Source organism: Bidens hawaiensis, unplaced genomic scaffold (assembly GCF_021521415.1).
Source record: "Bidens hawaiensis isolate Kalapana, Puna unplaced genomic scaffold, B.hawaiensis_p1.1 tig00023656_1, whole genome shotgun sequence".
NCBI classification, from domain to species: Eukaryota; Viridiplantae; Streptophyta; class Magnoliopsida; order Asterales; family Asteraceae; genus Bidens; species Bidens hawaiensis.
The window spans coordinates 277,229-349,317 of NW_027493716.1; the positions used below are offsets into that span (position 1 = coordinate 277,229).

Genomic DNA, 72,089 nt, shown 5'->3' on the forward strand with positions numbered 1-72,089 from the left:
GAAAACTTAGAAAATCTTAAAAATTTTATTTTAAATTGTTTTGTAGTTTCTTTTTTGCCTCAATATTCTTATATGTTTATATTGTTCCAGAAAAAAAAAACATTGTTGGTGTAGTGCACATGTGTATTGCATATATACAACACTACACATACTTGAATCACACTATTGTATATATGCAATATAAGACTAATACACACATCGAATACACATTAGTACGTATGTATAACACAACATTAATGCACATGTGCACTACATCGACTTTGATTTTTTTTATATATAGTTTTTGCATATAATACAACAATGTTGCACATTTACAATGCACAAATATTGAATATATGCAATTAACACTATTGAACATAAATATACATAGTAATACACGCGTGTAATACAACAGTATCGCACAGTAATACGTATGTGAATTACAATGTCTTTTTTTTTATTTTTTTCCAAGTGAAGGGTAACAAAATATAAGAATAATGGTAAAAACAAAAACTTTAAAATATTTTTCTTATTTATAAACGCACTAACTTTTTCTAGGCTTCAAAAACCAGTGGGCCTTGGCCAACACCCTCTTTGCCCATCCCTCTAGGGCGGGTCTGGCCGCTGCCACCACATATTTTTTTCAATTCCATATGCATACATATAAACCAAACATCATCCATAATTTCAATGCATTTAATTCATATTCCTCCAAATTTTAATTCCTATCAAACATTCCAATTATGTTCAAAATATTCCGCGAACCAAACAACCCTTTATAACATTCAATAATTATTTTCATCATTTACGGACAAGCTTTGTTAGGTATGTAGGCCTTGTGTTTAGGCCCGTTTTATTATATGAAGTCAAAAGAGGACATGTGTGCGGACAGCGGGCCTAAGCCTAACACAGTTTAGATTTCTTGTTTAATAAGATGCAAACCCTAGTTGGTTCTCTCTCTCTCTCTATATATATATATAATCTTATGTACTTGTAATCGCTGTTACTCAATAAAGAATATTTAGTTGACACCCGTCGACGTAGTTCAGTTTAGACCAAACCACGTTAAATCCTCGTATTCATTTTTTGCTTTCGGGCATGGTGTTCGGTTTCGCCTGTGTGTTTAATCCTCACATGTAGTATCAAAGCCATGACTCTCGATCGGGATCAAACAAGAACACGTTGAACCAGTTCTACTCATCAACGACGCCGCTGCATCAAAAGTCGGAGCTAGGGTTCCGTTAGTTTCCTTTTAACGTCGTCACAGTCGATTAGGCATTGTTCCCCGCCACCGGCGTTCGTTGTGGAGGTTATGTTCCGAAAGTCATTCAGACATCACCACCATGGTCTGTGACAACACCCTTGAAGAAGTAGATTTGTTGATCGGAAGTTTTTTTTTTAATTTTCGGACAAAAGAACGAACCAAGATCAAGATAAGTTTTATTATGAACTATTTCTATCTTAGGTCGTAATCAAGGCAGCAGCCCAAAATCTTTTGACAAAAAAAAATGGAGAAAAATCTATCATTTATTTCTTTTGTTGTTGGGTTGAGAAAGTAAAGGGAGTTCATAGGATGTTCACGCCCCGTTTTTTTTCTTTACACAATGGTGGGCCTTTGTTTAATCAAGAAAAGTGTTATGTTTGACAGATTTGCCAAGAAATTAATTATTTTCTTTTTCGGTTGAGATTCTATTTTACGAAGGACAAGTAAAATAAACAATCAAGATCTTTTTAAAGAATTGTTGTCAATCAGAAGAAGTATTAGAGAAATGGAGAATCAATGCCAATTCCGTTTGTCAGGTCTTATCGTTTCAGTTAAAAGTTTTTTTATTTCTGATTTTTAGTTCGTTATTTCAGTGCGTTTAAAAAGGTTGATTGTTTAACATAGTTCAGTAGAACAACCAGAAAGTTCAGGCATGTGCCATTGTTGTGTCTATTTTTTTCATCCAAGTTTTCGTTTTAGTCATTGTCATGGAGGAAGATGAAAAGGTTTCGATAAAGAAGTTTGGCGGATAAAAGTTTGGCTGGTGGAAGATGCAGATTGAAGCGCTACTTTGTCAAAAAGACTTGTATATAGTGCTTGAGGATGAAAAAACAGAAAAGTTGTCAGAAGCAGAGTTGAAGAAGTTAGATAAGAAGGCTTAGGCTTATACTACTTTATCGTTGTTAGAAGATGTGGCGTTTAACATCAAGAAATAAACCACAACCCGTGGTATGATGGAGGCACTATCCAACATGTATGAGAAGCCTTCATCAACGAACACGGTCTATCTATTCCGATAGCTAGTGACAAATAGAATAAAAGAGGGTGGGTCAGTTACAACACATATCACTAATTTTAATTCGATCTTGTCTCGCTTAGTGTCAGTCAACATTAAGTTTGATGATAAACTTCAAGGCCTATTGTATATCCTATTTGCTCGACAGTTGGCCTCAAACAATGATTGACTGCATTTTCTAGCTCGTCTACAAATATTACTTTTGATGGGATTCGGGATCTGATTTGGGTGAGGATTCAAGACGCAGATGTTCAGGTGAACCATCAAGTAGTATGTTAGTTACAGAAGGCAAAGGTTGGGGAAAAACTAGGTGGTGGGATCAGGAAGACTAATCAGTCTATGACTTGTAAAGATATAGAATGTTGGAGTTGTAAAGAGACAGGACACTTCAGAAATCAGTGTCTAAATAGTAAGAAAGAAGTGAACGTTACAGAAAAAGACACAGATGACGGGGTCACTACTGATGAGACTTTGGTTTGCATTATTGAGAGTAACGTTGATGATTAGGTGATGGGTTCTAGTGGATCGTATCATGCCACTCACGTTAGTGAAATGATGAAAAATCTTAAGTTTGGGGATTTTGGAAATGTTCGACTAGAGAACGATAATATTCTAGAGGTTACGGGTATGGGAGATGTTGATTTGATAACTTCATCCGGTATCTCTTGGACTATGAAAGACGTTAGCGTTATTCCGAGTTTGAAGAAACGTTTGATTTCAGTTGGACAGTTAGATGACCCGGGTCACGAGGTTAAGTTCAGGAATGGACAGTGGAAAGTAGTCAAAGGGAATCTCGTGGTTGCTCATATAAAGAAAATGGGTTCGTTGTATATTGTCGATTTGTCACCTAAAGGAGTGAATGTAAGGCCCCGGTCCCGGTGCCTTACTTTAGTGTTAGATATACTCATAAACACAATTCTAAATATCAGAGTGAATTAAAACATTTCACGAAATATAATAAGTCAACCATATATTACATAACATTCAAAATCTTGTCTTAACTTCATTCAAATTTGTCTTGCAAAATAAAAACATAATCAAATATAGCATCATAACATTCTTCTCAAGATGCTAGTATCTTCAGTTCAATGCCATGTTTCTTCATTCAAGCTAGCTGCCTTAGCCTACTCACCTGCGTGCATACTAAAAGTCATGTACACAGAGTGAGTTCTAGTTAAACAAGAAACATACATTAAATTCACATACTACATACTTAACCTGCTTTACTTTCGTTTGTACATACATAAGCATTTACTAATTTCATACTTTCGTTCTTTCATACTTTCATATTTTATCCTACTTTACATACATACTTATACGTTTTAAATAGCCTTTCGCCCTATAACTTCACATATATTATTAGGGTCTGCCATCCTAATTTTCACAGACATTTTTAGGGTCTGTCACCCACCTTTCACATATATTATTTAGGGTCTGCCACCCTACTTTTCACAGATATTATTAGGGTCTGCAACCCTCCTTTCACATATATTATTAGAGTCTGCCACCCTCGTAACCATGCAACCATACAACCATACATACATTTCTTCATATATATATATATATATATATATATATATATATATATATATATATATATATATATACTTTCATATATACTCTTTACACTTTCTATATCATTCATATATAATTCGTATATCATTCATACAGCATTCACATATCAAACACTTACCATCCAAGGTAAGTTTATTAACTAATCACATCGAGTATGCACACAGCCCCGAAAAGATAAGAAGGAAATAGGGCAAGAAACTCGCATGGGTCCTGCTTCTTATGGAATTAATGGTAACACCACTCTTCAACTGAGCATGGCTAATTGTTTAACATATATAGGTGTTAATCAATTACTTGCTATCTAAGCCTTATTACTCAGGCCATCAGGCTACTCTGTTCTAACGCCAAACAAATCTAATTGAATAGGCCAAACGAATCGAATCGAATAGGCCAAACGAATCGAATAGCCAAACGAATCGAATCAAATAGGCCAAACGGATCGAATCGAGTTTAGTCCAACCGGGACATAAAGTAAATGGAAAGCAAACGAAAATAACGTCCCAACCTAGGGGAATGATAACCATCGTTTAGTCCAACCGGGACATAGTATAGGCGGTGCAGGTATGTCATGTCGAACCCTCCCACTTCGATGTTAGATGCACCAACCATAAAGCGATAAACACATTGCACATTATACACATATAGTCATCATAAACAATATGATAGAATATTATTAACATGCATGACATAATTACGAATCAGTTTGTAAATAGTGATCATGAAGTAACAAGAAAGCATGGTAACGTGTTACACCCCAAAAATGTTAAAAGTGAAAAGTAGGTTATGAAAAACTCATTTCTTAAAGTAAGGGATTGAAAGCGAATTAAGTGTTTAAGCGAGCTAAACCGGACAAGTTCGGTTCGACGAGCGGTCCTAGAAAAATAAATTCTAGATTCAAAATAATGGACATAAAATATCAAAGACGGCGATAAGTTTTGTTAAAAGTTTGGATTTTTTTAGAGTTTATAATGAAAAATATATTGTTTTTTCTATAATTGGTTTAGTAATGTTTTTGACATGAAAATACCCATGTTGGTAAAATTTATTAAGAATTTTGGTTGCGATATTTGTTAATAACTTTTTATGAGTTCGGTCGTTCAAGAAAGTTAAACGACCTAAAAAGTAAAAAAATGGTTTAAGCGAGTGGTTCGTTTTTATTCAGACCCAAACCCAGTTTTTATGTCCGATTCATTTTCTTCATGGTAAAAATGTTATCATTTGGTTAGAACTTTAGTCGTTTATGTTTCAAAAGTATATGTAGAAAAATAACCAAACTTTATCCAAAATAAACATAATCAAGTTGAGTTCGTTTTCGGTCAAACGAATGTAGTTGGAAAATACATTAAACATAGCATAACGCCCTAAACAAACTAAACTCGTGGAAAAATCAACATACTAACTCAAGGAGTGAACACAAGACAAAAAGAATAACTTGAACTTGGGCGGTTTGACTTTATCTGGTCGAAGTTGGACTTCGCACAAATTAGAGAGCTAGAACATAATTAAGAGTGAAATGAGTTGTGATGCAAGATTTGTAGAAGTGAAGTGGTGTTTACATAGGCCAAAAATCTTTAAAAAAAGGTTAAAATGAATAAATTGGATGGCTAGTCATGTGGCTAGTTAAAAGGCATAGGACTAGAAAAAATGGATGCAATTGAATGATCCTTAACCAAAATTGGTGAAAAGCACAAAATATAAAACTCAATTTATAGGAGAAATAGTCCAAGGACGCTTCAACTTGGTTAAATTAGTCGAAGAGGTTGATAGAAGTGAACATGTCTTTAAACTTTGAATAAAATCATAAGTTTAAAGTTGTAACATAGCAAATTGATTAAGAGATGTTAATGGAGTCATAACCAAGATAACAAAACACTATAAAATATATATATATATATATAAATAACAAATCCGAAAATTTAAAACGGGTCGTGTTTTCGGATTTGAAAATTAATGAATGTTACAACAAGACTGTCCCACCCCGACCAAAGGCGGTGGAACATGCCGAGATGTAACGATTGTTCATAAGCGCATGACACTATTTTAAGCGACAATATTTAACAACTCATTTCATTTCACAACATCGAAAATGTCACATAACAATAATCATAAGTCAAATACAACAAAATATAGCAAATAAAATATTGTTCATTTTTGCTAATATCCTAACGGTATTTGTGACATTTTCTTCACCGAACTCCAAAATCAACCTAGATGCAAACCTGTAACATTTCATAAAATAAAGTTTGTTAACACAAAGGTTGGTGAGCAATTCATAGTTTTTGAGCATATATTTATATAATAGAAAAGCCACAATCTTGTATACGGAACAACAAATAAATAGCAATAATTTGGATAATATGAGGTCGCTAATAAGAATACATTAGCGGCACCGTCTATAAGAGAATACCAAATAGATTCGGATTTCATGAGGTCGTTAATAAAAATACATTAACGGCACCGTGCTATAAGAGAATACCAGATAGTTCACGGATTTATGAATCAACCTTCCAAAAGCGGTAAACACATAAGCATATAATCATGTAAGCATAGAACACAAATCGAGCATTTATTTAAGTAAAGTATACAATAACGTTTGTGGTTTAAGACTCAAGTATAAAGCATTTGATTTGAATAAGTATGAAATGTCACCCCAAAACTAAAGATAGAAGACGGGGTATGAAGTTACTCACGTTCAAGTAATAAACTTGAAATTTTGATTATTTGAAGATTTGCCGGAACTAAGAGTTAACGTATGAAGCCTAAAATAAAAGAAGTCTTGGATTTAGAAAGATTGCCTTGAAGATCTTTAAATAAAATAATTGTTGCAAAAAGTAAACAATTTAAAGTTCGAGGTTTAAAATGTAACTATTTAAGAATTTATAATAATAACCCTTTAAAAAATGTAAGTTTGCTCAAAACCGGGTTAAATTATCTAACCTTAATATTTATTACTTAACCAATGTTAAGTAATAAGGTGGGAAAAATGCTAAAATGCAAGTTCCATTGGGACAAAGATACTAAAACGGGTCTTTAATGAGTGTTCGGGTTGTTGGTTCGGGTCTTGATAATTGGTCAAACCCAAAGTCAACTTTCCAAAATAATGAACGTTATGAGATAACTCAATAAAACATAATGACACTTAACCAAGTATGTAGATCTATTGTTTTAGAACTAACAACGCACGTTAAGCGAGTGTTCGGTTTTGTCGGTCCAAACTTTGTTATGAGATCAAGTTGGATCCAACATTTCCAAGTACTTAAGAAAATAATTAAAATCAATTTGTAAACTATTTTTAAAAAATATACAAGTCTTGATAGCTAAAAACACACTTGTGTGCCTTAAGCAAGTAAAAATCGGATTGGTTCGGTTTCCATCTCACAATATGTTCCTTGATGGTCTCCACATGCCCAAATATCATAGATCTTGTATGATAATTTATAAATGAGAAATATTTAAGTTTTACAACTAAAAAGTTAACAACAAGTCTTTTAAGCAAAAGTTTCGGTTTGGTTCGGTTTCCATCTCCCAACGAGTTCATAGATGGATTCCACATGCTTAATATCAAAGAACTTGTAAAAATGATTTTAGGAACTCAAATCTAACATTAAACATGTTCAAACAACTATTTTTAACAAAACTAGTAAGCAAAAGTTCGGTTTACATTTTAGAGCTATTTGCGGTTTAACCGAAGCATAGACTAAAATGAGCAGAAGTTAAGCATAAATAATATGTACAAACAGGTTGTAACAACTCGGGTTTTCCGTTTACCTTATTAACATCTAAATACCCGACTCGTTTTTGATTTCGGATAAATTACTCAATTTACACCGCATTTATCGAACTACTAATATTTTATTATTAATTATCTATAACTTTCAAGGATGTGCATTTCTCACCTTAAACTAAGTTTAATCTCATTAAGTTTCCATCTCTTAAGCTCAGGGACCAATTTGCAATTTCTGTTATTATTATTATATTATAATTATAACCCAAATCCTTACCATCCTGTCCAAACCCGAACCCGTTTATCATATCCACAAACCCGCAACCCGTTTAACACCTTGGACCACAATTATCGGCATAAATTTGGAATTGATTTGGATTATACTCCTCTCACCAATTGTGGCCTAACCGACGCAACAAATTAGGAAAACAAGAACAAGATTATGCAAATTAACTAATATAAGCAACCGTCTTCCCCGTTTCATGGAAAACCCTATAACATACACCATAACTCAATTAATTGTGCATATAGCACCCTCTCCCCGTCGCCTATCGAAACCCCATAATTAATTGGATTATAACAGCTTCTACATATCTGTTCGTGTTCTTGTTTTGGCCGTCGGGTTTGTTTGCAGCGCACCATCAATTCATAACGAAAACAGGTAATTTTTATATGCATCTAGATCGTCTTTCAGTATTTGATGATAACCCTAACTTTAATTAAACATTCAATAACGCGGATTGATCGACTGATAATCTAGGGTTCATGAGCTTTTCGCGTATATGTTTAAAACCTGATCGATTCAGGTTTATACCATCAAAACCCCTAGCCCAGTTGGCTAGTGGTGTGCGTTCTCCTTGCTGAGCCGGCCAAACGTCGCGAGTTCGAGTCTGGCCGGCACCTTTTGCCCTTTTATATTTTCTGTTTTGTAGTTTTTTGTATATTAATGATTTTACAAAATATTTTAATTAATATTTAATGTAAAATAAACATTATTTTAGTTAAACCGACATCTTTTAAGATAACGTTTCGTGTCAATAAATCTCGTTACGAGTTTTCGTATATATATATATATATATATATATATATATATATATATATTTGTGTTTGTATTATGAGAATATCTTAATAATAAACCATCATTATTTTATTTAAAACCCGACATCATTATTGATGCTTCTCGTCGTTAAAATGTTTTCATAAAACTCTTATATATATGTATGTATGAATGTATGTATGCATTATTCTTTTTATATAAACTATAACAAACGTGTTAAACGTATTATCTATATTTATAAATCTTTTGTTAAAGATTCTAAAATATATTTTATGATAAATATATATTTAAACACTTATTATTATAGTATATTGCAACTCATATTTATTTAAACCAGTTATACATAAATTCAACTATATGATGAACAAACGATTCTCTTAATTGAATGATGATTATAATATTGTTTTCATAATAACAAGTAATCCGTAGAGATCAATCGTTCAATCAATAATATCTCAATCCCAAACATAATTCAATTCCATCGAAATCTTGATTTATTAAATCATGTTATATCTTTATAATTAATCTTATTAATATTATATTAACTAGGAATTCTTGACGTTATATCCCGAAGGATTTATCTTTCTCAACTCATCATTCTCATTTGTATTTCGTTCATCTGATCTGGTGAGTAATCACTCCCATATTTTACTTGTTTTCAAATGTTTTGGGGACACTTGCGTACCATTTATCATATTATCTATCTTATTATTTCTCAAATGCAAACTGTGACATTTGTGTTGTGTATCAATTGAATGATTGCATGTTACTTGCTATTTGCTTACTTGAATCGCATTCGGAGAGGTCTAACATAATCTCATTATAGTATGATCACACGACCGTCGTAGTGGCCGGAGCACGATCGCATTGGCAATGGTTTCACCGACACCTCATTTTTGGTAACCAATGCCCATTCGCATGGCAACGGTTTAGCCCTTTCTTTATGGTTGATTGTTGATGTATGTGTTATGGTTTAATTGTTTATACTCACAGATAACAGTTTTGCTTATGTTTATTCTATTATTTATATCATTATATATACCATTTTTGTTTGTGTCAAAACTGGTGATCTACTCAATAAACATGTGTTGTTGACAAATATATATTTTTACGCATTTACAGGTTATAGATTTGGATTGCTTATCGAACCGAAGCTCACGTAGAGATAATTTTAGGATAATAAACATATAAAGAATAGTTGGTTATGTATTTGTAATTTCCTTTATTTTTGTTATATTTAAATGTTGTTTGGTAATAAATAAATAAATTAATTAGATTTGTCGCTTTAAAATTTCATGACAGTAACCTTGTGAGCTGTGACAATCAACTCACGCCCCGACATTTCCGCCGTAGGTTTGGGGTGTGACATATTGGTATCAGAGCCGAAGGTTTAAGATAGGCCGTTAGTGGTGGCTTAGTAACATGCTTAGGAACCCCATACGTACTTATTTGTTTACCTGATGTGTTCTATTTGATTGTTTACAGCTTACGTAATTACTTGCTAGATTAAGTATTTATTTAATTTTTTATTTTATTTGTCATGCACACACACAGCTCCGAAGCTATGCTTCACTCTCATATTATTTTATTACTCCGAGACTGTGTCTCATTATCAAAGTATTTCTATAACTCCGACACAATGCCTCATTCCCAAGATATATATTTATATTTAAATATTTGTTGATTGCCTTCGTTGACGGGAATTTCTTTTAGGATTCCTAAGTTTTGTTTTTACCTTTTAAGCGTCTAACGTAATCAGTTAACGATTACATTTTTCCATTGTGTTTTATTGTTATTATTTTATCACTTTTAAATGTTTAGTCGAGTGAAAAATCCATTGGACGCCATGAACACGCCAACTATTCATTTTCACAATTATTATATTTACGATATTTGGTTGGAGCATTATCACGCGTGGTGATACATCGATAAACTTACGTTATTTATTATTATTTGTTTATGTATTTGATTTTATTTGAAACAAGTTATCAATTGACTTAATTACTTAATTGAAACTTTCATTACTTGTTTAGTTGTTTGTACGTTTGATTTCATTCGAAACAACCTATTATATGATTTAGTTACTCAATTACTTAATTATTAAATTACATTGGATCAAGACTTATTGATTCCATTCATTCACATACACACAAATATTTTTATCCTCATGATGGAGCACAAATCATTCACTCATATGCATATTATAACATCATTTTCTAATCGGTCATCTCGCACTCATATTATCACATTCACAAATTATCAAGAACAATTAATAATTATTTTCTCATATGCATATTATAACATCATTAAGCTATCAAATATAATAAAAGTATTATTAAATACCTTAATATTTAAACAATATCCCTCATGTTCACGATTATAACGTTATCAATTAACGAACTTATCACAAGTAACTCAATACTCCCAATAACAATCAATACATCTCAGTTATCACCCTAAAATTTTAAGTATTAACATTTTAATTTGTTATGCTTCAATAAAATCTCATATCAAATCACCTCATTGATTATATCATCTACTTAACAAATTGTCATATAGATTATCTCATTTAAATTCTAACTTATCCTTAAGTCATGATTAACGCTAGCACAACTTATGTCGAATTTCATTTTTTTTCCTTAAAGAGATTTATACAACTTATTATTTATACTCATTTAATCTCAATTTACATAATTATAGAATGATTTCTACATCACAATATAGATCATATATTCTCTACACTCGCTTTATGACCGTAAGTACAGTCTAAGAGATAGCTCCTGCAATCTTTAGGGCATAAATTCTAACTCAAAACACTAATACAATCCATTTACTCTTGTCCACTAATTTCTTTCAGAGAAATTTCGATTCATTTACCCTTACTCACCCTCATAACAACGATAATGTAACGATTCCGGCAGAATCAGGTATACCCTAACCGGTATATACTATTTATGTGTTATTTAATAATGAATATGTGAATTATAATGTGTTTATACGAGTATGTATGATTCACAGTACGGATTATACTCGATTATACAGTTAATCGTATTGGAAATACGATTAACCGATTAACGGTTATTGAAACCCGAACGAATCAAGGATTACATTATAGACGAGATATATAATATTTAGTGATGTTTACGAAGTATTAGAGCTTCGGGATAAGTGAATAAATGCACAGAAAAAGGATTTCGATTTAATGGTACGTCGATACGTTAAACGAAACCTTTAATACCAAACCAAGCAAGAGACGATCGATCAAGCCGAAAAAGATGTGCAATTATTAATAATATGATGTTTTAAGTTAATGAAAGTCATGGTTTAAGTTTTTGAAGTTTTTAAATCGGTTTTATATAAATTTCATTTTTAAGCCGAAAAACGACCGTTTTAGCCTCGTTTTAAGCCGAATTAAACATTTAACCGAAAAACGAACTGAACCAAATTATCCAAAACATTATCCATATTTCAGAAATCCAAATGAGTGGCTAAGAATGGAGAGGTGGGTCCCACCCCACCTCCCCTTGAGTTCCGATCGGATAAGGGGGTGTAACCCCTTATGCTTTGTTATATTTTTTACACAAACACATTCAACAATCTTCATCCCCTCTCCAAAGTATGAACTAAAACCCGAGATTTTAGCAAGAAAACCGAGGTAAAGATCGAGTTATATTCGTTTTCATCTTCCTTTCTTGAGTTTATTTGCAAGAAAATGAGGTTTCAATGATGAAAACCGATTCTTGCATGATCAAGTGATGTATACGGGTTATACAAGGGATCTTGGTCCAAGAAAGGAGTAAACGAACCAAAAACGAATTTTTACGGTTAAATCTTTGTTTTTATATCATAACCGAAACCATGAAAGAAAAGGCTTGATTGTGGGTGTAACTTGCTTGGTGTGGTGTTATTGTGCTTGTAGGTGTTGTATCTAGTTGTTAGCAAAGGCTAGAAAGCGAGATCCTTGCGATTTGAAGCTAGAAACACAAGGTAGTTCGGTTTTTGTGTGATGTTTATGTTTTGGACAGATTGTGACACGTTTAGAGTTAGGCTACGAAATTTCACAGAGATGATATAAACATGAAAATATGAGATCTGTGAAAGTTTGGTAATTTTTGGACAAAGGATGAATATTTGGTGAATTTAATGCTCGGTTTTGGCCAAAAATGGTGAAAAATAGTTAAATATCATGAAAAATTCTGGAAAATTCCAGATACGCTTTTTATAACATGTAAAAGTCACACACAAAATTTTAGGTCAGTTGGAGAAGTCTAAGTAGACTTTTCGGTTAAACGAGTTCTAGGGTTTTCTAGCTCGGTTTTAGTGAAAATGGAATATAAAAAGGGATTTTGGTTCTGGAAAAATTACAGGGGACTATGTGGATGGCAGGGGTCATCCAGGAAAAATTTGGGATTTTTCTAAGATCGTTTGGTATTTACGACATATTTAGTGTTTAAATGGTGTTTAAAAATAGATAAATAAATTTTAAATATAAAAATTAATTCTGGAAATATTTTTATAAAATTCCTCACTGTCAAAAAGTGATTTGTGCAAAATTTCAAGATCCGAGACTAAACGGATAATTATTTGTGCTAAAAAGAAAATAAAAACAAACTTTTAAAGCTTAAAACACGTAAACCGGTAAAGTTCGCCTAAGCGAGCTGACTGGTGTATAAAAGCCTAAAAATGAACTATTTTCATATAGTTGAATTAAACAATTAAAAATAAATCATCCGAAAATAATTCGGATGATTTGGGTATTTTTATCCGATTTAACAGTTTCCGGTGCACTAAAGACGGAAACGGGTCCCGCGGCCAATCGGGGCGACTAAACCGAGCTCTAATTTCACATCTTTAATTAAATTATCAGTCAACCACTATTTTCGGGTCGTGTGACCAAACTCATTTTTGAAACGTAAAAACGGATAACCGTGCTAGGCACGCAAAACGGGGAAAACAAACTATTAGTAATTTTGACTGTTGAACTCTAAACGATATCACAATCTGAGTCCGGAGAAGTGTTTTTGGGTTTACATTGCCCCGGAACGGTTACAGTACTGGGTTAACAGTGTCCCCAGATGTACCGGTTAACACGGTTAAAGTTATATTAATAATGATTGTATAGTAACGAACTTAGGGATCATATTACAGATTCGGATTAATAGCTGTGTTCGGTGTACCTACTTGTTTACAATAAGGTGAGTTTCACGAGCCCCTTTTTACTGAATTGTTTTAAATATTTTTCCGGGGCGGAAAACATGTTACTATTGAAATGCTTAAGTACATACTGAACGCATGGATTTGCGTGTATTTATAAATATTTGATTGTACGGGAATCGTGCGGAATGGGTACAGTACTGGGTTAACAGTGTCCCCAGATGTCCCTAGAAGTGTTTCTGGGTTAACATTGCTCCCGGAATGGGTACGGTACAGGGTTAACAGTGTCCCCAGATGTCCGTAGAAGTGTTTCTGGGTTAACACTGCCCCCGGAATGGGTACTGTACTGGGTTAACAGTGTCCCCAGATGTCCCTAGAAGTGTATCTGGGTTAACATTGCCCCCGGAACGGGTACAGTACTGGGTTAACAGAGGTTTCACTTGTGGGCTCAGCATAATTACATCGCTAATATATGATTATTATAATGATTTGTCACATTTGTTTAAATTAGTGAAACTCACCAACTATTCGTAGTTGACCCGTTTTCTTTACATGCTTTCTAGGTACTCCCAAACTGGAATAAGTGCTACATGTTTGACGATGCGTGCTTTTTGTGGAAGCTTAATGATCTTTTTGTATTAAATATGTTAATGTATTGTTGGTAAAACTTATGTGTTAACGCCTAGATGGTAACTAAACTCGGAACAATGTAATATGATGTAAATTAATGTAGTGGTGTTTTCTTTATAAGCAATGCTGTTGATATCAGACGTGTCTGTTGCATCCCGTTTACGTTTCCGCTGCGGTTACGGGGTGTTACAGAAGTTGGTATCAGAGCCATTGGTTATAAAGAATTAGGAAAGATACCTAAAATATAACCAGTAGCTCAAGTATTATAGGATCTGAATATCAACTAATAATTTATAGTGACGAGATCTGGATGAACTTCGATGGACAAGTGAGTTATTATGGTCCGGAACATAATAACAGACTTGTCCACACGAGGGAATTCAGGGGAAGTCACGGGGAACGTTAATAGGTAAAACCGGCAACATATGTGTAAGTATATAATAATATTTTTATGTGACAAAGTTGTATAAGTATGTGTATATTAATTGTGATTTACATTATGGAAGGAACTATATGTTTGCTAACTTGTGTACAGGTAAGGATGTCGAGGTCTCGAAGTCTGTCAGTGGAGGAGGACCCGGAGGAGGTCAGTTCCGGGAACTCTAGGAGCTTACGCTTAGCATCTAGCACTGAGCCTAGTGAGACTAGCCGTAGGAGTGCTAGCTTGTCCTCCCCTACTAGGGTTGCCAGATCCCCCACCCCACCCGCACCACAGGACACCCCTACCCCTCCCAGACCCGGTCCCCGCCTTACAGCGCGGATCTGTGTTCCTTATGTCCCACCTACCTCTACCCCACCCAGACCCACTTACCACAGGGGCGAGTCCTCCCGCCCCCAGCCTGAGCCTGTGCCTCCACCCGTGTAGGGTACCCATAGGCTGGAGAGGGATGAGCGTCCCTCCTCCGAGGCTGCATGGCTCCGAGTGCTCACCGAGCAGGTGGTTGATCACACCATCGCCTTGACGGTGGGGATCCAGAGGAGGAGGCACTTGGCGGACTGCGTACTGGACAGCCAGTACGCGATTGGCCAGCTGAGGAGGGAGGGCGCATACTCCCAGTGGATGATTGACCGGATGGAGACACGGATCCGGGGTTTGATGGCGGTGTTGGTGGTGATGGTGGCAGTGTTGGTGTGGTTGGTATACCACCATGTTTAGTTATGTTAGGGTGGTAGTAGTCAGGGTCCGCTTTTTGATACTCTGTGTAAGCAGTTAGTGGCGATGCTAACATAGAGTGAATCTTGGGTAGTTATAGTACAGCCACTAGCCCATAGGGGGTCTTTTTTTTGGAATATCATTGTAGATACTTTTGGTGTATCATTCAAGCACTGACCCATAGCGGGTTATGTCGAAATGATGCCGATGTAGGACTGATGTATGAAAACTTAATCTATGGGCTGATGTTTATGTAATGTGTACTGATGTTTATGTAATGTGTACTGATGTTTATGTAATATGTACTGATGTTTATTAATGAATGGAATGTGTGTTGTGTATCGATATTGGAATTTGTATTAATTATGTGTATTTCTCTTAATGTTGTGTAGAATGGCACCAAAACGGTCAACTCGAATGTCAGAAGTGGATGTGGACAGTCTGATTGCTCGTCAGTTAGAGGCGGCGATACCGGATATAGTATCGCGCATCGCCGCCAGTATTAATAATACGACCAATCCAGCCCCTGCGAGCAATCAAACGACCACCGATAATGATGGGGAACAAAATGTGAACCCTTCACCGAACGGTAACCTGATTCCGAGTAATGACGCACCGCCTAGGGTGGTCGTTACAGACAGTAATGGCCCTATACCTAGTGTGGAAACGAACCGCACTGAACCGACTCCTGCAACTAGGGGATGTTCAATCAAAGATTTTATGTTGTGCAAACCCCTAGAATTTAGTGGGTCTGAGGGACCAAATGGGTTGGTTAAGTGGATTGAGAAAATAGAGTCTGTTGTGAACATCAGCAACTGCCCTGAGGATTACGTTGTTAAGTATGCTACCTGCACGTTCACGGACCATGCCTTGACATGGTGGAACACAATAGTGCAAACTCGCGGTCAGGCAGCGACAAACCGCATGACCTGGGCAGAGCTCAAGGCCCTTGTACTGGAGCATTTCTGCCCGAAAAACGAACTGCAGAAATTAGAAAACGAATTGTGGAACCTGGAGATGCAGGTGGCAGACCACTTGGGTTATACGAACCGATTCAATGAGTTGTCGCGATTGGTGCCATGGTTGGTCACCCCAGAGTCAAAGAGGGTTGAGCGTTATATATGGGGACTAACTCCAGTAGTAAGGAGTATAGTCAACGCTGGGGGACACAAGACGTTTGAGGGTGCGGTGACGCAAGCTGGTATCGTCACATACGATTTCGTGAGGAGTGGGTCACTGAAGGTGGCAGGAGAGTCTGCTGGGGGAAAGCGAGGTACGTATGACAATAGGATCTAGGAGAAGCGGCAAAATAAACGTGCTAGGCCCGCTGCCCAGAACTACGCCATGACTAGTTCAGGCGGAAGGCAGGACGTTCCCTAAGTGTGGGAAATGCGGTTACCAGCATGGTGGCGTGTGCAAGGAGGTAGTGTGCCACCGGTGTGGCAGAGATGGGCACTACGCACCGAGATGTAGGACAAACCTGAACAATCTGAACCGACAACCGCAACCTATCCGTGCGCAGCCATTTAGGACCCAACCAGCCCGACAACAAAACCCACAAGGAAACCAAATGATGACCACCAGCCGTGCTTGCTTTGAATGCGGCAGCACAGATCACTTCAAGAGAAACTGTCCGAAACTGAACCAGGGAGGAAATGGGAGACAAACAGTGGGTCAGGCATCGTCGTCCAATCCGGCGAGAGGCCGAGCTTTTGTGATGGGGGCGAACGAAGCACGCCAGGACCCCAGCGTAGTGACAGGTACATTCCTCGTCTCTGATCATTACGCTTCTGTATTATTTGATACGGGTGCCGATAGAAGTTTTGTCTCCGTTAAGTTCCTATCGATAGCAAACCTTCCGATTAGTGAAACCATAAAACCTTATACCGTAGAAGTCGCTAACGGTAAAACCATGTTAGTTAATCAGATAGTTAGGAATTGCCCTTTTATTCTGAACAATCAATCCTTCCTGATTGACTTATTACCGGTAGAATTAGGTAGTTTTGACGTAATAGTGGGAATGGATTGGTTAGAACGTAACAAAGTGGAAATAAACTGTGAAAAGAAAATCGTCAAGATCCGGGTGTCGGATGACGAAGAGGTATTAGTGCAAGGAGAGAAGTCGGGCACAATGATACCATTTATATCCCACCTCAATGTGTTGAAGTATATACGCCGGGGATGCGTGGCGTATCTAGCAAGCTTGACGGCCACAGATTCTGAGGAAAAACGGGTGGATGATATCCCGGTGGTACGCGAATTTCCACAAGTTTTCCCAGAAGAACTTCCTGGATTACCGCCAACCCGACAGGCCGAATTCAGAATCGATTTAATACCTCAAGCTGGCCCTGTTGCTAAAGCACCCTACCGACTTGCACCGTCCGAGATGCAAGAATTATCCAATCAGTTACAAGAATTGTTGGATAAAGGATTCATACGTCCTAGTCATTCCCCGTGGGGTGCACCTGTATTATTCGTGAAAAAGAAGGACGGGAGCCTTATAATGTGCATTGATTACAGGGAGTTGAACAAGTTAACAATCAAAAATAGGTACCCTCTTCCCCGAATTGATGATCTGTTTGACCAGCTGCAAGGTGCGAGCTATTTCTCAAAAATCGATCTTAGATCGGGATACCATCAGGTTAGAATTCAGGAAGAAGATATCCCAAAAACCGCATTCCGGACTCACTACGGCCATTACGAATTCTTAGTTATGCCTTTCGGGCTAACAAATGCGCCGGCAGTGTTCATGGACCTCATGAATCGAGTCTGTAAACCCTACCTCGACAAATTCGTCATCGTGTTTATTGACGATATTTTGATTTACTCGAAAAGTAAAGAAGAGCACGAGCAACACTTAAGAATAATTTTAGAGCTTCTGAATCAGGAGAAGTTGTATGCAAAATTCTCCAAGTGTAACTTCTGGTTACAAGAAGTGCAATTCCTCGGTCACGTTGTAAACCATCAAGGAATACACGTTGATCCGAGTAAGATTGAAGCAATTAAGAATTGGCAAGCGCCTAAATCGCCAAAGGAAATCCGCCAATTCTTAGGCTTAGCTGGATATTATCGCCGATTTATAGAGAAATTTTCCAGCATCGCTCAACCTTTAACTCTCCTGACTCAAAAGGATTGAAAGTATGAATGGGGAGAAGAGCAGGAAACGGCGTTTCAAATGTTAAAGCAAAAATTGTGCCAAGCACCGATTTTAAGTCTCCCCGATGGAGACGATGGTTTTGTCGCGTATTGTGACGCATCGCGTAGAGGGTTAGGATACGTGTTGATCAGAATAATAAGGTTATAGCTTATGCTTCCCGACAGTTAAAAGTACACGAGAAAAATTACACTACTCATGACTTAGAACTGGGAGCGGTTATCTTCGCACTTAAAATCTGGAGACATTATCTCTACGGTACGAAGTGCACCATCTTCACCGATCATAAAAGTTTGCAGCACATATTCGATCAGAAAGAACTGAATATGAGGCAACGAAGATGGGTCGAGTTGTTAAACGACTATGACTGTGACATCCGTTATCACCCCGGCAAGGCTAACGTCGTAGCCGATGCCTTGAGTAAGAAAGATCGGGTTAAGCCATTGCGAGTGCGAGCACTGGGGATGATAATCCAGTCGAACATTTCGGACCTGATTCGGGTCGCTCAACGCGAGGCGTTGAAAGAGGAACAATTGGAAAAGGAGGGACTTTACGGCAATGAGAAGAATTTCGAACAGCGCGTGGACGAAATTCTCTATTTCAAAAATCGGATTTGGATCCCGACCCTCCATGACCTTCGTGAATTAATCATGGACGAAGCGCATAGTTCGAAATATTCCATAGATCCGGGATCGGATAAGATGTACAAGGATGTGAAAGAGTTTTACTGGTGGCCGGGTATGAAAAAGGATATAGCAACGTACGTCGGTAAGTGTACGACTTGTGCGAGAGTTAAGGCGGAGCACCAGAAACCCTCGGGGATGTTACAACAACCGGAAATTCCCGAATGGAAGTGGGAGCAAATCACGATGGATTTTGTGACACATCTTCCTAAGACGTCCCAAAGACATGACGCAATTTGGGTAATCGTGGATCGATTAACCAAATCAGCACATTTTATCCCGATTAGGAATAATTATAACACTGAGAGACTTGCGCAGATTTATATAAATGAAATTGTGTCTCGTCATGGGATACCCATCTCAATCATCTCCGATCGGGATGGCCATTTCACCTCCAATCTTTGGCAAGCTGTGCAAGAAGCGTTGGGAACACGTATTGATCTAAGCACAGCTTACCACCCTCAGACCGATGGTCAGTCCGAGAGGACCATCCAAACTCTGGAGGATTTGCTTCGTGCATGCGTACTGGATTTTAAGGGAAATTGGGATCAACATCTTCCACTCGTTGAATTTTCCTATAATAACAGTTATCATAGCAGTATAAAGGCAGCGCCTTACGAAGCATTGTATGGTCGGAAGTGCCGATCACCACTCTGCTGGACTGAAGTGGGGGACACTCAGGTTATTAGATCAGACCTGGTCCAGGAAACGACCAGCAAAATCCTTGAAATTAGAAACAATCTGAAGACCGCGCGGGATCGGCAGAAGAGTTATGTCGATACCCGTAGAAAACCGTTGTAGTTTGAGAAAGGTGATAAAGTGTATTTGAAAGTATCACCTTGGAAGGGTGTAGTCAGATTAGGAAAGGCGGGGAAATTATCCCCGTGATATATTGGACCATTCAATATTACTGCAAAAATCGGTCCCGTAGCATACCGTTAGAACTACCCGATGAGCTGAGTGCAGTTCACAACGTGTTTCACGTATCGAACTTGAAAGATGTCTGACGGATGAGACATCGGTGTTACCTTTAGAGGGTGTCCAAATAGTGATAAGCTCAACTTCGTAGAGGAACCCATAGAAATAGTAGACGGGAAAGTCAAGCAACTTAGACACAATAAGATTTCGTTGGTCAAAGTAGATGGAATTCGCAACGAGGCCCAGAATATACATGGGAACGAAAGGACAAATTCCGGAAGAAATACCCCTACCTATTTCCTCAAAAGGAAGTAGTCGACGCGTAAAATTTCGAGAACGAAATTTTTGTTACGGGGGGAGAATGTAACGATTCCGGCAGAATCAGGTATACCCTAACCGGTATATACTATTTATGTGTTATTTAATAATGAATATGTGAATTATAATGTGTTTATACGAGTATGTATGATTCACAGTACGGATTATACTCGATTATACAGTTAATCGTATTGGAAATACGATTAACCGATTAACAGTTATTGTAACCCGAACGAATCGAGGATTACATTATAGACGAGATATATAATATTTAGTGATGTTTACGAAGTATTAGAGCTTCGGGATAAGTGAATTAAAGCACAGAAAAAGGATTTCGATTTAATGGTACGTCGGTACGTTAAACGAACCTCTTAATACCAAACAAGCAAGAGACGATCGATCAAGCCGAAAAAGATGTGCAATTATTAATAATATGATGTTTTAAGTTAATGAAAGTCATGGTTTAAGTTTGAAGTTTTCAAATCGGTTTTACATAAATTTCATTTTAAGCCGAAAAACGACCGTTTTAGCCTCGTTTTAAGCCGAATTAAACATTTAACTGAAAAACGAACTGAACCAGATTATCCAAACATTATCTAGATTTCAGAAATCCAAATGAGTGGCTAAGAATGGAGAGGTGGGTCCCACCCCACCTCCCCTTGAGTTCCGATCGTATAAGGGGGGTGTAACCCCTTATGCTTTGTTATTTTTTTTACACAAACACATTCAACAATCTTCATCCCCTTTCCAAAGTATGAACTAAAACCCGAGATTTTAGCAAGAAAACCGAGGTAAAGATCGAGTTATATTCGTTTTCATCTTCTTTTCTTGAGTTTATTTGCAAGAAAATGAGGTTTCAATGATGAAAACCGATTCTTGCATGATCAAGTGATGTATACGGGTTATACAAGGGATCTTGGTCCAAGAAAGGAGTTAAACGAACCAAAAACGAATTTTTACGGTTAAATCTTTGTTTTATATCATAACCGAAACCATGAAAGAAATGGCTTGATTGTGGGTGTAACTTGCTTGGTGTGGTGTTATTGTGCTTGTAGGTGTTGTATCTAGTTGTTAGCAAAGGCTAGAAAGCGATCCTTGCGATTTGAAGCTAGAAACACAAGGTAGTTCGGTTTTGTGTGAGTGTTATGTTTTGGACAGATTGTGACACGTTTAGAGTTAGGCTACGAAATTTCACAGAGATGATCTACACATGAAAATATGAGATCTGTGAAATTTTGGTAATTTTTGGACAAAGGATGAATATTTGGTGAATTTAATGCTCGGTTTTGGCCAAAAATGGTGAAAAATAGTTAAATATCATGAAAAATTCTGGAAAATTCCAGATAAGCTTATAAGCTTGTATAAGATGTAAAAGTCACACACAAAATTTTAGGACAGTTGGAGAAGTCTAAGTAGGCTTTTCGGTTAAACGAGTTCTAGGGTTTTCTAGCTCGGTTTTAGTGAAAATGGCATATAAAAAAGGATTTTGGTTCTGGAAATATTACAGGGGACTATGTGGATGGCCTGGGTCATTCAGGAAAAATTTGGGATTTTTCTAAGATCGTTTGGTATTTACGACATATTTAGTGTTTAAATGGTGTTTAAAAATAGATAAATAAATTTTAAATATAAAAATTAATTCTGGAAATATTTTTATAAAATTCCTCACTGTCAAAAAGTGATTTGTGCAAAATTTCAAGATCCGAGACTAAACGGATAATTATTTGTGCTAAAAAGAAAATAAAATAAACTTTTAAAGCTTAAAACACGTAAACCGGTAAAGTTCGCCTAAGCGAGCTGACTGGTGTATAAAACCCTAAAAATGAACTATTTTCATACAGTTGAATTAAACAATTAAAAATAAATCATCCGAAAATAATTCGGATGATTTGGGTATTTTTATCCGATTTAACAGTTTCCGGTGCACTAAAGACGGAAACGGGTCCCGCGGCCAATCGGAGCGACTAAACCGAGCTCTAATTTCACATCTTTAATTAAATTATCAGTCAACCACTATTTTCGGGTCGTGTGTGACCAAACTCATTTTTGAAACGTAAAAACGGATAACCGTGCTAGGCACGCAAAACGGGGAAAACAAACTATTAGTAATTTTGACTGTTGAACTCTAAACGATATCACAATCTAAGTCCGGAGAAGTGTTTTTGGGTTTACATTGCCCCGGAACGGTTACAGTACTGGGTTAACAGTGTCCCCAGATGTACCGGTTAACACGGTTAAAGTTATATTAATAATGATTGTATAGTAACGAACTTAGGGATCATATTACAGATTCGGATTAATAGCTGTGTTCGGTGTACCTACTTGTTTACAATAAGGTGAGTTTCACGAGCCCCTTTTTACTGAATTGTTTTAAATATTTTCCGGGGCGGAAAACATGTTACTATTGAAATGTTTAAGTACATACTGAACGCATGGATTTGCGTGTATTTATAAATATTTGATTGTACGGGAATCGTGCGGAATGGGTACAGTACTGGGTTAACAGTGTCCCCAGATGTCCCTAGAAGTGTTTCTGGGTTAACATTGCTCCCGGAATGGGTACGGTACTGGGTTAACAGTGTCCCCAGATGTCTGTAGAAGTGTTTCTGGGTTAACACTGCCCCCGGAATGGGTACTGTACTGGGTTAACAGTGTCCCCAGATGTCCCTAGAAGTGTATCGGGGTTAACATTGCCCCCGGAACGGGTACAGTACTGGGGTTAACAGAGGTTTCACTTGTGGCGTCAGCATAATTACATCCTAATATATGATTATTATAATGATGTGTCACATTTGTTAAATTAGTGAAACTCACCAACTATTCGTAGTTGACCCGTTGTCTGTTACATGCTTTCTAGGTACTCCCAAACTGGAATAAGTGCTACATGCTTGACGATGCGTTTTGGATTGCTTATCGAACCGAAGCTCACGTAGAGATAATTTTAAGATAATAAACATATACAAGAATAGTTGGTTTTGTATTTGTAATTTCCTTTATTTTTGTTATATTTAAATGTTGTTTGATAATAAATAAATAAATTAATTAGATATTATCGCTTTAAAATTTCATGACAGTAACCTTATGAGCTGTAACAATCAACTCACGCCCCGACATTTCCGCCGTTGGTTTGGGGTGTGACACAAGTTATATAAGTTTTTATATATCAAGAACACGAAGTCCTCCATGAAGTCTTGCCTTACAAGGTCCGAAACCTCACCAATCGGAACCGGAGAAGTAACTACAAAGGTAAAAAGGGGCGTGATATTATATATATGTTGTGCCACCATAAACAAGTATTAATAAGACTACATGAGCTAATTAGAAAGAAAGAAATAACTCAGCTTGACTTTTGGAAGTCAAACCTTCAAGAACACAATGAAAATAACCTTAAGATCTTTGTATTTGGGAGAGAAAATGAAAATGTAGCAGGTGTAAATGAGGAGGAAAGAGTGTGTATATATAGGGTAATGTTGGTGGTCAAATATGGGTGTTAAACACAAGAAATTTCATGCACAAAGGAGTCAAACGAGCACAAACAAACAAATAAACGGGCTGCTGATTTGCAGCCCGTCGCGCTACACGACCAGAATAGGGGTCCCCCGTCGCGCGGCGTGACGGGGTGGATTTCCTGATTTTTCAATATTTTCAAAAATGACAGTTTTGGCCCCCGAAGTTCATTTTAAGTGATTTTTAAGCATTTTAAATACCGAAATGAATGTTTTGAAGACCCAACAAGTGTAAAACAATATTGTAACATAAAATCCATCATTTTGATTATATCCAAAGTTTCGGTTTACAAAACGGGTCGGTTTACATAAATAAAGTTTACAAAACGAATATGAATCGAGACCCGAAATTGACGAATGTCACAAAGACTAACAATTCCTCGGATTATCGTTAAGCTTGGCACTTGGGGTTTCTATTAAAGTATTTTAACGATTTTCATCAAGAGATAATTACAACATAACATTTACTTATTATAAACTGATCACATGTTTCACCAACATTATTAAACTTCAATTTAGATTCATTATAAGCCAAGACGATACTATAAAAGTTTAGCCAACAGTAAACATAATGTTAAACATCAAAGTAATAAATACACACATGATCAACTTAAAACAATTTTACAAATTTGGATGACTAATCTTTGATGTTAATGATTGCTTCCAAGAGTTTAATCTCCTTAAAATTTAAGGGTTAGATTGATGAGATAATTTCCTAATTAATGGTGGTCAAAGTGAGTGGGTGGAGTGAGCATTGATTGTTCCTCCAAGTCCATTGAATGTGGTGGATGAACATTCAACTTATATGTTGATCTGAGTTTCTTAACACGGTCGTGGTGAGTTGGGCACGACCGCGGTGACCTTTTTGTCTTGTTGTAATTATGCCCGTTGTCAGATGGTACAACATGAGAGTGAACACGATTGTGGTGAGTCTAAACACGGCCGTGATGAGTTTAGAAGAGTCAAAATTTGTCTTTTTCTCTTGTACTTTCGACATGGGATGTGTTGAGGTTAACCATGTTGAGCTTTAGAATCTTCTATTTTGTTTTTTCCTCTTGTTTTTGTTAACATGGGGTGTGTTGAGGTTAACATGGGTATGTTATGTCTTCCTGAATTTTTTCTTTTCTTCGTATGTTCTTGCCATGGCCATGCCTTGATTCACTATGTGATGTGTGTTGAGTTTGTGTTCACCCTTTTTTTCTTCGTATATCAGCTTGTTTTATTCTTTAGGCCTATAATTACCTATATATAGAAATTATGAAAATGAGTGGTTTGTTTATTATAATATAATTGCTGATATTACGCTTATTTGAAGATATTTTGGTGCTGAAGAGATGTATAAATTATTATACATCAGTTTGTTCTCGGGATATCTCAGGATTCGGTAGTTCGTTACAGTGGGAGCCAGTAGGGACAAAGAACGGGTCAGGGGCAGGTTTTGCTGTGACTGGTGTGTTTGATCTCCGCGGAGATTCAATGAGCCTTTAGGTTAATTGATGCGAAGGTGGTGACAACTAGAAGCTGATTAATGTTTAGATTACAGAAGTACGATAAGGGGCGCGGATGAAAGTGTTCAAGACCTCCGAGTGGGAGATTGTTGGGTTCAAAGGCCTTGTGTTTAGGCCCGGTTTATTATATGAAGTCAATAGAGGAGATGGGTGCGAACAACGGGCCCAAGCTTAGCCCTGGCTAGATTTCTTGTTTAAAGAGATGCAAACCCTAGTTGTTTCTCTCTATATATTATCTTGTATACTTGTAATCATTGTCACTCAATAAAGAATATATAGTTGCCACTCCGTGGACGTAGACCAGTTTATACCGAACCACGTTAAATCTTCGTGTTTGTTTATTTCTTTCGGGTGTTGTGTTCGGTTTCGTTTGTGTGTTTACTACTAACAAGCTTTATCTTTCATCCTTCTCCCTCCAGCGGTACCTTCTGTGAGCCCTTATCTAAACAAGGGATGTGCATGGTTGGTTTTGCATTTCAAAACCCAACCAAAACTGAAGTTTTGATTTTTCGGTTTTCGTTTTATAGTTCGATTTGGTTTACTTATGGGTCTGTTTTGGTTTTACATATGGGTTTCAGTTTATAAAAAATGCAAAAGTAACTAGTTTAGGCCGAACATTTGGCTAAGTAATCATTACTTAACAATATATTAATGAATGTGATGCCAAAACTTTTGGGGCAAATAATGAGTTTAGGTATAAATCTAGTAAAAAACATTATGAAAGGTTTGGTGTGGTTTGGTTTGTTTTGCAACTAGGCATAAACAAAGTCGAACCCTTCATTATTGATTTTGGTTGGTTATTTCCCTTTGATTTTGTTGGTTATTTTCGTCAGTTTTTAAATTATGTTCAGGTATAAAACTGGCCAATTTCTTCCTCGTAATTTAAATATCCGAATGTCCATGAATATTATAGTTGTAAACTCCATGCTCGTCCTGCTTGGCAGGAAATGAGTAATTGATGCAAGGTTTGACTTTTCTTATTCAGTCAACACCACATATTTGACATCATGACATGTGCAGCTGGTTGAAAAATTACTTAAGTCACCTAAGATTCGTAAAATATGTAAAGTACACTAAGGACAACTACATTGACTAGTATATAATATTAAATCTTGTATTGATTCTGTAGGCAACTCAGAATACACACAATCAGAACAAGATTAACATGTTCATGTTTATGATTGCATTACACCTAATATTTGTGGGCATTATCTGGTTGTCCATGTTATTTACAGCTCTTCTGGTTCCTTGAATATGTTAATCCATAAACAAACATACTAAATAATAAAAATAAGCCTTCTAAAAACCCATAGTCACACAGGTATACTTAGTAACAACTTTTTAAGTAGATTTAAATCTTGAATGACAAAATTACAAACAGAAAGTAATCAGAAGACCATAACAATACATTGAATAACACATTCCGACTTCCGGTTATGTGTTCATTAAACCGTTCTCACAGCTTCAAATCGCGGTTCTTTCGGGAGAAACTTTTGTTCAGTGTATATGGACATATAGTCACCAAACACAAACTTTGGGTAGCCAAGCTGGTTAACCTTTTTGTTCTCTTTATCGATGAGTTCGGTTGCGGGTGCAATAGTTGCTTTATAGGATGGGTTATAGAATGATGCTATTGATCTCCTAGTTCCATTGGACTTAGCTTTAACCCTATGCCAGACACTCTTGTATCTTCCATTGCTCAAAACTTCTATCTGATCACCTGTGTTGATCACAATTGAATTCGGGACCGGTTGAACATCGATCCACTTCCCATCTTTAAGAATCTCAAGGCCATCAACTTCATCATCCTGGAAAAGAAGGATGATCCCTCCAGCATCAGTGTGAGCCCGCAAACCGTTCACCATTTCCGGATGAGGACATTCTGGATAATGGCTAACTTTCGTCCCGAAAAATGCCTTTCACCATCTCCACCATTTAAAACCTTCTTGATGTATCCCTTTGGTATCCCCAAATTTTCATCCATCACTTCCATCACCAACTCCGCCAGTTTCCTCAATTCGGTTCGGTATTCCATCATGGTTTCCCTATTCATTCATTAATTCATTTACAAGTTAGATTTGAATTGCGAAACATTAGTCAGCTTTAACATGATTAGTGATATAAAGAATGTAGTATCAATTGTGTTTACTTGAATCCTTGGGTCTTTTGTGGCCAATCATAATCATCTGAAAGAAGAAAGACATCTTCCCAATCGATGTTTTCGAGTTTGTCTCCGCTTTTCTGGTGAATCAACTCGTTCAACCGTTTAACGGGTGTCGAGTTCTTGTAAAAGTCTTCTTCCCTCTCCATCTTATAGCACTTTGAGCTTACCTTTTTCACCCTTTCAAGAAGATCTACTGGAATTCCATGATTCACCAACTATATACAAGTGGTTTTTAGATATTGTCTATAAATACACATAAATACATGTTAATGTGGACTTATGAATGGTTGGTACCTGAAAGAATCCCCATTCTTCACATCCATTAGCTATTTGCGCCATTGTAGTGGCTCGTTCTTCGCCATTGAGTTTCGAGAAATCAATCACCGGGATCGGCATTATTCTGATGAGAACTAATTAAAGGTTGATGTGTGTTGTATTTTGAGTATGATGGGGTACGGAAAGTTTGTTTGCTAAGGAGGTATTTATAGCCTTTGTTTGTCTCATCATATATGAATAATGTCAACTCGTTGATATATTATAATACTTGGTTAGCAAAAGGCATCTGATTGAGCTGGTACCAAGAGAAGGTTGTTAATTGAGTGTAAATGATGTTCAATACTTTATGGAGGTTGAGGTTGATGATAACTTAAAAAAATGCTGAAATTATTTTTCTACCCTTAACCAACACTTAAATGGGACCCTTTGAGAAGATCAAAATTTGATTGACTTAATTTATACGGAATGAGATGTAAACAAAGGACTTTTCATACGTAAACCTAACAATTGCTAGGGACATTCAGTATGATGAGGAAAAGAAAAACAATTTATGTATAAAAAAATTCGATAGTAAAAAATGAGTTCTTGAAAATTTGAGTTGGGCTTGGCTTATTTATTACCCGAGCCAACTCGGCTCTAGGTCTCAGTTCAGGTAATAACTAATAACTATATTTGTATACTATAGAGGTAGGGTATCAAAAAGACCAAAATACCTTTAAGTATCATCCGCGGGTAAAAGGATATCCCCTTATATGTCACCCGCGTGACATATAAATCACCCGCATAACTCTAGATAAAGGAAGAACTACAATATATGCTAGAGACTATGTGCGGGAGAATCTAGACGCCTTCAGAAGTAATCCGTAGGGTACTGTTCTCACCAGAAAGAATGACCAGAAGTCAACGTCATAGAACAACTGTAATTAACTAACTCTCTTATAGAAGATTTACCAAGATCTTCGTGAAGTGAGATTAGGTATGAACTATTATATATATATTAATTGTTAACTTTCTGGTACTCACACTTTGCTACTATGCTAGGCCTACAACTTTTACTTCATTGTGTACAAACCATGTAATGCATGAATCTCACGAATTTGATAGTTGGCAGTTAAAATGTGCATCTATTCCATAAATCCACTCTTCATTACTTAGTTTAGCCACGTGTCCCTGTTTTATTTACAATCATTTAAATATAGAGAGAGAAAAAGGCAGTGTGTTTCGTATCCGATCATCATCTCTAATGTTCTTCAATCTATACAATTAGGTTGTTTTGTGTGTCCATTTTTGCATCAACTGAATCAGCCATGGAAAGGCATTATCGTCCGATTATATTGTCTCTGCTATTACTTATATTCAAGAAGGAAGCAGATTATTTGTGCAATTTGATAAATGAAACTAATAAGATGGGGTTTTGACTGATTTTAGCTATCATTTATTATGATGCACATGAGTCGTTTGGTATAATGCTCCAACTAAAAGCACTTTGGTTGCTGTCTATCCAAGTACTCCATGGTTTTTCTTAGTTTAGCTTTGATAGCATCCAAGTTCGGTTATATGATGACTTGCTTTTTTGTTTAGAGTTTTGCGTTTAAATTCGTTTTATTGATATGCATTGTAGGGACCGTACCGGTAACAACCAGTACTAGTATTGAAAATCCTGATCTCGAAAATTGTAAATTCTCGGTACCCGGGACGGTAGCGGTTTTTAAGGTAAAATTCAGGAAATACAAGTAACGTATCGATACTGAAACTCAAAACTTTGGTACCGATTCGGTATCAACGGTACCAAATCGGTACCGATTCCGGTAGAAGTACCGATTCACGACCTGCTGCAAAGCGCGGGTAAACCTCCTAGTTATTACTTCAAGAGAAGTATGCTCCATCACTAAAAAAAATTTAAATTTTTTTTTCGTTTAATTGAACACATTTAAACGGTGTTGCCGTGGGCTAGAACAGGTAATACTGAGCAATGACAGTATGACACTGTATAAGAATCATTTCTACTGGGCCATTATTTGGGCTTTTACATACATGCACTTTTAGTCATGGGCTTTTACCCTTTTATTTAAACTTGTCCCGAAGTATTCACACTCGCAAAACAAATATCTTTTCACTTGTCGTGTAAAACAACCATGCCTCTCTACCCTAAACTAAAGCAAAGGTAATTTCACTGTGATCGAACACCTTCTTATGTCTATTTGGCCAACTATTGGCTTAATTTGTTATGTTTCAATAACATTAACAATAACACTATTGCTGTTAACAGGTTTGCAATAGTAAGTCATAGTATAAGCTACTCAAGATGAATACGCAAAAGAGGAAGTTGATTCCAATTTTAAAGGATTGTTCCCTGAAAACAACTCTTCTCAAGGCTGTTTGACCATTTTAGAACTAAAGCGTTAGATGTGGAAATTGTTAATTTCTAACGCAAATGCTTAGAGATTTCAAAATCTGTTTGTATTAGTTTCAAAACTGCATTCAAACCAAAATCAGAAGTAATTTTGATTTATAATAAATGTAGAATTCCTGCAGTTACATGACTACATGAGGACTTACAAAATTTTGAACTTATATAGGCTAGTTTGGTTTATGTTAGGTTTCGATAAGGGCAATATTATAAAATTACGTCACTCAATTTTCATATTTTATTAAATTTAAGGTTTTAACATTTTTTTTAGCATTTTTCTTTTTTTATTTCACATATGAAATTTTTTTCTCTTTTTTTTTATGTTGCCGATGAGTGGTGACGTGAACTTTATTTTTTATCTTAAAATTTAATACAATTAATGTTTTTTTTAATTTTTAAAAATTTAACTACATATATTGCAAATTCCGACCCCACATCTTATTCTCCATTTCTTTCTTGACACACAAAAAAATCGGTGAGATTCGATTTGAAGATTTAGTGACCCGATTTAAGGAAAATATGCATGAATGACCTAATTGAAAAACATTTATAACTTTGTTATACTATTATATAAGATATTCCCACCGATATATTATAGTTAGTAACAATTTTATTGGAGTTAAAGAGTATCGTATCACAACTATTGAAAGTCAGAGTACTATTTGTAAGACTCCGCTATGAAATGTTGAGATTTTTAGTTAGCTTTAGAAACTAATTGACTAAATTATAATTATTTGATCCGCATAGTTCGATCCATTTATGATAACATCCGTCTTGATCGGCCCATCTCGAATCACGTCTCGAATCAGTGCCTCGTCTATGGCGTAGAGGGGATCTTACCAGCTCTCACATATATATGTTGTTTAATACTAAAATAAAATGATAACATTTTTCTTATATGTAAAATCAGGAAATTTTAAGTTTTCATGGTCTCCAAAACTTTGGGTCATGCATCGTCACGCATCGACACACTCTCATAGGTGTCCCAGAATTCACTCTACCTTCTTGCTAATATTCTAAGCGGTGATCGCCCTTTAATTAACGTTGAGTAGTTGACTATGTAAGCGTCTTGCGGCACCTTTGACTTTGTTGCTTGAGCGCATTTTTGTTTTTGAAAGGCACTTTGCATGAGCAAGCACATAACATGGTTGTGTGGTGAGGATATTAAAGTGACAGTCTGACAGACATGTAAGACTAATATTTATATTAATTTATTAAAGGAAAAATGATTAAAATCGACCCATTTGACAAACCATATTTTTTTAACTAGCTTCTCAATTTTACAAATACTTAAAATGGTTATTTCAAGAGCGGTTGGACCGGCCATTTAAATATGCTATACGATGATCTGAAAGCAACAAGATCTTGACACGTGTTCTCAAAACAACAAGATTTTTCATTCTACATTATATGGATAGTTATATGGAATTATGGATATGGATTAGGGTTGGCATATCGTATAGTGTACACGATAAGACACGAACACGAGACATGTATACATGTACACGACACAAAATCTTATTGTGTACGTGTATTTCAAACCCGAACATGAACCTGTTAGTATTAGGTATACACGATAAGACACGAACCTGCCGGAGAATCGGAGAAGGGTTCGGCCGTCTGGTGGCTGGTGGCTCCGCTCCAGCTGCTAGAAGGCCAGACTACCGGAGAATTGAAGATATGAGATGTTGGGTTAGAATGATGTGCGTTGTGTTCAAGTGTTTGGTATAAAAGTTTGAGGTTAACTATTTAGGGTATATAGCATATTATATTATTATATATTTTTCTTTATAAAAATATCTAATCAGATACTAACGCTAATTAATAGGTAAACGGATAGTTTGCATGTTTCGATACGAAAATTTACAGGTCGATTTGTGTTTACATGTTTAGTACAGGAACATTAACAGTCAAAAATTAAAGTCGTGCATTCATGTATCGTATCTAAATTGTCAGCCTAATATAAATATGGAATGGAAGGAGAATGCTCATAATAAGAACTAAAAAAACACACACACACACAACTACAATGTCTCGAATCCGTGGCGTAAAGAGGGTCTTACACCGGCTCTCTATAATTCTTTTTGTTTTTACATCCTGTATATAACAAAATTAACCTTTTATATATATATATGTAATGAAGAAGTTGAAATTCAGGTCTCCAAAATTTTGGGCCCTGAAGTCGACGCAGAGGTGGCCCTAAATTCACTCTACATCCTTTAAAATTTAAACGGTTAGTTGCCGACCTTTGATGCTGAGTATTCCAAACATCTTGCGACACCTTTGACATGCATGAGCACATAACATGTTGTTTTAATCAATATAAACTTTTATTGAAGGGTCTTTCTTTAACTGACCGTTAAATCATTGCTTTATATAAAATATAAAACGAGTTTGTCTAAAGGCACCGTTATCTATCTATACTATATATAATACAAGAGTGAGAGATCACTTAAATTTTAAGAGGTACCACTCTTGTTGCATATTGTACAAGTAACCATGCATAGAACTGTAAAAATGTAGGGGTAAAATAGTCTTTGCATATCCAAAAATAATATACAATGATGGTCTTTCAACTTTAATCAGGTTTTGTTACTATATTAAATAGTTACATATTTTTCCCCTAATTATTAACCAACTAACCCCACGACATTTTAACGGCCGTAACTTTTTCACGCGTTAATATTTTTTCTAAACAATTACAACATAAAAACGAGCATTTTATTATCTTTAATTTGAGCATGATATTGTTATAGTTTATTAACTTTTAAAAAACTAACATGTTACATGATTACACATTAGTATCAGCAATGGATCGGTCATGTTCGACTAATGGTGTTGGAATGGGTTACGTTTGGAACATGTTAATACAAAAAGGGTTAATTTAGTTCATGTCGGGATTGGTTTAGATCAAAAGGGTTCATGTCAAAACGGGCTTCAGGTTAAAACGTTTTCGGGTCGAAATAGGTCCGTAAAAAAGGATTGGGTTTAAAGAAGTTTATTTGAAATTATTGTACATTTCATCTTTGCTTCTCGCTTGTCGCCATCTGTTATGCACGTTCAAGCATCAGTAACATGGATGACATTGTTGATACATACCGGGTTGCTCGCGTATAGGCGTTATGTGGTGCGCTTACTAGCACCGGTTACACGCTCGAAGCCACGTTAAATGCATACCACCGTCGGGTTACACACTTACCGTTGAGACGTTACAAACGTATGAACACTGCTTGTACGTACACCGCTACATCGCGCGGACTACTGGCTAGTTACTATAATATAAACATGAATTTTGGTGCCGCAAATGGCCTATTGGGTCAGTTGGCGGCACCGTATCATTTGATAAAGTTTGTTTTTAGTTCAGTTACCATAAAAAACGTAATGAGAACCGACCAAACGTCAATTTTATTTTGTTTTAGTTCTAGTACCATAACAAACCTGAAACAAATCGACCGAGTTCGCGCAAACTCGCGACTTTATTTAAAGCCCATGACTGACAACGTTTGGGTTTACCAATGCTAACCAAATGACCCCCCCTCCCCCCAATAAATAAATAAATAAAATTGGTCGTTTGTCCACCTCAATTTTTATATTTTTTTCGTTTTTTAGTTCCGCAACCATAATGTACGTAATCAAAACCGACCGAATTTGTATTAGGTTACCTCCTCAATGCTCGGGACCACAATACTTGGGTTTTACCATCGTCCGGGTTTGCCTACCAAATAAATTTCTTCATAAATATTTTGGTTTCTTATATGTTAGTTTGACGAAGTAAGTTTTTGGGTTTTAACGCTCAAATTTTACCAATGATGTCAATTCGTAACGAATGCAACCGACACTGGTCGAATTCATGTCGACTCATCGTCGTAACGTTGGGGTTTTACCAACACCCGTGTTTCTACGTTGGGGTTTTACCAACACCCGTGTTTCTACGTTGGGGTCTTGTCAGCTACCCGGCGCACTGCGCCGGGTAGAAAACTAGTTGTTTATTGAAACATAAATCCGGCGACGAAGTTTGGCTTTTTTCCTGTGGGTTCGGAATTTTTTTATGCTTGAATATTTTCTTATTTCAAAGGTTTTGGGTCGAGTTGGTTCGGATCGATAAGTAAAATACATGGGATGTGTTGAGGTTAACCATGTTGAGCTTTAGAATCTTCTATTTTGTCTTTTCCTCTTGTTTTTGTTAACATGGGGTGTGTTGAGGTTAACATGGGTATGTTATGTCTTCCTGAATTTTTTCTTTTCTTCGTATGTTCTTGCCATGGCCATGCCTTGATTCACCATGTGATGTGTGTTGAGTTTGTGTTCACCCTTTTTTTCTCCGTTTTTCTTCGTATATCAGCTTGTTTTATTCTTTAGGCCTATAATTACCTATATATAGAAATTATAAAAATGAGTGGTTTGTTTATTATAATATAATTGCTGATATTACGCTTATTTGAAGATATTTTGGTGCTGAAGAGATGTATAAATTATTATACATCAGTTTGTTCTCGGGATATCTCAGGATTCGGTAGTTCGTTACAGTGGGAGCCAGTAGGGACAAAGAACGGGTCAGGGGCAGGTTTTGCTGTGACTGGTGTGTTTGATCTCCGCGGAGATTCAATGAGCCTTTAGGTTAATTGATGCGAAGGTGGTGACAACTAGAAGCTGATTAATGTTTAGATTACAGAAGTACGATAAGGGGCGCGGATGAAAGTGTTCAAGACCTCCGAGTGGGAGATTGTTGGGTTCAAAGGCCTTGTGTTTAGGCCCGGTTTATTATATGAAGTCAAAAGAGGAGATGGGTGCGAACAACGGGCCCAAGCTTAGCCCTGGCTAGATTTCTTGTTTAAAGAGATGCAAACCCTAGTTGTTTCTCTCTATATATTATCTTGTATACTTGTAATCATTGTCACTCAATAAAGAATATATAGTTGCCACTCCGTGGACGTAGACCAGTTTATACCGAACCACGTTAAATCTTCGTGTTTGTTTATTTCTTTCGGGTGTTGTGTTCGGTTTCGTTTGTGTGTTTACTACTAACAAGCTTTATCTTTCATCCTTCTCCCTCCAGCGGTACCTTCTGTGAGCCCTTATCTAAACAAGGGATGTGCATGGTTGGTTTTGCATTTCAAAACCCAACCAAAACTGAAGTTTTGATTTTTCGGTTTTCGTTTTATAGTTCGATTTGGTTTACTTATGGGTCTGTTTTGGTTTTACATATGGGTTTCAGTTTATAAAAAATGCAAAAGTAACTAGTTTAGGCCGAACATTTGGCTAAGTAATCATTACTTAACAATATATTAATGAATGTGATGCCAAAACTTTTGGGGCAAATAATGAGTTTAGGTATAAATCTAGTAAAAAACATTATGAAAGGTTTGGTGTGGTTTGGTTTGTTTTGCAACTAGGCATAAACAAAGTCGAACCCTTCATTATTGATTTTGGTTGGTTATTTCCCTTTGATTTTGTTGGTTATTTTCGTCAGTTTTTAAATTATGTTCAGGTATAAAACTGGCCAATTTCTTCCTCGTAATTTAAATATCCGAATGTCCATGAATATTATAGTTGTAAACTCCATGCTCGTCCTGCTTGGCAGGAAATGAGTAATTGATGCAAGGTTTGACTTTTCTTATTCAGTCAACACCACATATTTGACATCATGACATGTGCAGCTGGTTGAAAAATTACTTAAGTCACCTAAGATTCGTAAAATATGTAAAGTACACTAAGGACAACTACATTGACTAGTATATAATATTAAATCTTGTATTGATTCTGTAGGCAACTCAGAATACACACAATCAGAACAAGATTAACATGTTCATGTTTATGATTGCATTACACCTAATATTTGTGGGCATTATCTGGTTGTCCATGTTATTTACAGCTCTTCTGGTTCCTTGAATATGTTAATCCATAAACAAACATACTAAATAATAAAAATAAGCCTTCTAAAAACCCATAGTCACACAGGTATACTTAGTAACAACTTTTTAAGTAGATTTAAATCTTGAATGACAAAATTACAAACAGAAAGTAATCAGAAGACCATAACAATACATTGAATAACACATTCCGACTTCCGGTTATGTGTTCATTAAACCGTTCTCACAGCTTCAAATCGCGGTTCTTTCGGGAGAAACTTTTGTTCAGTGTATATGGACATATAGTCACCAAACACAAACTTTGGGTAGCCAAGCTGGTTAACCTTTTTGTTCTCTTTATCGATGAGTTCGGTTGCGGGTGCAATAGTTGCTTTATAGGATGGGTTATAGAATGATGCTATTGATCTCCTAGTTCCATTGGACTTAGCTTTAACCCTATGCCAGACACTCTTGTATCTTCCATTGCTCAAAACTTCTATCTGATCACCTGTGTTGATCACAATTGAATTCGGGACCGGTTGAACATCGATCCACTTCCCATCTTTAAGAATCTCAAGGCCATCAACTTCATCATCCTGGAAAAGAAGGATGATCCCTCCAGCATCAGTGTGAGCCCGCAAACCGTTCACCATTTCCGGATGAGGACATTCTGGATAATGGCTAACTTTCGTCCCGAAAAATGCCTTTTCACCATCTCCACCATTTAAAACCTTCTTGATGTATCCCTTTGGTATCCCCAAATTTTCATCCATCACTTCCATCACCAACTCCGCCAGTTTCCTCAATTCGGTTCGGTATTCCATCATGGTTTCCCTATTCATTCATTAATTCATTTACAAGTTAGATTTGAATTGCGAAACATTAGGTTTGGAACATGTTAATATAAAAAGGGTTAATTTAGTTCATGTCGGGATTGGTTTAGATCGAAAGGGTTCATGTCAAAACGGGCTTCAGGTTAAAACGTTTTCGGGTCGAAATAGGTCCGTAAAAAAGGATTGTGTTTAAAGAAGTTTATTTGAAATTATTGTACATTTCATCTTTGCTTCTCGCTTGTCGCCATCTGTTATGCACGTTCAAGCATCAGTAACATGGATGACATTGTTGATACATACCGGGTTGCTCGCGTATAGGCGTTATGTGGTGCGCTTACTAGCACCGGTTACACGCTCGAAGCCACGTTAAATGCATACCACCGTCGGGTTACACACTTACCGTTGAGATGTTACAAACGTATGAACACCGCTTGTACGTACACCGCTACATCGCTCGGACAACTGGCTAGTTACTATAATGTAAACATGAATTTTGGTGCCGCAAATGGCCTATTGGGTCAGTTGGCGGCACCGTATCATTTGATAAAGTTTGTTTTTAGTTCAGTTACCATAAAAAACGTAATGAGAACCGACCAAACGTCAATTTTATTTTGTTTTAGTTCTAGTACCATAACAAACCTGAAACAAATCGACCGAGTTCGCGCAAACTCGCGACTTTATTTAAAGCCCATGACTGACAACGTTTGGGTTTACCAATGCTCATGTTTACCAAATGACCCCCCCCCCCTCCCCCCAATAAATAAATAAATAAAATTGGTCGTTTGTCCACCTCAATTTTTATATTTTTTTCGTTTTTTAGTTCCGCAACCATAATGTACGTAATCAAAACCGACCGAATTTGTATTAGGTTACCTCCTCAATGCTCGGGACCACAACACTTGGGTTTTACCATCGTCCGGGTTTGCCTACCAAATAAATTTCGTCATAAATATTTTGGTTTCTTATATGTTAGTTTGACGAAGTAAGTTTTTGGGTTTTAACGCTCAAATTTTACCAATGATGTCAATTCGTAACGAATGCAACCGATACTGGTCGAATTCATGTCGACTCATCGTCGTAACGTTGGGGTTTTTCCAACACCCGTGTTTCTACGTTGGGGTTTTACCAACACCCGTGTTTCTACGTTGGGGTCTTGTCAGCTACCCGGCGCACTGCGCCGGGTAGAAAACTAGTTGTTTATTGAAACATAAATCCGGCGACGAAGTTTGGTTTTTTTCCTATGGGTTCGGAATTTTTTTTGTGCTTGAATATTTTCTTATTTCAAAGGTTTTGGGTCGAGTTGGTTCGGATCGATAAGTAAAATACAATATCATTATCATACCAAAAGTGTATCGTCAATACGAAATTAAATACAAAATCATTTTAAATATAGAGTAAAGTGTCATTTTCGTCCTTGTGGTTTGATAAATAATGCGTATTTAGTCCAAAACGTTTATTTTTTTCATATGGACCATCCTCGTTTCCCAATTCTTGCCTTCTACATCCAAATCACTAATCCCGTTAAATTTAATCGTTAAGTCAGGTGTACACATGTATTTTCACTCATTCTTTATTATAATAGTTATTTCAGTGAACTACGGTTTTCGTCCTTGTGGTTTGTCCAAATCTGCAGTTTAGTCCAATAATTTCAAGTTTTCAATTTTCATCTTTGTAGTTTCATTTCACTTGCAATTAAACCCGAATTTATTAACCTCGTTAAGTTTTGTTGTTAACCCATCTATGTGCTCCTCACGTGATGACCATTTTTATCGTTTTTCTCCCCAAAGAACTTAGTTCTTATTAGTAAGCCCCCTCACGTGAGGAGCTGGGGTGTGTTTAGGGAAAATGGAAAAAAAAAGGAACAAAACTGCCCATCACGTAAAGGGCACACTAATGGGATTAACGATCAGACTTAACGAGATTAGTGAATTCGGGTTTAATTGCAAGTGAAATGAAACCACAGAGAAGAAGATTGCAAATTTGAAACTACTGGACTAAAACCGCAGATCTGGATATACCATATGGACGAAACCGCAGTTCACTGAAATAAGTATTATAATAAAGAAATAGTGAAAAGACATGTATACTCCTGACTTAACGATTAAATTTAACAGGGTTAATGATTTGGATGTAACTGGAAAGAACTAGGAAATGTGGATGGTCCATATGCAAAAATAAACATTTTGAATTAAATTCGCATTATTTGTCAAACCACAATGACGAAAATGACACTTTAAATATATTATATATTATAATTGTTCCCTATGGATTTTCATATTTGAAAGAGATTCATAACATCTTCAATTGCGACTTTTAAAAAGAACCTTTTTTTAATATAGCAAATGCAAACAACATTCATAGAATCATAACCCATCTTTATGTGTTTCATTGAAGAAAAACATCTCTCAACACTAGTTGTTACAACCGGTAAAACTAATGCTAATTTTAACAAAGACAGACCAACAAAACTTCAAGATTCTTTTTTGTTTCAACAATTTTTGATAAAATATCTTATTCATGTTGAAAACTCTTTTATCTTCTTTTATATTAGTGATGTATACAGTCAAATTTCTATAAATTATTACTCAATAAATTAATAATCTTGATAAAATTAACAATTTGTTCAGTCTCAACTTGTGACCATTTCAAAATTGTACCACAGTCGATAAAATTATAAGATAATAACTTTTTTGAAATCCCAATGTATGTATATTGGTACCAACAAAACTATAAAATAATACTTACTAAACGTTTTCAAAATTTAAAGTTGTATAGTAAAAGATGAATCTATAATCACTTGTTTTTTATTACACTTCAAATCTATATTGAGTTTAGGGTGTTCAAAATACCCGAACCCGATTAACCCGATCCGACCCGAACCCGAATTAGCTGTTAAATAGGGTCAAAAAGTATTAATCGGGTTATTCAGAACCCGAATAGCCCGAATTATAAATAGGGTCGGGTTCGGGTTTATTTTTGGAAAAAAGTCGGGTTTCGAGTCAACCCGAATAACCCGATTAGTGGTGATACTTAACTTTAAATACAATAATAAAATGGTGAAATAAGCACTATAAATGCAATATTGTAAGCTTTATAGATGAGTTAGTTATTTGAAACGTTAAGCGAAAAGTTCATGTATGTTATGTTCATTTAATTAAACGAACGAACATGAACACATGTTTCACTCCTTCATTTATGTTTGTGAACGTTCGTTTATAATCGTTCATTTAAGTTCATTCATGTTCGTTTACATATTAATAGAAAATTATTAAATATTATTTGCATTTAGAAATTATATCACCATAATATGTTTTATATTTGTTTGTTTGTGTTTATTTAAATGCGTTCATTTATGTTTGTTTTATGTATATTTGTGTTCGTTAATGTATGTACATATATGTTCCTTCATGTTCATTTATCTTTGTTTAATTATGGTTGTGAACTATTCATTTAGATTTTAAATAAACAAACAAGAACATGTTTAGTTTTTAACTAACCAACATGAACACAAATATTTGTTCAATTAAGTGTCGTGTTTGTTAAAAGTAAAATTAACGAACACGGACATGCCTTTATTCATGTCGATTCGATTCGTTTATTGGTCTATATATGATTTATAAAACAATTACTTGTAAAATAATTTGAAAATCGAGTGGAATGAGAAATTTCGCAACCTATAAGTTACAAACACAAAAAACAACTTAAAACTAAAAAGTAACATGGTTAACACGATTAACCCGACCCGACTAACCCGAAACCCGAATAACCCGAACCCGACTAACCCGAACCTTAATAGGGTCGGGTTGCGGGTTAGATATTTTTTAAGGAAAACCCGACTAACCCGACCCGATTAACCGAAACCCGATCGGGTTGACCCGATTAACACCCCTAATTGAGTTCATCTTTAAATCTCTTCATTGCACTAAAGGGTTAAGGCATTGTCTTCTCGTATTGCAACAAAAAGTTGTGAAAAGTTGTTGCCGCTTGCAATGCTTCTTTTCGAGTGACTGGTTCCAATGTTATTAAATTATCCTCAACTTCGCCATCAACAAGATTTTGAATGGCACCCACAACAATTTCTTTAATGCGTCGAACAACTACAAAGGTCACACGTAAAACCTTTTAAATTAATAAATTATTAATTTATCGATAATAATATCTTGATAAATTAATAACATATCTTGATCCCAACATTACTAATTTATAGAGGTATTACTATATCTTATAAATTTTCTCTTTGTAATTCAATAAGTTCAAAGTATCAAACTTTCATGTATCAAACTAAGCTTTCATGTATCAAACTTTCAAGTAAGCTTTCATGTACCAAACTTTCAAGTAGGTTTTACTATATCGATAATAATATCTTCATAATTTTCTCTTTGTATTTAAGTTCAAAGTAAGCTTTCATGTAGGGGTGTTAATCGGGTCAACCCGAACGGATTTCGGGTTAATCGGGTCGGGTTAATCGGGTTTTTCTTAAAAAATATCTAACCTGCAACCCGACCCTATTAAGGTTCGGGTTAATCGCGTTTGGGTTATTCGGGTTTCGGGTTTGTCGGGTCGGGTTAGTCGGGTTAATCGAGTTAATCATGTTACTTTATAATTTTAAGTTGTTTTATTTGTTTGTAACTTGTATGTTGCAAAATTTCTCATTCCACTTAATTTTCAATTTCTTTTACAAGTGACTATCTTATAATTTCACATATAAACTTGTAAACGAACCGAACGAACATAAACAAAGGCATGCCCGTATTCTCTTATTTAACTTTTAACGAACACGAACACTTAATCGAACAAATATTTGTGTTCATGATCGTTCATTTAAAATCTAAACGAAGAATTCACGAACATAAATGAAAATAATTAAACAAAAATAAACGAACATGAAGAAATATATATGTGCATACATTAACGAACACAAACATACATTAGCAAACATAAATGAACGCATTTAAATAAACACAAAAAAACAAATATAAAACATATTAGGGTGATATAATTACTAAATGCAAATAATTATTAATAATTTTCTACTAATATGTAAACGAACATGAACGAACGTAAACAAACTTAAATGAGCGATCATAAACATACATTTACAAACATAGATGAACGAGTGAAATATGTGTTCATGTTTGTTGGTTTATTTAAATGAACAAAACATAAATGAATTTTCCGCCGAACGGTTCATGAACACAACATTGTTGCCTTTATAGTGCTTATTTCATTTTTTTAAATCATTGTATTGACAGTAAAGTATCACCACTAATCGGGTTATTTGGGTTAACCTGAAACCCGAATTTTTCCCAAAAATGAACCCGAAACCCGACACTATTAACAATTCGGGTTATTCGGGTTGACCCGAATAACCCGATTAATACTTTTTGACACGATTTAACCAGACCCGAATTTGCTTATTCGGGTTCGGGTCGGGTCGGGTTAATCGGGTTCGGGTATTTTGGACACCCCTATTCAGTTATCAGCGAAAACCTTGTTGGAATCAAGATTTTGTTGCATCACCTGGAAACTTTGAGTCCCAGGAACATGTAAGGTTTTTTGTTTTGATTTTGATAAAAAAATGAAAGAACGAGTTGTGGTGTTTTAATAAAAAATTGGTATGATTGATATATTATATATGGTGGATGATATTAAATAAAATAGATTTTTTTTAATTCTAGTCGTGATCAAATGTTGGCCGAAAGAGGAGAAAGCCAATCGCTTTAAGGGGAGTGTCCCTATATATAGCGCCCTGGAGGCGATTTTCTCAGCATTATAGGGGCTCCGTCGGATGGGATGACGCCCCGTTATGCACCGTCTAATAGATGAAAGAGTTGATTATTGTATAAAGTCAATCAACATCACCGAATTGATAAAAAGAGTATGCTTGATGTGGATTAGCACCAACCCATATTCATTGACCCTACCTTTTCACCCAAAATAGACGACAATCAAATCATAAGTTTTGCAAAGTGGGTTCACCATATTATTATCTGCCCCAATCACCTCACCTACATTATCTTCCAAACTATTATGGAAGGGCGTAAGGAGAGCATTCATTTCTCTTCCACATCCTCAACACTATAATTTAATTAAAAAATAAATTTCCATAAACTTGGTTATTACGTTTTGAAAAGTTTGCACATCTCATTTTTATATTTATCTTTATTCAAACTATTAAATAGTGTATTTTTTAACGACTAAATGTTACATTATATAGTAATTGAACCTTTAACATCTTTATTTTACACTTTAACTGCCTTACCACTCTAATAAAATAAGAATGACCATAATATATCTTTGTTCTTTTTATTATTTTTTTCTCCTTTTCCCCCTCTCATTTACCCACAAAAATTATATAGAATAAAATAATATATGTAAAAAGTTTATATATAAATAGATAGATAAAAAAATGAAATTATAATAATAAAAATTTTATTTTTTTATTTTGATCTAGTTTAAATCATGATTATTTAAAAAACGTTTTTTGAAATTGTTTTTTATATTCATGTTATTTATTTAGTTATAAATACCAATCTAAAATAAAAGTGTTGTGTTCGTTTTTTTTCTGTTTCATTGCCTTATTATTGTATTCTTAAATTTTTTTTTCTTTAAGCATGTATATGATTGATAATGATTGATAATACCACCGGATTATGATAGAAAAACAAATTTTATTCGAGTTGTTTTATGATAGAAACGTATGTATGAAAAAAATTATTTCATATTATTCTTTTCTTTTAACAAATTTATTTTCGTTATTCGATAGCTTAAAAAAACAAAACATCCGATTGTGTTTAATTTTTTTCACGACATCAAGGTACAAATTTTTTGTCGAATATAAAATTGTGTTTAAATTAGAGTACCTTTTAAATATAAGCTGAGTGTCACTACTAAATCGGTATCATAACGAACCAAACCGATTTTGAATACTCAACAACATCAGTACCAGTATTAGCATTATTTGAACCGATTCCGACTAAACAACATCGGTGCCAACTACCAATGTCGATATTAACTATTAAGTTCAATTTAATATTTAAACACCCCTATAAAAAAAGAATAACTTGAAAAAATAATAGAAAAATAACATATAATAAAGCAAATAAAAAACCAAAAACAAGTTTTTTTTTGTTTTAAATTGGTTTTGATAAATACATAATTAAAATGTGGATATAATGTGTTTTAATAGTTTTGATTGAAACGAGATAAAAATTGAAAAATAAAGGTTTTATTATTTTTAATCTATCTTTTTTTATCTATCTTTTTTATATACAAATTATTTTACTACTCTATTAAAAAAACATAATGCTTTCACATGACATTCAACTAGGTTATCCATCTAGGTTATCACTTCATCAATTTTTGTTGGGCTATTATTAATATGGTTTGTGGTTTGTTTTGGCTTACATTGTAAACCGAGATCACATGGATCTCGGTGGGCTTTTTGGTAACGTTGGGCTTGTGTGTAGTCCCTATATAAACTTTGTAACTAGGTTTACTTGGGGGTGTACGTAATAGAGAGGGACGAGAGAAGTATTGTTGGTTTTTGTAACTCGTTGTGCTTAAGCACCAGACGTAAATATACGTGTGTTTTGAAGAAGTTTCTTCGTGTTCTTATTGTGTTTGTTTGCGTTATATTGAATCCACTCGTATTAGATTCCGCCTAACAACCAGTTTAGATGATATCACATTGAAAGATCCGTTCAAAGGACTTACAATTGGTATCAGAGCCTATTGATCTATTCCAGGCTCGGTTGTGATATCACGGATTCAAGGATTGTGTTTCATTGATTATCTTAGTGGCCACAGTTGTTGTATTTCCGTTGATTAACTCATCGGAGAAGGAAAGAGGATATTTTGGGGTGAAGATTGACTTGATTTGGTTTCAAATTCAAATCCCTTTGATTTCGGGAATTAGTTTGCTACCAATCTTATCTGGTCAAAGTTTCCTTGGGAGTTCTCGGGCAATTTAGATCGTTTTCGGCAATCGCTTGATCGTTCTCAGGTGCAGCTAAGGGTTTTCGGCCATATTTCTGGGTTCTCGGTAGATTTTGCCAGTTCTCGGTGGATTTTGTTAGTTCTCGGTCAAATTCCAAGTGTTTTCGGTCAACTTGAAGTGTTTTCAGTTGACTTTCTGAGTTCTCGGTCAAACCTTACTGTTCTCGGAAGTTACTGTGTATCTGGGCCTTAGGAAAACTGAACTTTTATTTGGACTTACAAATTGGACTTGTACGCTAATTTTCACCTAAAATGGACCAAGTAACCAATAATTCATCAAATGTTGCACTACATCAAGAATTGGACTCTATCATGGGAACTGCTACTCATGTACCCCATTTATTGTCTCATGAGGGGTTTTCCGAGTGGAAGTTTAGGTTTGAAAAATATGTGAAGATGAAAGATGACAAGATATGGAGGAGCATTGTTCGAAGTCCTCAAGCTATCACTTATCAACGAGAAAATTCATAAGAAGTGGCTATGAAGCCTGTTGAATTGTATGACAATGCAGACTTTGAAAAGATTGAAGAGGACGAAAAGGCTCTTGCTACATTAACTATGGCACTTTCACCCGAAATTTCCTTGGGATTTAGAGAATTATAGTCTTCAAAGGCATTGTGGGAAGCCCTTATTGAGGTGTATGAGGGTAATGATGACATGAGAAGAAGCCGACAAGATCTCTTACGACAAAAGTTCAATATGTTCAATCATGTTCTTGGGGAGTCTTTGGAAACTCAATTGCAGAGATTTATATCTTGGTGACTGAAATGAGATATGCAAACATAAACTTGAGCGCTGTTGAGACAAATAATAAACTGGTCAATTCCCTGCCACAGAGCTAGGACATGAATGTTGTTGTGATTAAGAAGACAAAGGATCTTGCCAGGTTAACTTTGTCAGAAGTGATGGCAATCATTAAAGCTTGTGACATGGATGACAAGCAGTGTGCCATAAATCATGCAAATTCCTACAATGCAGCCGGCTACAGTGTTTCTTCCTACAATGCACTCATCTCACAAGACAATTTTTCAAAGTTTAAATCTTCTCAGGGATAGTACACTTAGCCACAGCAGTCTCAGAATAATTTCTCAATGTTTAAGTCTGCACAAGGCTAATTCACTCCGGCACCACTACAGCCAACTCCCGTATTCTTTCCTCAACCTCTTCAACAAGCTGATTCTACTGCTAAGCCTCAGCCACATGCTGCATCTTCTAGTCAGTCTCCCAATCAGATTCCCCACTATCTCAAAGGAGACTCAAGAAAACATCGCCTTGATGGCAGGGTTCATGAATTGTTACAACGCCTTTCTTGCCGGAGATCTGGTTCAACCAGTTGTAGCTGCTGAGTTAGATCAAATCCAAACTGATGATGCGGAGGAAATGAATATCTCTTGGAAAATAGCCATGGAAGTGTTTCGGGCGAAGAAATTTGCAAAGAGAACAGGCAGAAACAACTGGAATGTGCCAGCTAACCAGAAGGTGGGATTTAATAAAGACACCCGTAGGTGCTACAATTGCCACGAGTTGGGTCATTTCGCTCATGAGTGCACTAATCCAACTAAGGAACCGGGAAAGGGCACCGGTTCCAGTGGGAAGTGCAAGAGGAGAAAATGCAGCAAGTTCAGGTGAAGATGAGCGGGGTTTGGTAGCTCAACAGTTCTCTTGTAATAATCAGATGGCAGCTCTCAGCATCAATAATCAGACTGCAAACTTTGCCCGAACTGTGATTGCTGAAGAAGAGAAGAATGTTGCTGAGGAACAAGTTAAGGAAATTCAGTTTGCTTTCATGGCTTTCACTCTTTCCAGCTCATCCGAGGTAAGTTCTGAATTATGTTCTCAATCTTGTATCAATAAGGTAAATTTATATAAATCTCACAATAGTAACTTGATTAGAGAAATGGAGGGAATAAAATCTAAATATTTCGCTTTTAAGAAATTCGAGAAAGCTTTAAAAGAAAAACTTGAGGCACTTCAAAAGGATTTCTCTAAACTTAAATATGATTTTAGCATAAAGTGTTGTCACCACTTAGATGCCAAACAAAAAATTGTTGATTTGACTACTGAATTGGATGCCTCTAAGTTAGAAATCTCTAAGTTAACTAATAAATTTGAAAATGTTGAATTCAATTTTAGAAAATTCAACAGTTCCAGTGCTGTTGTTAATTCTATGATTGAGAATCTATTATGCTGAAAAGAAAACTCTGGCCAGGGTATAGGGTACAGTGTTGTACCTCCTCCATATAACGGCAACTACACTGGACTTCATCTTACCAAAGATCAGGAAGAAAAGGTTAAAAACATGGAGTATGGTCAATCAGCTAAAATGATAAATGTGCTCCTGGTTCAGTAAAAGCTACTGAATCAACTTCAGGGGTGAATGATACTAATGTGTTTGCTTCACGTGCAGATGAAGAAATTGTTGAGGATTGGACTGATGAGGATGATGACTTATCTATTTTGAATAATAAAGGCATTAACTCTAATGCTTCTTTAAATTTACCTGTTTTGAATTCTATTGCTTCAAATGTTTGTGTGGACTCTGTGTTTAAGAGCATAGAAAATTGAGTGCTTAATTCTTCTAAAAATTTGAAATCTGGTGATGTGTTTTGAATAAGTTTGATAACAATAAGTGTTCTCATAAATATTCATCACCTAAGTTTGTTAAAGAAGTAAGTTCAAATGTTCACAATTTTGATAAATCGAAGAATAAGTCTAATGTTAGATACCAAGCGAGGCAAACTAGCTCACATAACAAATCAAGACCAGGAGTAGTCCACAATGAATTTTATGTTAAACCTCAAACATGCTTTAATTATGGAAATCCTATTCATATTGCTAGAAATTGTCCACACCGTCCATATGTCCCATATTATGGATATTATCTATGGAATATGCCTCGAAATGCCCCTCAAAATAAATCAAGGTATCATGAGAAAAATCTCTTTGACGGTGATTGGAAAAGATCTAACGCTGATAGGTTAATCTCTCATCTGACCAAGCCTAACATGTTTCAGAAGCATGATAGAAACTTTGCTTCAGTTTCAAGAACCAAGTCGGTTTCTGGACCGAAACAAGTTCGGAAGCCTAAATCAATTATGCCTTCCGCTCGTAAACCAGAGACTAAGTCATCCATTCATACAAATAACAAATCTTCTAAGATCATATATGAATGGGTTCCTAAACCACCAGTGACCAAGCAATCATGTTCGATCTTAGATAATCGGGAAGATATGCCATGGCAATCCGTGACATGTTTAGTTAAATCAGGTTTACCCAGCACTACTATGGACTGGGTACCAAAAACTAACTAATCTCGCGCATTGTGCAGGAACAGCTATGGATGAATATCATCAGACCTTGGTATGTTGATAGTGGTTGTTCCAGACACATGACAGGAGACATCTCCCAACTGCACGACATTCAAATCTTTAACGGTGGATATGTTTCCTTTGCGGGAGGAGAGAAGGGGAAGATTATTCAGAAGGGTACTGTAAGTAATGGTGTTCTAAAATTTGAAAACGTTAATTTTGTTTCTGAGTTGAAGCACAGTCTGCTCAGTGTCTCGTAGATCTGTGATAAAGGTTTTTCAACCCATTTCACAAACAAAGAGTGTTTAATTTTAAAACCTGGTATCATCATATAAGAAGAATGGGTTCTTGTTCGATCACAAAGAAAAGATAATGCTTACGTGATCGATATGAACAGAAATGTTCCTGGTGAAATCACTTGTCTATTTTCAAAAGTGTCAGAACATAATGCCATGCTTTGACATCGTCGTCTGGGTCATGCGAACATTAAAAATCTAAACCGTCTTGCTAAAAACGAGTTGGTGCTTGGTTTTCCTGTCAAGGATTTCGTAACAATTGAAAAATGTGTGACTTGTGCTTTGGGTAAACACAATCGTAAATCTCACATGCCAAAACTTGCTAATACCATTTCATCAGTTTTGAGTCTTTCTCACAGCTCTTATTGTTTAGTTATTACTGATGACTACTCACGTTTCACTTGGGTGTTTTTCTTGTCAAATAAGAGTGAGACTGTAGAATTGATAAAAAGCTTTGTGGTGCTCATGGAGAATCAAATCAATCTAAGGCTGAAGGGTATTTGTAGGTTCCCAGCCGGATCTACACGGAAATATCTCGTTCTACGTAGGTGCGGAATCCCTACGTAAGACGATACGAGCGTAGAATTGATATACGTTAAACACAAGCAAACACACGTTACAATAAACAAAGAACACGTTGTATTGCAACCAATAACAGGTGATGTGTCAATCACCAATTACACGTACTAAACAAACTACATCTAAACCTAGCCGCAGCTAAACATATATATCATACGACAACTTCGCCTAACATGTTAGGCGAAGTTGTCAGTAACTTCGCTTAAACCACAAGTTCGCCTATGATGAGCGAACTTGTGAAACACATTAATCAACTCATAACAAAACCAACTAACACTATTACAGACACTCGATATTGAACTACTGACATCATGTACCAACAGACTCCCCCTTGGCAGTAGCTTCATATCTCTATCTTCAAACACGTGTCTCGTAATCCCAAAAATCTTGTATCTTCCATCTTCAAGCATGAACGCCTTCTCCTACGCAAACTGAAACGACTCTTTGATATTTCTTTGCTTCTTCTTTCCAGGCAGGAATATAAAATATCTTTTTCTCATTTAGCACCTGCAGATCAGCTTGAGACAAATTCACTAAATGCATTAGAACATACACTCTCATCAGCTCCTGTTCATCTTCATCCTCCATCACCGCTTCAGCTGTCTCAGTATCAAAGTACCACCATTTCAGATTCTTGAGCACATCCTTGGGCATTTGTTTCATCGGCACTTCTTTTAGGCACCGGATCGGCTTATACTTCATTATCATCCAAGGCTTCCCATCTGCTCTCATTCCTCTGTCTTTGTCTTCAATGAGCTTTCCTTTCTGCGGTTTTAACAGCTCGAACTTTTTCTCATTTATGCTTTCCTTCCAGACTATCTTCCCAATGATCCTAGCCATGTTATCATCACTCCTGTTTATCAACCCCAACCTGGCTAAGTCCTTCACTTCACACTCAGGCAACGTATTCAATGATCTCAACAACCTCTTGAAATACTGAACCCCATCATACCATTTAATCACAAAGAGCCTCAACTGCTCATCATATAACCAGCAAATAATCCCCTTTTTCGCTTCAGCATAACCTTTGATGTTGTAACTTTTCTTGAACATAGTAGGGACCGCCGGTTTCTTAGTCTTTACGAACCACTAAGCGTAGCCTTCTTTCCATCTTGGCTGCTCCTCCCATTCAGTCTCATCACATTCCGTATTTTGACCCAGATCTGACTTTTCAACTGCCGGAATTTCATGCTCAATGTTCTCCTCCACAATCTCTCCTTCTTCAACTTCATTGTCAATCACGATCTCAGCTCCTATCTTCTCGATCTCTTCCAACGGTAACACATCATCATCACCTATAACATCATCATCCTCAGCATCCACAACCACCACATCATCACCCCCTGAACCACCAGCTGCACTCGTTGACTCCCCATGAGATGTGGAAGCCCCAAGAGCTTGTTCAGTTCTTGGCAACTCTCCACCTGCATCTTTCGATGCATTGGGATCATCGTCTCGATCGTTATGCTTCTTCGTCCTCAGCTTGTCACCCTTACAGCTCGTCTCCCCCTGAGATGCCAAGAACTGTTTCAAGGCATCAAATATTTTACCATGCTCGATCAGGAGGGACGACTGAATTTGATTCTCCGCAACAAGGCGCTGAATAGCATGAGTGTGGATTAGATTTACCATTGATTGTTCTGCCACGACCCTTTCAAGCGCTGCTATTCTTTCCGAGTCGGATAAGGTTGCATCGAAATCAAACCTCATATGTGATATGTCTTGAGCGTACGGAGGAGGGATTCCCAATGTATCTGGCACCTCAGAAACAGGTGGAAACGTAACCGCAGGTGGTATCGTAACCGACAACCTTGCAGTGACAACAACTGTCGACTCAACAAACCTTGCTACGACCTCCGATGGAGTAAGAGATGGAGGTGGCAAGGACACAATCTCCGGAGCCGAGAGCTGGAATGTAGTGGGTGGGATGCCGAAAGAAGATGAGGTAGTCAACACGGGAACACCCGAGGTGATCGGCCCTGTAACAGTCAATGATGAAGGGACCATAGTCATACCAGACAGTGCGGGTGGAGTGAAACGAACCACCCTTGAGCTCTCACCAGCTCCCGAACCTGCACCTGCCCTTTCCCTTCTCGATCTACGGACCAACCGATGTAAATCTTCCTCAAAGTCCGAATCACTGTCATCGGTGTCTCTCTTCCTCTTCCCATGAATTCTTTCTTGAGAGATCAAAATTTGTCTAGCTTCAGCCACATCATCATCTGAGGAATCAGAATCAGCCTCCGTCGTAGCTGCCACCGACACATCCACACTAGAAACCCGGGCTACCGAGACCTGTACCTCTTCCTCTGGATCAACACGTTCCATATCAAAGAATCCTTGACCGCCAAATGCAGCTTCAAGGTCAACATTTTCCTCCGGTGCCACAACAGGAGCAGCAGGTAAAGCTTGCTGAACCACAGGTGGTGGTTGAGGTGCTTCAGCCTGTTATGGAGCGGGATCCTGAAACTCGTCCCCACGAGCTGCAACATACTCTGGATTGATCATATACCCAAACAACGGAGTATGTCGAGGACGGAGCTCAGGTTTACTTCTTGCACTTGATGATCTACACTGAGCGAAGATTCTCTTGCTTACACTCTCCACATATCTAATCGGGCGGCGCTGAGGTAACGTGGGAGCAACGTGATTCAAGATCATTTGAAGGAATCTTGGATACATCAGGAATCTCTCACGTGCCACCGCTCGTCTTTGACGGTCTATCTCGTAGAACACCATCTGACTAAAGCTATAACGCTTATTGTAAGTCAGTGCTGTCATCGCCGACTGCATCGTCGCACCCATTCCATCTGTACCGGCCTTTCTACCCGACATACACATGATCATCACGTGCATGAGAAAGCGCCATTGGTTTAATAAAAACCCCTTGCGTCTCTGAGTATCCCCCAAAGGACCAGAATAGCCCATTCTCAGAAAAGCACCATCTCTGAATGGAGCCACGAAGTCTGTAGGGTCGTCTCTCGTTTCATCTCCAAATTGCAAGGCCACCCTGATCTGCTCAGACGAGAACTGCACTACCTGATTGTTAACCGTTGCACGCATAACCGGGGGCTCGACTCGACAATCATATTCAACTGTCTGCCAGAAATCTTCTATGTTTGGCAAAGAGATAGGCAGTGTTGTAGTAATAGCGTGGAAGATACGCGAGCGGATAAGAAACGTGATGATTTCACGGAAATCATCAACACCGCTCGCATCCGGGTCCAAAGTTATGTACATGTTATGCCCCGAGAAAAACTGCCTATTGTTATCTCCTCCTTCGTCACCACCTGCACCACCTGCTCCCGCTACAGCTGCCATATCTGCACTACAAACGGTCTAAGTTAGAGAATCGTCAAGTCAAATCACAAGTTCGCCTATTACCATGAGCGAAGTTATGAGTTATTCTGTATAGGCGAAGTTAGGGGTGGGGCGAAGTTGGTAATAACTTCGCCTTAACTTTAACTTCGCCTGATAAATGATAATTAAAAAAAAAAATTAAAAGGGCCAGGCGAAGTTAATGGTAACTTCGCCTAACCACAACTTCGCCTCATATACTGTTAAATAATTAACCATCAGGCGAAGTTAAACCTTAGGTGAAGTTAAGGATAACTTCGCCTAAACTGTAACTTCGCCTGAATCTGAAGCGGCAACAGTATAGACGGCCAAACGAGGTGAAATTGGATAATTTGATGATTGTGGACTCTTAAACACATGATTTTATGGATATCTAGACGATCAATATGATTACGACCACGTGAAAATAAGTATGAAAAGCGGGTGTTAAGGGTTTGAATGAACGGGGTCACAAGTCGGGTCGAAACGACCTTTGATTAACGTCATGACATAGATTATAAGATATGACGACACTACACACCTTTAAATCGGATTGGTATTTGTGAAAGATAACAAAGATTGAATCGAAAAATAACTTCGCCGAGGTTTCTGAGATAAGTTCGCTGGTTTATGAAAAGTAAAAGTAAAAAGAATTTGACTATAAGACTTCTTTATATACCTTCAATATTATACAGGCGAAGTTAGGGTTAACTTCGCTTACCCCTTAACTTCGCCTGTTTAATAAGTTCGCCTATAACTTCACAACTTCTCTTATATTAAAAGTTACACAACAAGCCCTTATAAATTGAACATTTTGCCATTAACTTTTAAAACTTCCTTTAAAGCGTTAAAATAAATATGATCAACGACCAAGTAACCAGGTATTAAACCATAATACGACATAAGTAAAATCAAACTTTGAGATAGAATACACGGGATCAAATTTCAGTCTGACAGGGACTTACCTGTTTTAGAAAAGATCCGAACAGGAATCATACTAATTAAGTGACTGTCACTTAGATCCATGTTAAGCTGTATTATGACATAAAGAAACAGGTTGTAAGCAGGTAAACAACTTAGCATGGTTTTCATCGTTTCTGTGATACGGATTAGGTTCAATTAAGCTCAAAATATAAATGGACAATACATCAGAGAATGTGATGTCTCCTATCTATTCTCAAAGCGTATTTGGCTTTCCCCAAGTCACCCCGAGTTGACCTCGACCCGTAGTGTCTGACTAAATAGTAAGTACACTTCGATCTGTAGAGTCTTCTTCCCGTTCTCTTTCTTGCATCTTGTTTGAGAAGTATTAACATTATAAGCTTTAGAATGTCTCAATAACACATAATTAATTAATTAATAATTTTTCTTTTTTTTTTAATAAATATTTACACAGTTTCAAGTAAACTACTGCAAGTCCCGAATCTGGATCATTGCAGTTTCTTGACACACCATCTTCTCAGGAATCAGAATACTCACGGGCTCGTGTATGACTGGGTAATCGCTTTTCTGCCTATCATTCGGAAAGATATATATGAAGACATGCACAACTCTTAATGAGTTTCCACTTAAACTCGAGGAGAGTTAGTTAGTATCACTTCAACTTTTACGCACCATAAAAAGGCTACCATGACATACAATGACTGTTCTAAAGTCTTTTAGGCCTAATAACTTCACTAGTTAAGCACACAGAATTAGTTTGTTTATCACTTTCCAAGGTTGGATCAATTTTCTTTTAAACATGGTAAAGATACTTCTTACGAAGTAGTAGACTTGAAAAATTATTTCATCTCCCTTAAAAATTTTAAGTTCTATCACCCCGTTCAAGTCAAAGTCATCAGGTAAACGGCTATCCTGAGGATCCAATGGATCAGCTGGACCGACCACATACGAGTATGTGTCCTTCTAACTAAGTATGAACGACTAATTTTCAGCGAAAGAATAAAAACACATCATAAACCGCCCCGGTCACTTTCAATCATCTGGTTAATGGCTATCCTCATACTCTACAGGTAGAAATGAGGACCAAACATATCCGAAGATATGTCCTTCAAACTGAAGCAACCGACATAATTCTAAGCGATAGTGACGTTTTTTTTTTTTTTTTTGCAACTAAAAACGAAAAACATGGTTACTCGGGATTGATCATCCCATTTAGCTCAACAAGGTTTTGAAAACGATTTTTGTCAAACGCTTTAGTAAACAAATCAGCGAAATTATCTAACGAATCAACCTCTTCGAGCACTATCAATTTCTTCTCAGCACAATCCCGTATAAAATGATGACGTATGTCAATGTGTTTAGTTTTACTGTGCTTTACAGGATTGTTAGTTACTGAGATAGCAGCAGTGTTATCTATACAGATAGGAGTGAAATTCAGACCGTAATCGCGCAATTGCTGTTGTATCCAAAGAACCTGGGAGCAGCAGTTCGATGCTGCCATGTACTCTGCTTCACATGTAGAAATGGCGACTGAGGTCTGCTTCTTGCACTGCCATGACACTAATCTGGCTCCAAGAAACTGACATCCGCCTATTGTCGACTTCCGATTCTAATTGCATCCTCCATAGTCAGAATCCGTATAGGCGACTAACTCCAAGTCTCCCCCTTTCGTGTACCACAACCCTAGCTTAGGCTTGCCTTTGAGATACCGCAATATCCTCTTCACACCCTTCATGTGAGATTCCTTTGGGTTTGCCTGAAAACGAGCACAAAGACAAACTGCAAACATAATATCAGGTCTAGATGCAGTTAAATACATTAAAGAACCTATTTATTGCCCGATATTGGGTGGGGTCCACGTCTGCATCACTGTCTGAATCAGCACCTAGTTTATGGTTGACGCAAACTGGAGTATCAAATGGAGTGCTGTCCTCCATCTTGAAGCGTTTGAGAACGTCTTGGACATATTTAGTCTGATGAATGAACATCCCATCTTTCTTCTGATCAACCTGCAATCCTAAAAAGAAAGTTAGTTCACTCATAGCACTCATTTCAAACCTCAGTTTCATGATGGCTTCAAACTCCTGACACATGGCGACTTTTGATGCAGCAAAGATGATGTCGTCCACGTAGACTTGAACCAGAAGAAAGTCTCTTCCTTTTCTCTTAACGAACAGTGTGCTATCGATCTTTCCCCTTTCAAATCCATTCTCAAGCAAGTAATCGGATAGAGTTGCGTACCAGGCACGAGGGGCCTGATGTAGCCCATATAGCGCTTTACTTAGCTTGTACACGTGATCAAGAAAGTCTGGGTCAGGAAAACCTGGAGGTTGCTCAACGTACACAACCTCATCGACTTTACCGTTAAGAAACGCACTTTTCACGTCTAACTGGAACACCTTCATCTCCTTGTGTGCAGCAAATGCCAAAAACAAACGAATCGCTTCCAATCTCGCCACAGGAGCAAACACTTCATTGTAGTCGATCCCTTCTTGCTGATTAAAACCTTTTACAACCAGCCTTGCCTTGTTCCTGATAATTATCCCTTTTCATCTCTCTTGCATTTGAAAACCCATTTTGTGCCAATCGCATGCACATTTTTTGGTTTTGCAACCAATTTCCAAACCTCCATCTTCTCGAATTGGGCTAACTCTTCTTGCATGGCTTCGACCCACGAGCTGTCTTTTAGAGCCATTTGATAGTTCTTTGGTTCAATCTGGCTAATGAAACAGGTGTACAAGCACTCGTTAATGATACCTGTTTCTTTGATACTTGCGTAAACACAGGTGTCCTCATTCAAGCTTCGTCTTGTTTGTACACCATCAGACAGATCACCTATCACGTTCTCCAAAGGGTGATATTTATGAACTCCTGTAGTCGGAACCGAACTGACTTGCAGATTGTCTTCCAGGTTCGAAGATAGTTCATCAATGGGCGATTGTTGCTGAGAGTGAAAAAGATTGAAGAATTCGTCTTCAGTAGAAGCAGCAGGAGTGTCGACAGCAGTTGACGAGGAAGGTTGACATTCATCGTACTGCGGTCGTTGCACAAAATTTTCTTCCTCATCATAAAGAATCTTCGTAGCTATTCTCTCATCAACTTCTGCACAATCCAAGTAAGGCAAATTAAAAGATTTAAAAAGCTTATCATAATCGAAAGCCCCAGCGGGTCCCGTGCTTGGTTTTGGTGATTTGTAACTTGTGATGTCAGTGTTACACACCACCTCAACCTTGCTGGTCTATAAATTAAAGACTCGTCTGTTGGGTGTCCCAACAACATATCCGACTAAAATACCTTCGTCGGCTATCTCACCAAATTTTGAGTTCGTCTTTAATATCGAACACGGGGACCCGAATGGTTCGAGACCATTCAAGTTAGGCTTTCTACCATGCATAAGTTCATAACATGTTTTATTCAATCTTTTAACAGTTAAAACTCGATTAAGGATATAACAGGCTGTTGCAACAGCTTCAGCCCAGAAAACCACAGGAAGTTTAGCATCAGCCAGCATGGTTCTGGCTCTTTCAATTAGCGTTCTGTTCTTCCTCTCAGCCACCCCATTTTGTTGCGGAGTATACGGAGCGCTGTATTGGTGGTCTATCCCTCTCTGTAAGCAGAATATCTCCATCTGATAGTTTTTGAACTCTGTTCCATTGTCACTCCTGATGTATTTAACCTTTCTCCCCATAATATTCTCAACCTTGGTAATCAAGTTAATTACCAACTGAACCGTTTCATCCTTTGTCTTCAGGAAATATACCCAAGAATATCGAGAGAAATCATCAGTTATCACCAAGCAGTACGATGTTCCACCTAGGCTTTTTACATTCACGGGACCGAAGAGATCCATGTGAAGTAGGTCTAGGGTACTGACTATTGAATTGATCTTCTTGGTGTGATGAGGTTTCTTGTGTTGCTTTCCCTTTTTGCACGATAAGCATTGGTCTTCAAAGTTGAAATTTTTTAAGGGAACACCAAGCACCAGCCCATTCTTGACAATATAGTTCATTTTTCGAAGATGTATATGCCCCATTCTTCGATGCCATAACTCGGACTCCGATTCAGTTGCTTTTGACAGAAGACATGATTCTTCTGTTGCTATCTCAGTCGACCTCATGTCCATTACATATGTATTCTTTTCCCTTGGAGCCTTCATCACTATCCATGCCTCTGGTATCTTGAAACCAGGATACAGTACAATCGCTTCATTTTTGGTAAAGTGCACAGTGTAATCTTTGTCATAGATCTGAGACACACTTAGCAAATTATGCTTCAGCTCTTCAACGAAATTCACCTTTTCTAACTTCATTTTACCATTAGTCACCGTCCCAATTCCAGTAATTCTACCACCACTCTCTCCAGCAAAACTTACTCAACCTCCCTGAACAGGTTTCCATTCGTGTAACAAATTCTTGTTACCAGTCATTTGCCGGGAACAGCCGCCATCCACAACCCATAGATTGTTTGCAGCCCTGTTCAACTGTTCCTGTACGATTAAAGCAAAGGATTAAAATCTGGGGACCCAAGACCTATTGGTCTTGGGTCGATTAAATCTGTTAAAAGGCATCCCGTACTTTGGCTGTCCAAAGTTAGTATTAGTATGATTTTTATAAGTCCTATAAGGATACCTTCTTGTAGATTGACTATGGGGCCATCCAAACCTTCGTGAATTAAATGAATTGTACCCAATGGTTTGGTTGTTAACAGGGAAAAACTGAGATTGACATCTTTGAAATCTTGGTTTAGTCCAATGTCTGAACATTGGAAAATTTGCGTTCTGTCTATTATAATAATTACGGTTTGGTTTATTCTCAGTTTTCGGATGCCTCATACCTCTGAATCTTTGATCTAGAGGGCAATCAGCAATCATGTGTCTTATTTGATTACATCTGAAACAACACCTGTGTTCAACTTTCGTCTCAACAGTTGTTTTAGATGTTGAGGTTGCATTACTGCCCGTTTGTCTAACATATGGTGGGACATACGGGTTTAGTGGAGAATTCTTTTCAGTTGGTTTATGGTCCTCTCCATGTTTTAGTAACACTACCTCTTCTTTTGTCTCACTAGACTCGGATGTTTTGTCCGAATTTGATGAGACAGAACTAGGAACAGAAATCTTAACATTCGAAACAGGCTTACTCGTTTCGCTTTTACTAACTTCTGGATCTTTAATCGTAACCTTAACAGGAACTGTCTGACCAATTTCAACATCAACAGATTTCTGATTACTAGGATCATACGTATAGTTATGATTATAAGGTGGTGGAACTTCAGAATATCCAATTCCTCCCCTTTTAACTGGGGAACGTTGATCACTTACGAGGTGATCAAGTATAGCAGAGGAATTTCTAAATTGCTCAAGCTTTCTGTTTAGTTCCACCACTTTCACCTGGTAATCAGCTATCTGTTTATCCCTTTCAGCAATTAGTTTGGTTTTCTCTTATAACACTTCATAGCTAAGATCAATTACTTGAATTTTTTCAGCTAGACTGGCTTTAAGACTTCTGATATCTTTTTCACTAGCTTTTACTTTTACCGAGTAACTGTTTTCTCTGGTTTTAGTGTAATGATGATCTTCTTTTAATGTTTTAAATTGAGCATCCAAACTAACAAACTGATCAGTTATTGTTTTCAATTGTTCAGACAGATTTTCACATTTCGTACAAGGGAGTTTACTTCTGCCATGTAAGCTTACCTCAGAAAGCTGATCGTTCACTTCTGCCATGTAAGCTTGATTTTCTCCAGTCACTTTCTCACTTCCTGCAGTTTCGATGTTCACCAAATTTGCCTGTTCGAAGTCTTCCTCAACTTGTAGATTCCAGTTATACCCGCTATTGTGTCTATATACCATAGCCTTATTTTCACTACCACCACCACTCTGTTGTGTAGACCTGTTTTGACTGCGTTCTACTCTGTCATTTGTGCATTCTTTAGCAAAGTGGCCATTCTGTTGACAGTTATAACACCGGACTTTTGACTTATCAAAACCTGGTCTTTCACCAACGAATTTTCTACCAGTCTTCTTCATAAACCTTTTAACTCTTCTTACTATCATTGCCATCTGCCACTGCAGATCCATCTCTTCTAGATCATCAGCATCAATCTGATCATAGTCTTCATCCAAAGTTGCGGGATCGACTATTTTTCCTTTGATGTAGTTTTCATAAGAAGCAACGAAAGACGCATAGAGAGCAAACTGCTGTTCAGCAGATTTAACACTCATGGGCATCTGAGAGTATTTGTTGTTCGGAACACTTGAGGAAAAACTACCCTTTGTTGCTTGAGGTTTAGAAGCATTTGTTCCACCAGCTACGAAACACACATCACCATCCATGTTGAGAGTTACATGACCTTCATGAGTTGAGTTAGCGCTCGAGTCTCCCTTTGAGTAGTAAGCAGATGATTCTGACTTTGAACTTGAACTTGAATTAACTTTCGCACCATACATTCCCGGATCCTGAACCTGATCAGTTGGTGTCTCTTTTCGAACCATGTTAAGTTCAAAAGTTCGTAGTTTATTGACTGCTGTTTCCAAGTCAATGTTGGCAAACTCTTTATCTTCTCTCATCAAGACAGTGTACATTTCTCATTTCGATGGGAGTGCATCAAGAAGTTTTTCTACGATCTCTTCTTCTTTGTAAACAATGAAATAATTGCTGAGTTCGGTCATCAGGTGATAATATCTTGTGATGATATCATCAAGTGATTCATTCTTCAAATACTTGAACACCGAGAATTGGGTTTTGAGTAGCTTAATCTTGGATGCACGTATCCCCACATTACCTTCATATCGGTTTTCAAGCGCTTCCCATAGCTCTCTGGCGGTTTTATATTTCCTGAAGGTGTGAAGAATCTCTTGTGGAAGAGCCATTGTTATCGCAGCATGAGCTTTGCTTTCAGCCTCATACATCTCTTTTTCTTCTTCTTCCATTTTATTGTACTTCTTAATTTGATCACGACCCTCAAACAAGGCCGTTGGTGGAATGTATCCATCTTGAATGCACACCCACATCTTAGCATCTTGATATTTCACATACTGCTCAAACCGATCTTTCCAAGCCACGAAATCGGTTCCCTTAAGCATTTTCGGTGCTTTAGTAGCTGAACCTGCTTCCACCTCCATTTTTACCAGTTCCGTAATATTTATGGAAGTCATCTTTTATAGAAGTACGAAACGAAAACACAAAGAAACCCAAAAAAAAATTTTTAATTTTTCTGAATAGTACCAGTAGGCGAAGTTAAACTTAACTTCACTTAAGTCTTAACTTCGCTTGATTTTTCAACTTCGCTTTCTTCTCAACTTCGCCTGATTTGGCGAAGTTGTGGATAACTTCGCTTAAGTTAAGCGAACTTGTGAGGTAGGCGAAGTTGTTAATAACTTCGCTTAACCTTATATCTTCGCCTAAACCCTACAAACAGTGGCGGCAACTTCGCCTGATGAACACAACGTTTTTGCAGGTTTGATTTTGACGTTTTGCGAGGTAATCGAAGGTGTAATGGGTTAATTTTGATGGAGGGAGGTGAGTAGGACACGAAAACTCGATATTTCAACGTAAACTCGTCCCGCGAATAGTCGAACGGAACGATTTCTACACCCGTGTGATAATCCCGAACCACACAATCACGAGCAAATGCTCTGATACCAATTGTAGGTTCCCAGCCGGATCTACACGGAAATATCCCGTTCTACGTAGGTGCGGAATCCCTACGTAAGACGATACGAGCGTAGAATTGATATACGTTAAACACAAGCAAACACACGTTACAATAAACAAAGAACACGTTGTATTGCAACCAATAACACGTGATGTGTCAATCACCAATTACACGTACTAAACAAACTACATCTAAACCTAGCCGCAGCTAAACATATATATCATACGACAACTTCGCCTAACATGTTAGGCGAAGTTGTCAGTAACTTCGCTTAAACCACAAGTTCGCCTATGATGAGCGAACTTGTGAAACACATTAATCAACTCATAACAAAACCAACTAACACTATTACAGACACTCGATACTGAACTACTGACATCATGTACCAACAGTATTCGCTGTGACAATAGCACGGAATTCAAGAACTCAACATTGAATAACTTTTGTGCCGAAAGGGGGTGCTTCGACAGTACATCTCACTTTGCACACCGCAACAAAATGGAGTTGCTGAGAGAAGGAACATAACTCTTATCATGGAGGCAAGAACTATGTTGTGTGATTCAAAAATACCTTTGTTCTTCTGGGCTGAAGTTGTTAACACGGCCTGTTATGTTCAAAATCGAGTGCTGATAAACAAATCTCAAATGAAGACTCCTTTTGAGGTTGTTTACGATCACAAGCCCATGGTTGCACACTTTCGAGCCTTTGGATGTCCATGTACTATGCTGAATCTTTAAACAACTCCAAAGTTTGGAGCCAAAGCCGATGACTGTTACTTAGTTGGATATGCTGGTCGTATCACCTACAGGGTTTACAACAAGTCAACGAAGCAGATAGTGGAATCTTATGATGTGCGCTGGCTAGAAAAAAATGAGACTGATGCTCTTGTCGGTCCTGACTGGTTATTTGATTATAATGAACTGTTTAAGCCATTTAATGTGTTTCCAGTCGTTGACGTAGAAAATTCAAGTGCTGGTGCTGCAAATTCTATTGATGAGGAAGAAGACATTCCTACTGACTCTCATATGTCTCCAGTGTTGAGTATTGATCTGTCAGAATCATTGGACGCTACTCAGCCATTGTCAGCTAGCCAACAAGAAAGTGTTACTGAGACTGTGTCTTCACCAGAGCCTGCAGCCGATGCCTCACCAGTTGAGGAGGAGAATGCTATTCGTCAAATATTTGGAAGCACTCTAATCCCAGATGTCATACCAAATGAGTACATTGCCAGTACTTTGTACTCACATAGTACGAAGACATCTGGATGGAAGAACCCTCTTTTTGAAATCCTGGAAGATCCAACAAATTTACCTTCTACCAACTCTGTTCCCGGAATCAATTCCGACAAGAATTCAACGAGATCATCCTATCGAGAATGTCATAGGTCCTCTTGAAACAAGCGTGTCAACCAGAAGTCAGACAAGCCACATCAACAGTTGTTTATTTTCTTGTTTCATCTCTGAGATTGAGCCTAAGTTAGTTAAAATGGCGCTACAAGAGCCAAGCTGGGTGGATGCCATGCATGAGGAATTGAATCAGTTTGAAAAACTCAAGGTTTGGAGATTGCTTGAGCTGCCCGTTGGAAATAAAGCGTTAGATACAAGATGGTTTTTCCATAACAAGAAAGATGATACTGGTGTTATTGTTCGAAACAAAGTGCGGCTCATAGGTCGTGGTTTTCGTCAGGTTGAAGTTTTAGACTACACCGAAGTGTACGCTCCTGTGGCTCGACTTGAGTCCATTCGGATTTTTCTGGCATATGCTTCCTACATGGGATTCACGGTTTACCAGATGGATGTCAAGACAACGTTTTTGTATGGAGAAGTCAAGGAGGATATTTATGTGGATCAGGCACCAGTTTTTGTTGATTCAAAGCATCCAACTCATTTTTACAATCTTGACAAAGCCCTTTATGGTCTTCACCAAGCGCCTCGGGCATTGTATGCAACTTTGACGGCTCACCTACTGGGGCATGGGTACAAGAGAGGAACCATCGATCAGACACTGTTCCTTAAAACTATTGGGAAAGCTCTGATCTTGGTTCAGATTTATGTAGAGGACATCATCTTCGGGTCTACCAGTACAACACTATGTTCTGAATTTTAAGAATTTGAAGAAGTTATGAAGAAGAGATTTGAATTGAGTTCGTTAGGGGGAGATGTCAACTTTTTTGGGATTACAGGTTCGTCAGAGTTCAACGGGAATTCTGCTACATCAAGGAAAATATGTCGAAGACATGCTTGCAAAGTTCAAGTTTCAAGATTCTGAAAGCGCGGAAACCCCTATGGCGGAAAGACCTCTTCTTTCATCTGATCCTGAAGGGAATCCCGTAGATCAAACTTACTATCGGTCAATGATCGGATCCCTGATGTATCTCACCGCCAATCATCCTGACATCATGTATGTTGTCTGTCAATGCGCCCGTTTCCAGGCTAATACGAAATTCTTGTCGCACCCCAACCTACGGCGGAAATGCCGGGGCGCGAACTGATTGCCACAGCTCTCAAGGTACTATCATGCAATATTTATATGACAATATCTATTAATTTTATTCAATTTCCAAATAAATCAAATACAAAATATAACTCATTAAACAAACAATAAACAAAAATTTAATTCTTGATTTTATCTTTTCTAACATAATTCTTCACTATATCTTCACAAAGTCTTGCAACTAATTCAAGCGATAACCTGCATATGCGTATAAAATAGAATTTTGTCAACTACACATGTTGAGTGAGCAACACACCAGTTTAGTTGTACATATAGTATATATAATAAAAATATGTAGCTGCAACAAATCATATGAGAATAACAAAATAACCAAATGAGCAAGTATAACTGAGATGTCGAGAAGCACAAAGGCTATAACGACCGGCGTATGATCATACTAGACTGAGATTATGTTGGACCTCTCCGAATGCGGAAGCATACAAAGCAAACTCTACAACAAAAAGGGCTTTTTAGGACCTTTTGTGTGGGACGCTTGTAAAATAGGGTTCTAAAATATATTTAATAGGACAAATGAACATTTGGGGTCCTTTTACAATATACGCTACAGAACCGGTGTCCTAAAAAGTTATTTAATAGGATGGATGGTTCTTTGGGGTCGTATTATCACATAACTTAATAAGACACTTAAAATGTAAATCCTAATAAAGTAATCTATAAGACATGTAGTTGTTGGTGTCACATTATGTGGTAATGTAATAGGACACTTTATCACTGGATGTCTTATTATAACATAACTTAGTAGGACACTTTGTAGTTAAGTCATAAATGTTCGGTATTATAGGACCCTTTCTAGTCGAAGTCATATAAGAACATAACTTAATAGGACATTTTACACTATGGTCATGTAACTTTAACCTTTATAAGATGCATAATCATTTTGGTGTTATTATAATACACCGTAATTGGACATTTGATATTTTAGTATAAAACATCTGGTTTATAGGACGCTTATTCGCTAGAGTTTTATTATAACATAACTTAACAGGACACTCGACACTTGAGTCTGATAACTTCAACCTTTATAGGACGCTAAATCATTGTGGTGTTATTATAGTACACCGTGATAGGACACTTGATATTATAGTCATAAAACATATGTTTTATAGGACGCTTATTCGCTAGAGCTTTATTATAAATAACTTAATATGACACTTGACACTTGGGTCTTATAATTTTAACCTTTACATGATGTTTAACTGGTACGTTGTTGTCGCCCCTATCGCCCAAATTTCGCCGGAAGAGGTCACCCACTACGGGTGGCCTTATCCTCACACACACACTCTCTCTCTCTCTTAGGCCACCCGTAGTGGGCGCCATCTTTGAGCGAATTCAGGCGATGGCCGGTGACCACACCGCCCCCCTACTGATTTTAGGGCGATTTTTTTAATTGGAGGGATTGAAGTAGGGAACAGAGTTAGAAATTTGAATCCACCCAAGACAACTGAAATTAACATCTTTTGCATCTCTCTCTCCCCCATCTCATTTTCTCTTACCCCGTCTTTTAAACCTAAAATGAAATATTATATTGCTAGAGAAAGCTACAACTTCTTTTTTCTTAAATCTCAGCCTAGAAACTCTCTTAGATGAAATCTTGGCCATAAGTTATCACTTAAACGACCATTATCATCATCCTATTTATACATCTCTTAACCCTAATCGATATACTGTCCTTTGTTGAAATTGAGCTTTTAATCGAGTGGGCCGTACTGGAATTGGATGGAATGTCGACCGAAGATTTTATTGTGGTTCAATCGGCGGATGAAAGTCTTACAGTGTGGACCGGCGATGATGTTGGACTACCAGCGAAGCTTCTTCAACACATCGATGGCGAGAGGCCAGAAAGTTTGTTCGGAAGTGTGGTTTGGTGACGATGGACTAACTTGCTGCTGGTATGTGTTTCTTAATTGATTGGCTTGGATTTTGGGTGGTTTTCTTTCTCACTCTTGATTTTGATTTATTATGTGTTTAGGGTTACTATGATTTCAAGAATTCAACTTGGTGCAAGTAATCTATTCGTCTGGTCTACCCTCTAATCTAATTGGTGGTAAATAATAAAATTAAATTCTTCAAATTGGCTATTTAGTCATTATTTAATTTTGTCCGCATAGTTTTCACACTCATTGATTTGTGTGTGTTTGCTCATATATCTTTTGCAGGTTAAGAGTCTTGCAAAAGCTAAAGAACTTGAATCATCTTTGATTTTGCTTATGATACTGCTTAGCCTTCTGCAAAATAATCAAAAACCATGAACAATGAGGTAAAATTTTCAAGTTTATCATCTATGTGTGTATAAAAAAGAGTTATTTGTAACGAGGACATTTAACACCTATGAATCTGGAAAGTAAATAGACATGTTTATATTTTTTAACCTTCGGCAACGAAGCAGGCACGAATTCTTGAAATTTAACCTGATCGTTATCCACTAAATGGAACGATATCAAACCGAACCCTCGGTTTTCCTTTCTAGAAATACTCTTGACACTCGTTTCTGATTGATCATCTACAACCATTTTACAATTGCAAAGTTCATGTAACACCCCGAAATTTCTAAGATAATGTTAATTATATTATTTAATAGTGGAGGGGAAGTTTACTCGAGTAAGCGGAGAAATAAATAAATAGAGTAGGAGCTAGTATGGGTCGGGCTAGTGTTGGTTAATGGATATTGGTTATGGAACTTGGGTCATGAAGGAAAGAAGGATGAGACCATGGGCTTAAGCCCATGATCCATAATTATAAAAGCCTTAATCACCCAATTATCATTCATTTCTCATACTCCATACACCACCCAAAACACACACTTAGCTCTCTCTCATCCTACTCTCTCTCTAAGCCTAAACCAAGAAGAAGAATTGATTTTCGACCCGAGTTAGACGCGCACAGCTCGAGGAGGAATAACCAGTAGCAGAAGAAGTTACTGAAATCAGGTGAGTTTCTAGCCCCATTTCCTTGTTATGTTTTCGGGGTTGTGTGCATACTCGATGTGAAGTGTGAATACACTTACCTTAAGTGGTAAGTGTATGCTATAGATGTTATACGAGGTAGCTATTATATAATGCTTGTCGGTACGTGAACGATTTTCGGATATTGCACGTATCACCAAGGATAATGATTGTCAAGTGGTTGTTAGTGTGTATGAATGCTATGATGTGACTTGCTTATTATGTAAATGATGAACTGATACGAAGTGTGATGTAGACAAGTAGAGGTAGAGTGTGTTAGAAGTGGCAAGGGTCTAGTAAGAGTGTTAGTGGCATGACGATGGTACGTGGTAGGGTAAGCCTATACGTGACTTCGTTATTAAAGTGGCAAAGTGGCATAACGTTGTACGTTATTAAAGTGGCAAAGTGGCATAACGTTATTCGTTATTAAAGTGGCTAAGCTTTAGGGGTACATAAGAGGCTAAGTGGTAAGGTGAGCAGGTTAGATAGTGGGCTATGTGTCTTCGGATACGTATATAATTGCATGTAGTGGTTGTATGATAAGTTGCTTGATTAACTAGAACTCACTCAGCGTAGCTGACTTTTAGTATGCACGCAGGTGAGCTGATTATAGAGTTAGCATGAGGACGGCACATGGCATTGATTGAACGGCTGGCATCCGAAGACAGAAGAGAAGATGTTTTAAATATAATGTTTTGGGTTATAATATCAAAGAAAAGATTTAATGTTTTGTAAAGAAGGATGATGTTTTATATTCCGCGAAAAGTTTTAATTAACTCTGATTTATAAGAACTGCGTTTATGAGTAAATCCGACGCTAAAGTAGGGCTACCGGTAACGGGGCCTTACAGTTCAAATGCTTAAAAGTAAAGATTCTATTATTTAAGCATAGGTAATTAAGGAAACCCGAATGAACAAAATCAGATAAAGAGTTTATAAACAGCAACCGGTTACCTATTTTGGTCTCACCCACTCAGAATTAGGTACTGTGAACCAATCTAACAAGATTTTAAGCCATGAGCTATCACATTACATTACAAAACTGTTGATGATCATGTATTAGTGAACATGTGAAATTTGTTGACAAGTGGTTAGAAAGTCTATCGGCCAAGTTGTAGCATACCTCGACAACAAAGGGTCCAAATATAAGCACGATAGGTTTAATTTCACATAGATGAGCCATAAAATCAAACATGGTGTGGGCAAACCAACGTGAGTATGTTAAGGCATTGTTAAATCCAGAAGACCTAATTGTAAAACTTATACAATAAGTACTAACCAGGGTGATATGCAAGCAAATATGTCTAGTGTAATGCAGAATAGGAATAATAAATAACTAAAAACAATGAAGCGATCGAGCAGGTTGTGGACAAACCAAACTAAGTATGTTAAGGTGGTCTTAAATTCGCAAATCCAAAGTAGAATGAAACAAAGTTGAGAATAATAGAATTGTAAAACAATACTGTTTAAAGTTCCAAGTGTCGGTTTTATTCTAAGTTCAACAACTATGTAATACAAAACATAAGCTAATTATTAATTCCTAAAATAAACACAAATTCATCTTGCATCTTTGCTAAACACACTTGGACCGTCAACAAATTTGGGTTAAAATATCCATTTATATCATGGTTTTTGTCTCCTTTCTGTTCACAACAATGTCTAACACAATCCCTCACAGGATTCAAAATAAAATAAAATAAAATAAAGCAAAATATAAAAAAAAACAAACAAAAAATAATTTTAAGAACCATCTTTAATTGTTATCATTTAACTTATAAATCTAACATGTGCTCAATGGAAGCTTGCATATGCTTGGTTGTGCTTTCGTATGTACATCCTGCACATTTCTAAAACCAGTAAGCAGACCTTCATTGTCACACTTCAACAGAACTACTCAAACTATTTTTCAAGTATCTAAACACCCTTCGGTAAAACACAAACTAAAATAATAATAATAATAATAATAATAATAATAATAATAATAATAATAATAATAAAGTCTCTGACCTGAATTAGGATACCAACGATGATGGGATAACTTTGTAAGGATTCAATATTCCATTAGGGTCCCATAGTTTCTTGATTGAAGCCATAAATTGTACCTGTACAAGTGAAACTTTGTTTTAACTAATTATCTATTATACTAATACAATAATAATAATAATAATAATAATAATAATAATAATAATAATAATAATAATAATAAAAATAATAATAAAGTAGACTTACAGTTTCAGAAGACTTGCTGTAGTAGATCTTTTCAGCTTTCATCAGACCTCACCCGTGTTCAGCACTAATACTCCCACGATGACGGGACGTCCATTCATACACAAAAGGTTCAATCTGTGCTAAAATCTGCACATTTTATATAAAACTCAGAAAAAAAATCTTATCTTTATACTTTTATGAAGCAAGAAAATGAATCTTACATCGTCATCATACTGTGGAGCCGACACATTTAAATGGAGATTACCATCCCCAAGATGACCGTATCCCACTACATTTGCAGCATCACCTATTCATTTATGTTATTCAAATAGACTGAGATAACTTACTAGCATATATATAACAAACTAAATCATAATGGCTACCGAGACGTGTGCGCATCTCCTCAACAAGATCATACATCTTATCATTAGGTATTGGCAGATCATACTTGTATACAGCTCCAGCTTTCATTAATACTTCTGAAATACCCTGTACACAAGTGTATAAATATTAAAAGTGATGATATAAAATATAATCGTCGGGTCTCAAACCTCACGAATACGCCAAAATGATGATGCTTGACTAAAATCCTATGCAAGGGCAACATCAGATACCAGACCACTTTCCATAGCGTGAAGAAGAAACGCCTCAAGTTTCTCCCTTAAAATGTGAGTTCAAATCACTTTAGAAATATTACTAATAAGTTTATTGACTGGTCAAATTAAAACAATTGAAATTATATAGTATTAAAGTACTTGTCATTTAATTCATTGCTTCCTTTCGTCTCAATGAGAACATAGAAGTTATAAATTGAGGATGGTTAGGAATGGCAACGGGGCGGGTTTGGGGCGGGTTTTGCTTAACCCGAACCCGAACCCGAAACCAAAAACCATCCCCGTACCCGCCCCATTACCCGTCGGGTTTAATTCGGGGATTCCCCGTTTGGTTTTTTGTACCCCCCCGACCCGCCCCGTCCCCGAACCCGAAAACCCGAAAACCCGAAACCGATAAGAGAATTAGGGATCTTACATTACAGGTGGTAGCCTGGTAGAGTGGTAGGATGAGAACGAGGAGGAGGAGGGTGGTCCGGTGGTGCAGACGGGGCGATTGAGTGGATGGTGATGGTGGTGCAGACGGCGATTGAGTGAATCGGGGGCGGAATGGCGGTGGCGCACTGGTGCTGCAGATTGATGGTGCTGCGGACTGCCGATTGGTGGTGCACTGGTGCTGCAGATTGAGTGGTGCACTGGTGCTGCGGACTGCCGATTGGTGGTGCACTGGTGCTGCGGACTGCCGATTGGTGGTGCACTGGTGCACTGGTGGTGGATTGGCGGTGGATTGGTGGTGGATTGGTGGTGCACGGTGGATTGGTGGTTTAGGTACTGAGACAGTGGACGGCGATTCACGATTGTTAGGTTTAGATTTGAGATTGTTAGGTTTAGGTTTTTAATATATGTATATATATATTATTTTTATTTATATTTATATATATTATATCGGGGCGGGTCGGGGCGGGGGTACCCAAACCCGAACCCGAACCCGAACCCGAAACAATCCCCGAAACAATCTCCGAAACCCGACCCGAAACCGAAAAAAACAAAACCCGACCCGACCCGAAATAAGCCGGTTTTCGGGTTTCCCCGTCGGATTCGGGGATTTTTGCCATCCCTAAGGATGGTAATGGATTCCAGACACCGTCTAGATGGTGAAGATCCTATAAAACACCAATAATAGTAATAATAATAATAATAATAATAACAACAATAATAATAATAATACCAATAATAATAAACTGCATTTTACAGTTAAATGTGATAGCTTTAGCCAAAAGTAGCAGACAATTTAAAGAAATTCACTCGGGTGATGATTTACCATATTCATTGCTTGGGCATCAAGAAATTCAAATGCATATAATGTTTCACCAAGTCTTCTTTTAGCTTGAAATAGAAGTTTCTGACAGCAAACATAAGTAACTGATTAAATCTGTAAATAATTTAGTTTTAGCATGTATAATATATCAGTAAAAAAATAATATTTTACCTGGCAACTGATATAATCTTCACAAGAAAGAAAAGCTATATTTACTGCAGACAACTTTGGAGGTGTGAGTATTGAAACCTTTGTTATGATACCCAAAGACCCTTCAGTTCCTGTAAATAGATACAATAACATTATATCAGCCAAATAATAATATACTTATACACTATAATTGTGATGATTATATATAAAGTATTAAAATTGTGTCACACCTATAAACAAATGCTTCAAATCATAGCCAGTATTATCTTTTCGCAAAGTCCCGAGCATATCAATCACACTACCATTCGCCAAAACAACCTTAAGCCCTGAAACATTACTGTTTAAATCTACAAAATTTTCAAACTTTAAATGAAATTAAATGAAAAAAGCAAACCAAGAACGGTTCCGTGAAGAGATTCATAACGCATTAAACGCAACCCTTCAACGTTCGTAGAAATATTTCCACCAATTTGGAAGCTTCCCTTTGCACCTAAATCTAATGGCATAATAAATCTGAAACAAGACACAAATTAAAATGCCTCACGCCCTCACCATATTGTTTAATAGGATACTAATATTCATAATAATTATAATAATAATAATAATAATAAGCGAATGACTTTTCATACTGCAAAGTACGGTCTTACCCTCGTTTGTCTAGGAAAGAAATGAGATTTTCCAGTATACATCCTGCTTCACATACCAGTACACCACTGACCTGCAAAGATATTAAAAGTCGCATACTTTTACAAACATATGACTAACTAAAAGCTTTGGATTAATAATATGAGAGGACAGACCTACCTACCTCATCAAAGGAAATAATGTTATTCATACGCCGGGTATTAATAATAATCTCATCAAACACAGGCACACCTCCTCCAACAAGACCCGTGTTTCCACCTTGAGGAACAACTGCCAAACGTCTCGAATTGCAATACTCAAGAATTTGAGATAACTGCAATCATTACACGCGACTCAGACTCACAGACTAACATAAATATCTATTTTCCAAAAGAAAGATAAAAATCACAACCTTATAAATAACCCATCACCAAATGAATAAAAATAATAAAAAGTTGAAAAAAGAAATTAAACTTGAGACACTAAAGTTACCAATCA

General features: G+C 37.0%; 1 protein-coding gene and 2 pseudogenes across 2 annotated transcripts; all 3 read right to left on the reverse strand.

Moving 5' to 3' along the window:
- Positions 1-26,983: 26,983 nt before the first annotated feature.
- Positions 26,984-28,203, reverse strand: LOC143567856 (1-aminocyclopropane-1-carboxylate oxidase 5-like; annotated as a pseudogene). The gene is made up of 3 exons (XR_013141477.1): positions 28,097-28,203; positions 27,788-28,017; positions 26,984-27,683 (listed from the first exon to the last, which is right to left on the reverse strand). The product of XR_013141477.1 is annotated as a 1-aminocyclopropane-1-carboxylate oxidase 5-like (transcript).
- Positions 28,204-36,470: 8,267 nt separating this feature from the next.
- LOC143567857 (1-aminocyclopropane-1-carboxylate oxidase 5-like) lies at positions 36,471-37,166 on the reverse strand. The gene has a single exon (XM_077054154.1). The coding sequence runs from the start codon at positions 37,162-37,164 to the stop codon at positions 36,571-36,573; it is 594 nt and encodes a 197-aa protein (XP_076910269.1). The 5' UTR covers positions 37,165-37,166; the 3' UTR covers positions 36,471-36,570.
- Positions 37,167-68,752: 31,586 nt separating this feature from the next.
- The window catches only part of LOC143567859 (D-2-hydroxyglutarate dehydrogenase, mitochondrial-like), a 3,742-nt pseudogene continuing 405 nt past the window's right edge, over positions 68,753-72,089 (reverse strand).

Coding starts and splice junctions, on each gene's coding strand:
- LOC143567857 (XM_077054154.1), bottom strand. CDS start 37,164: ATGATGGAATACCGAACCGAATTGAGGAAACTGGCGGAGTTGGTGATG.